This window comes from Drosophila mojavensis, unplaced genomic scaffold, assembly GCF_018153725.1.
Source record: "Drosophila mojavensis isolate 15081-1352.22 unplaced genomic scaffold, ASM1815372v1 contig_49, whole genome shotgun sequence".
NCBI lineage: Eukaryota > Metazoa > Arthropoda > Insecta > Diptera > Drosophilidae > Drosophila > Drosophila mojavensis.
Genome location: NW_025318872.1, coordinates 434,059 through 495,006, shown reverse-complemented (window position 1 = coordinate 495,006; position 60,948 = coordinate 434,059). Strand labels below are relative to the sequence as shown.

The window sequence follows — 60,948 nt, the reverse complement described above, 5'->3', positions numbered from 1 at the left end:
CCATCGTTTCCAATTCGCATCCCCATCAAGGTTTCTGTAGAACAATACGCTTTTTATGTGCTCAGTCTTGGCATATAATACGTCAAGAGAAAGCGAGTGGGAGTGGGAGTGGGAGTGGGAGTGGTAGAGGGAGTGAGAGTGAGAGAGCTTTACTCACTATTTGCCTACTCATAAAACAGAAGCCACAAGCAAAGCCCCTGTAAAATTTGCCCACGTTTCGCCCCGTGCCGGCGCTTTGTACTCATAAAAGCAAATCATGTCCGGAGTGAGTCCATGAAGAGAGTGAAGACGAGTGTGGAGAGCAGTCTGGTCCAAGTAGAAGTCGAGGAACGCGTTTTATTGATGTGCAAAATGCATGAAATTAGAATTTCAAGTGTGCCAAAGCCGGCGGGCAGCCAAAAATAAATAAATTTCAGCACATCTCTTAAGTTGTGGCCAACCGATTTTTTTTTTGCGGTTTCATTTCATTTTGTTTCGTTTTTTTTTTGACAGAGTCGTTGGCACTTTGAATGCATCGAAATGCAAATGTAAAAGTCAAAACAAATTATTGAAGCTAACTTAATTACTAAGCCATGGCTGGAGCATAAAGAAATGTTAATTGAATGGCAGCTTTGCAGCCGCTGCTAACTCAATCAAAATGCAATTTGTGTGCAGTGCGTATAGCATATCCTTTATGGGCCATACATATGTATGGTGAATATATGGCATACTATATGCACAAATCATTTAAAAATAATTAAATTAAATAAATAAAAGCCGAGCCATGGCAAAACTGCAGCATAAAACATCGCCTCTCTCTCTCTCTCTCTGTGAGTGTGTGTGTGTGTAGGGAAAGCGCCAAATAAAAACCATAATTCGTCTATAAAAATATCGTAAAAAAGTCGGCACAGCAACGACACAGAGGCGCAGTGCAGCGCTGAATTGAGTTGAGTCCCGGATCCATGTCCATGTCCGGAGTAAAGGAGTCGGGAGCCGGGAGCTGGGAGCCTGGGAGCCTGGGAGCCTGTGAGTCTGGGTGCGGGCTAAGGCGGGCACTTCTGTTTTTCATGTTGCGGCTGCTGTAAACCGAGCCACTTAATGACTTCCGCCATAAACTATTTTCGGTTCAGCTAAATTCCAACAACTTTATTGCCAGCGCGCAAAAAGGCAAAGCGCACAGCCAGCCACACACACACACACACACAAATACATAGAGAGAAACGACAAAAATTGGCAATGCTCGTATGTACACACACACATACATAACATATATAAACATCTATATGTATATCTATATGTATGTATAAGAATATAACTGCTATGCAAGTCGGGCTGGTAACTTATATTCCTATACATACATACATATATATGTATACATAGGTATAAAGGGGCGAAATAAGAAGTGTAAGAAGCAGCAGCAGCAGCAGCAGCAGAGAAGATGAAAAAGAATATATTTTTTTTATGTTTGCACAACATAAACAACATTATTTCTTATGGTCGAAACGAGCAGCAGGCAAAGGCGCTTTGTCGACTACCACGCACCTTGGCTCCCATCTTCCAGGCACCTATACAAGCGTGAACGGCACCGAAAAATTAATGATCCATAAGCTGTAAAGAAACATAAATCGCACGAGTTCTCGGAATAATATCCAAAGCCTAAAACTGTAACAAAAAAAAAAAAAAATAAATAAATAAATAAATAAAATAAAATAAAATAAATAAATAAATAAATTTAAAAAAAAATTAATAATATTAATAATTAAAATATATATGTATATGTATAATTTATTCAATTTAAATCAATCTATTTTATATGAAATGTAGTATTCTATTTATTTTCTTTGCGAATCTGGGGCGAATTGGAATTCCGGAACGTCTTCATTTGCCACTAAAAACTCCCGCAGTCGCAGCTTTTAATTGCGCATCTCATGGTTTGGGCGGCTTCTGCTGCCCCTACTTCTACTGCTGCTTCTGCTGCTCCTGCTGCTGCTGCAGTTGCAGTTAATCAACTAGAAATGGAGCGACAACAGATAGAGAGATAAATCTACGGCGATGCATGCAGGTGCGCGACAGGACATCCTGCGCGTGCTCAGCTGTTCTTTTAATTCGTGATTAAAAATTTAATTTGTAATTTCACAAGCACATAAACAGCTTTCAGGTAAATAAACGAAATTAAGCTGGCAAAGGCAAGCGACGCACATGTCCTTGGCCAGCCTGGGCCAGGATGACGACTTGGCAGTGGAGAGGAGTCCGTTGCGTAGCGTTCTACTTGTGTCACATCCTTGATACGACTCTGACTCTGACTGTGCTGGCGTTGTTTAGCCATGCTTTGGCAGCAGGAAGTTCCTCCTTAACTGTGTCGCTCTGATGTGTTTGCTTTTCCGGTTTGTTTAAGTTGCACGCGCGCGCCTTTCACTGCAAGCGTTTCAAGTTTAAATTGCTTGGATTTTGTGCGCTTGCACAGAGCTGACACTGGAGGACACCCGGACCCGAGCCCAGACCCGAGCCCGGACCCGGACTTTGTCTCGAGCTGCGCCCTTTTGCTAACTGCTGCTGGTACTCTTTTCTTTTTCATCTCACTCTAGCGTAATTTTTTCTCTCTTTCCCTCGCTTTTTCTGCTGATTGAATTATTCCGCTTCACGCCATAAAGCGCACTGCTAACAACAACAACAACAACAACAACAGAAGCAAAAAAAATAAATATAATAAAATAAAGAAAAGCAAAAAGAAAAACAAGGCCAAAATTTTGTTGCGCTGCTGCCACGAAAGGATTTTTTATTTTATATTTATATTATTACCTCAAATATTCGTGCAGTTACGTGAGCGTTTTCTTAGCTTATATATATATCTCACAATATTTCAGCTGTGACTCAAACAGCTTCCAGATCTGATTGCCGTTGCTGCTCAACTCAGCTGTCACCTCAGAGTGACGAGCGCGTGCAATTTCAACTGTTGCACTCGCTATAGAAAATTCTATTTTCATGTCAAACTCTTTAGTTTGGCAACAGCTTGGCCACGCGAAACCTGTGAGAAATCGTAATAGGGAAATCATATATATTGAATTATTGATTGATGTCCGTGATGTGGGCGGTAGGTGTGGTTAGTTGGCTTGGTTGATTTTATAAAACATTTTGATTTGCATATTTAAAAATATTTTTTTTTTCAAAATAAAAAAAAAATCTTTGATAAAAAACATAACATTAGCATACAAACAAATTTGCAATTATATCAAAGTAAATATTTCATTTTATTTGCGTGCAAATAGTTAAATGCCTAAATAGAGCAAATTGAGTAAGTAGAGCATGTAAAATTTAATGAACAAATTAATGTACATTTACATGAAAGCTTTAAAATAAAATAAAGAATTGATATATACTTTTAGATAATAAATATAAATTGTATGCACTAATTTAAGTGCTTAAATATAAAATTATATAATAATAAATAAATCAACAATTATTTAACACTGTTCAAAATTAATTGTAAATTTTTATCATTTTCTTGAGTATGGTGAAATAGTTGCACTCACTTGCCTCATGCTTTAGCCTGAGGCTTAGCATCAAGCCCAAGGACTGCCGATCCCGTTTAGCTTTGACTTGAATTTATTCAACTAAATTGTCACTGCTTTCCGACATGTTCTTCTGTTATATATATTAAATACATAAGTCAAGCATATTTATAAGTAATAACAAATATATAATTAACTAAAAATATGACTTTTCATCAATCACCAATTATTTTAGAGCTTAGACCTCTTGTGTTCTTTAAAGAGCTGCTGTGTTTAATCATAATTGCTGTCGCAGCCTGAAATTCATTAAATACAATAAATATATATGTAACTCGATATATACATATGTATGTATATAGCCGAGTTGAAAATAACAGATGACAGTTTTGTTGAGTTGCTTTTTGGTAAAACAAAAGACGGCCTGAATCGGGGGCCAGCGAAAGGCATAAAGGAAATGTATATGCATGAATTTCATTTATTAAATAAACATTGCTCGGCTCGGCTTGGCTCGGCTATCAATCAAAAAGCATTTTTCATGTCAACTGGCAAGTTTCTTTCAGACTCGACCAGACTCTCTCTTTGTGTAAGTGTGTGTGTGTGTGTGTGTGTTTCTGTGTGTAAATGATATGCGGAGCAGAAGTTTTACAAGAATGAAAATAGGCCTGAGAACTGCAGCAGCTGCTTGGCGCTGTTTGCCTTAAGTGCTGCCGAATGGAACCCAACCAAATAAAATAAAACAGTCTGAGCCGAAACCAGTTTGCATTTTAATACATATTTTATTAGTCGGTCGATGAAGAGGGTCGGTGTGGGGGCGGGTGAGGGGATGAGTTTGGTGGGGTTGTCTGACAGAAGTCAATTCGGCATAACTGAATTTACGCCAAAAGGCACAGCACACGCGCTTTTGTAATGTTAATAAGTAACAGTAACAGTAACAGTTATAACAACAACAGTTACAACAACAACAACAGTTACAACAACAACAATGCAATACAAGCAAACAAAGAACAACAAGTATAACAACAACAGCAACAAACAATGTTGATATATACAAACAACATGCTTAAAGATAATATTCTTAAATTTCGAATGACTGGTAACAACTTTTGCTACCAGCACAATACAAACACACACAGAGAGAGAGAGAGAGAGGGAGAGAAAGAGAGAGTGAGACACACACTTACAGAGAGAGGGACATAGACAGTTACAAGACCCAGCACATTCTGAGCAAAAGTAGCGCCAACTTTGATAAGATAACATAATTTCTGTCGTTTGTCACTTGCTGAAACTGACAATTAGAAAAGTTTATCATGCAACGGCAACTGGGGTATGCCAATGCCAATGCCAATGGCGCTGCTTCTTCTATCACTGCTACTGCTGCTGCTGCTGCTGCTGATGCTGCTGGGCGGCGTGAGCCCTATAACAATGGGCGTGCCAGCCAGCCGACTGCTCAACGTATTATGTTTGCATGTACATTATATACACTGCAAAAAAAAAAAATTAAAATAATAATAATAATAATAATAATAATAATAATAATAATAATAATAATAATAATAATAATAATAATAATAATAATAATAATAATAATAATAATAATAATAATAATAATAATAATAATAATAATAATAATAATAATAATAATAATAATAATAATAATAATAATAATAATAATAATAATAATAATAATAATAACAAGTAAGAAAGCTCTAGTCGAGACTACTCGACTACGAGATCCCCTGAACCCTTGGAGTAATAGCTATTTCAATAATTTTTCGCGTCTTTCAGCTTACACAAGAAACACGCACACACACACACACACACGCACGCACGCACGCACGCACACACAGGCATACATACACACACATACATACACACATACACACACACACACACATACACAAACAATTACATACATATACACACACAAGCATAAACACGCATGGGCGGCAGTGAGCGCTTACTATGAGAACTTAATTGCTTAATAACTTTTTTGTGGACGTACGATCTTCATGAAACTTTCAGATTATGATTACAACATGGATATGCATGTGTTTGCCAAAGCACAAGTCTCTAGTATTTGAAATACGCTTTTTACAAAAGTGAGGGTGGGGGGGGTGGATCTGGCGGTGGGGGGTAAATTTTAACAAATACCGATATTGCATAAATTGCATATTAGTATACATAAAAAATTTGGAGACTCTAGCAATAAAGGTGTAGAAGATATAATTTTATAACTGGTTTTCTATAAGGTTTTTTATCGATAAAAAAAGATCGGGATGAGTTATCGATTTTTAATGATAAACTTGATATGCGCGCTGTAATTACGAACATTTTAAAAAAAATTTGAAGTCTCTAGCTCTTATATCTTCTGAAATCGACGCGTTCATACATACGGACAGACGGACAGACGGACAGACGGCCGGACGGACAGACGGACAGACGGACAGACAGACGGACAGGGCCAAATCAACTCAGCTCGTCGCCCTGATCAAGAATATATATACTTTGTGGGGTCTGCCACGCCTCCTTCTGCCTGTTACATACATTTCAACAAAACCATTATACCCTGATTTCCCATTGAAAATGGGTTCAGGGTATAAAAATAAACAAACAAAAATCATATTCTTAATATATTTTATACCTTAATAAATAAAAATAAAAACAATTTATAGAAGGGTCATAAAATATTTATTAAAATTTCGTTTATTTTCTGCATTAGAAAAAGTTAATAATGTAAGGAATATTTCCAAATATTTTAGCATGCATATTCAATTCCGAATATGTGTTAAATATTACAAAATAAAAGGCATCTTACAATTTAAGTAATATACAATTCAAGTTCAAATAGAAATAAAACTTTAATTTGGACAATTTTATTATTTTCTCTATGAGCAAATATTACAGTTAATGACACATACCTTGATAACTTTAAAATACAATAATATAAGATAACATTTATTTTAGGATATTAAATAAACACTCAGTTTAAATTTATATTTCGTATAAATTGTTTATAGTAAAACTTAAAATATATTGTTAAAAATTAACCATAAATTATTTCTAGTACATCTGAAATAATAACTATTATTCCCTAAAAACCTCTTACTCAGTAAGCTTATACAAAAATCAAGAATAATATCATTTCTTTTATTTATCAGTTCACCAATATATATAAAATATATTAATAAATAAATATATAAAATATATTTCTTATAAATTTTTAAATAATATATAATAATAATAATAATAATATAAATATTATATCCAGCAAGCTCACCAAAGGATTACTGGAGTACCCCGTATGGCTTAATAAACATTATCTAAAATATAAAAATGATATATATTATATTATTTCCATAATATTTCTTATTTAGCAAGTTTACATAAAAATCAAAAATAATGTCTTGTTCACTCAACGGCTCTATATCTACACATTTTAGACACTCTTTATATAGCATAATACAACTTATTTCGCTCTGTGTGTGTACATGGTACAGATAGCGACAGACAGCTGTTGGGGGACCCCGTCCAAGTGTTTGCGCCTCAATAAGTTTCGAACCAGAGCGAAGTTTATCTTGGAATGGCAAGCGACAAGCGTCAGTCAAAGTTCTTGTTCGTGTGCTTTTGAAAAATTGGCCTGCCGGCCCACCAAAGTTGGCGCGGGCCATGGCGCGGGCCTTGGCTTTAATGATCCACCGCCGCTTTAACTTGTCAGCCTTTTTGCGATCCTTGCGATGCTTAAGTGTCTAGGCAGCTGCCTCGCTGGTATGGCAAATGATTTGTTTCAAATAAATGACTCCAGCCATTTGCGAATGCAAAAGAGCCGCAGAGCCAGCCGCAGCACTTCAGCTGAAAAGTAGGCAATGCTTTTTTCGCCCAGTTTTTTCTATGTGCTTTTCGGCTTTTTATTATTTTCAAGTAGCGCCGACAGAAAAAAATGAGAAAAGTGTGCAAACCTTCAACTCTTTCTGACTGACTGGCAGTTGCATTTCCACTGCAGTCATTCATTTAAATTTGACGATGTTGGCTTTTTTGGTTGGCCAAAACAAATTTCGCGTTCTGCCAAGCGCAAAACTATATAGTGTATGCTCTCTGTATATATGTATATATATATTCATATAAATGGTGTATGGCATCAAATAAAAAAAAATAAAATAAAGAGAAGCGAAATAGGGAAACATAGAGCAGTTAACTTTGACTAGCGAATGCACTCTATTTGCATTTTTTACTTAGATTATAATAGAGATAACATTATGACTGTATCAATTTTAGACTAAGCAATCCAATTAAATTCTAGCATTTTCTAGCATTAATTTCAGGTGGTTTATACTAAGTAAAATACCCCTTAGCACAAAATAAAGCTAAGCAGCGCGTTTCATGCGCATAAATGCAAAATATGGTCAAAAGTCTAACGGGACTGGAGTGCTCGGGCCGCTGTTTGAGTGGCGCTTGAGGTTGGGTTTCATGCAAATAGTGAATTGCCATTTCTATGGCGCCTCGCTCTCTCTTTCCCCCTCTCTCTCCCCCTCTCTCTCACTCTGCCCAACCGCACTCGCAGCCCGCATCAGGCTCAGGTATACATTTTTATTAGGCCTGCGAGTGGACAGCGAGAGCAAACATGAAAGCCTTGTGGTAATAACAATTACATTAATTAAATTTCACAACGAAAAAACTGCATGGGGAGGGGGCGGGGCGGTGAGCTGCAGACGGGGTACGGGCCGAAAGAAATGACGTCAGATTAATAAGCGCTGTCAACGGTGTTTTCGGCGAAGAAACGGGTTTAATTGAATATTCTTTTTGTTTTCGTTATTTTATTCTTTTTTTTTTTTATTCCGGCAAACGCTCGTCGCCAGTAATTTTACATCAAGTGCTTATCCCGCCGGAATATAAATGACGTCATTTAAATGTATACAGTAAGCACGAAATCCCCACTCACACATAGAGCGAGAGTCGGGGAAATGTTAAATTGGGTGAAATAATTGAGCACAATTATTTAAAAACTACAGCAAGAGTTGGAGCACCAGCAGCAGCAGCAGCAGGAGCGGGAGCGGGAGCAGGAGATGGGATGGCAGCAGCAGTGACAGCAAATAAAATTAAATTAAGTGCCAAGCAAACGGATTGCATTGCATTAATGAAACAATTAAGAAGTTTCGACTAATGAAGCCTTAGTCAGCAAAACGGACTCAAATTTGAGTTTGAGTCCGCAGCTATTTAACATACACACGATTCGACACGCTCGCAAATAAACGCAATCAATATTTGCGGCATTCAAGCTAATTAATGCTTATTTTTGCTCGTCTTTTTTTTTACCAACATTTCGTGGTTTATTTTCGTTGATTTTTGCACAATTATTTATCAACTCGGAATGCATAGCAAAGAGAAAGAGAGTATATAGAGAGAGAGAGTATAGTAAAGAGAAAGAGAGATAGAAAGGCAGAGAAGGAGAGAGAGAGAGGAGAAAAGAAAGAGAGAGACAGAGATTGACTGCAACTCTAAATGAAAATATTTTTGCAAAAGTTATTATTCAATTTTTATTAAAATTTTTTTTTTTTATTAATGCCTGAAGTATTTTTAAAGATCTATAAATTATAAATTACATAAATAATTATTTATTTATATGTGGATTTCATGAGAGACACATATTTATGTTTTTTAAAAAGGATATAAATAATTATTTATAGAATAAAATTTAAATTTAAATTGCTTGAGTCCCATTTATTTATATACATATATTTTATATTTCATTCACACAAGTTTTGGCATTAATTATTACTTTGAAATATTTATTTTGGGCTGATTTATTATTCATTTTTTTATGCAGTATTTTTCGTATTTCTAAAGCATATCATGCTGAATTTCTGATTGAAATATATAATTGAATTAACTTGAGCTTAACTAAATGGGGAAATTAAAAGATTCTACGACAAATGCCAATAAAAATGGATAATTAAAAGGGCTCTTGACATTTGCTTCGGTTCAGCATTTAAACTGAAATGTTTTACACAACTGTGTTAGAGGCAAACAAACTTTGATTTGGGTATTAATGATGCCAGCGGCATAAACAACAACAGCCACCGCAGTCACACACACACACACACACACACACACACACACACACACACACACACGAGCAAACGAACACGTAGGCACACGTATATATACACTTATACAGGCACACATGTTGTGGTTAGTCTGAGCCCGGGTCCTGGACAGGATCTTTGGCCGCTGAACGCTTCGGCTGAGCCGAAAACCCTAATCACGCCGTTTGCGTTGTCTACGTGACCCGCCTGCCAGTGGTTGAATTATGCAAAAAGCAAGCGACGTTGCTGGCGTTGGCGGTGGCTCTGACGGTGGCTGCCATCCTGCGGTCCTTCCTATATATGCGTCTGGCATGGAAATGGCTCGACTTAGTGGCGCAAATAATTAATTACACAGCGCATGCCGAAAACTCAGGTGAAAGTTGATAAGCCCAATTGCAAAATGCATACACACTTTAGTTCATATGTATATATGTATATTTATATATGGATGCGCAGCTATAAATTACTATTTTTCGATATGTATTTCAATTCATATAGAATAAGGATATTTTCAATCCATAAATTGTGTTTATAAATTATTTAATAATTTAAAAGGGGGTCCTTGAATCGTGTATAATCATTTAAAGAAGTATTAAAATACTCTTAAAAAAAAGACGAGTATATTGAACTTAATTATTATTATTAACTCAGTATTGAAAAGAAACTCGTTTTAATTAAAATACTTTAATCCTTTGAAGTAGTTGAGTGAATATATGTATGTTGTAATAACTAGAGAATATTTAAAATTCTTGTTTTCTATCTCCTTGCTTCTTTATCTGCCTTAGAGACGACATTATTACCTACTAGTTCGACTTTTGTACTCTGGACTCTCTATACTTTTTCACAGATATATGCCAGTACTACCTTATTTCGACTCACAATGAAGACAGAAAGCATCTCGAAGCGAGAGAGTAGAGCTCAATATCTGTGCTCTGTTGAAGTAGAATGTTGCTATTAATACTTTTAACTACACGCATACCTAACAATGAAGCTCCTTATAAATATATGAATTATGTACAAAAGAAATTTAATAAAAAAAAAAAAAAAAAAAAACATTTTGACAAAATGAAATAATAATAAAATAAACAACAGCCAAAAGCTTTTTCCGTCAACCTCCGATCCTACTCATACAACATGTCAATACTCTATCCACTACAACAATAATATTCAACATAAAATCATCTTTTTAAGTAGTTCTCTTGGAAATGGAAGTAAACCAGGTGAGCGCCTCCAAGGATAGTCTGCCGTCCAGTGAGCCGGATTGCCTCACCGCATTGGCCTTGCCGGAGATATTGCCCGACCCTGTCATCTATTACGACGAATATAAGTATATGCAGGACCTGCAAATGCTGCGTAACCAGATGGGCCTGGCGCTGCCGCTGGTCATGTGCATGGAACGCTTCTCTGTCAGCCAGACGAGACGACTGCCCTTCCTGCGCTCCAGCAACCTTATGGACGATGTGCTCACTGGCCGCTGCAGCGAGATCAGCTTTGCGGATTATCTCAAGCGGCCCGACTATGAGCAGCCACAGCGCTCGCCGCACATTATCATGGAGGAGCTGCTTGGCATTCGCATATAAGAGAGAGGGAGAGACAGAGAGGGAGAGAAGATATCGGATCTGTTTTTCCTTTGCTTACGCAATTAAATATAAATGCTGTTGTTGCTGGCCATGGTGAATGAGTTTTCATAAGTTCTGTTACTACGTTTAATCAATCATTCATCTTCCTCTTTATTTGTTCGTTAACTCCGAGAGAAATGTTTGCGCTTTTCCCCATTCTATTTCTCAGACGATTTTCTCGTTGTCTTCTAATGCCATTTTTTTGCACTCTTAATTGCTTTCTGCTCATCAACGTGGAGCAGACTAGACTTTAAAGAGCCTCACGTCATTTGACACGCCTATGAGGCGCTCATATTCCATTCCATGTGGAGAGATGTGGAAAGGCTTCCGGTTTGCAGCAAACCTAATAACTGAAAGCTGCAAATAACATGGCGATTTCTGAGAGCCTCAGTGAAAGAATCCAAAGCTTAGACGGACATGCCCAGCCACTAGACAAACACACAAACATGCCACAAGCACACACACACACACATACACAGCTGTGGGAGACACATGCACTCAGGGAGTCAGCGCACACACAGACGTCAAAGGCAGTTGCCAAACAACACCTCAGCTCGTGTAACACCAACACTTAGAAGTTCAAGTAGAAGCTTAACCTGCTGCCGTCGGCGACATTGCGACGTGGCGTGAGAAGTGGGAAGTGAGAAGTGGCAACAACAGAGCCAGAGTCCTATGAAGCAAGAGTAAATTAAAACCGCAGACAAAAAACACACCCATACATACACACACACACACACACAGAAACACATACAGAGAGATTGAAATGAGCGACAGCAGGCGAGTGCTTTGCCTCAAAGACTTGGCGGTTTTTCGCAGTATACTTAATGAGGCGCAGCCCGGCCAGGATTTTCTGTGAAATGGGGACAAATCTGTATGAAGTATAGCTCTCGCTCGCTCACTCACTCACTCTGTGTCCCACTCTGTGTCCCACTCTGTGTCCCTCTCTCACACTTTTTAGAGAGCCGGCTTTGTGAAATGTAATAGAATTTTATTATGGCGTGTAAGTTGCGCATAACTAATGCGCTCACGACTCGACTAAAATTTCACTCAGCTGCTCATTTGGGACAGCGCGAAATCTGCATGCATACACACACACACACACACACATACACACATACGCATATCTAAATAAGTTTTATGGGTCAGCCTGGTTACGTATACGCACGGCTGGCCAGTTAGCTAAACTTTGCTGCGCTCCCCTCCACTCGTTCGGCTCTTTGTTTTCACATGCAGCTCTCGGACTGTAAAATGGAAAGGCATTGCCACAGCCTAATGTGCTGCACGTGCTGTCAGACAACCCAAAAAAAAAAAAAAAAACAGAAGCGAGTAACACAAAAAACGTATTTTTATATCCATATATATTATATATATATAAAACGAACTATATCTAAATGTATCACAGAGTGAAAATGATGAACCCTATGTGTTGATTATGCGCTTGGCCTACTACAAATACCCGCCGCGCCCAACTGCCTGCGAAACGAGCCCCGGCGCCTGTGCCCGGGCGCCATGATAAATGATGCCCGGCAAGTCGGGCGCGCCCCAAAATTCGGCTTGTCCGGCAAGTAGATTAGCATTGAATTTGAATGGAAAATGAAAATGTTTTACACAGCACAAAATGTGCTGCCCATTGACTGCCCTGAGCTCACTTCTCTCACATCTCAGCTCTCTTTCTCTCTCTGCAGCAATAATCAAATGAACTAAATTGTCATAAATCAAAGTTAGTTGGAATAGTCTGTCTCTCTACGGTCCATTCAGAGCACAGATAAAAATTCGGTATATCAAAGCGTTTCGACGGCAAACACTTAGCAGTGTTGGCTGCTCGGCTTGCACGGCTATTTGTCAGAGCTCGGATGAGAGATGGATGGGAGCTGGCCTGCTTAAGGCATTATTAAGTGAAAGTTGCCATTGCTATTGCTTGATGTGTATAACAAGAAGCTGTGTGCGGGTGCCGCAGCTAAAGTCCATCTGAGCCCACTCGCACCACCCACAATTGGCCCAGTTGAGGCCCCAACTGCAGTTGCAGATTATGCTTGACAGGGCCTGGTATTCGAGTGAATTTTGTGTGCTGCTAACTGAATTGCAAAAGTGGCCAGCTATAAGTAGACAAATCAGCCCGAACACAAACGGGCAATAAAATAGAAGCCCCAACAACTTTCAAGCCACCTACTTAATTGGCCAATTTTATCTGCAAGCAGGAGAGAGAGAGAGAGAGAGAGAGAGAATGTGAGATGGAGAGTAAGGGAGCCATGCTTGAGCACTTACATGCTACTGCTGCCAAATTGTGTCTAAACACTTTACATTGCAATTAGTCTGGGGGAAGTTTGGTCTATCTGGCTCCGGCTCAGGTGTAATCAGAGCCGCAAGCACACATGACTCCTGGCCCCAGCTGCAGGCCGTAATTTTCTGTTCGTACCTTGTATTGTTATTTCGCAGTATTTTCCCGTGTTGCTGCAGCATATTTAAGTGCTTTATTTGTTTGCGAGGTGTTGAATTTAAATGGCGACACGTGTCTAGGCCGAGGCCAGCCATCGGGCTGTCTGGCTGTCTGGCTGGGCAATTGTAATTTCAAGTGAGTGGGCAGAGATCTGCGATTGGAAGCAGTTGGCCTTTAAGCTGGGTTGATTAACCGTGCCGCGGGCTCTGCATTAAATAAGTAGAGATAACTGGCTTGCATAAAACTTTTAATTGAACAAAGTGACGTCGGTTGGGGCAATGGGGCGATGGGGCGAGTTGCTCTTGCGGTTGCTCTTGCATGCGAATGACTTTTATACCTTTTCTGCCCGTTGGCCATTCATAATTACCGAAAGGAAGAAAGGCTGCGTTGCTGTTGCTCCTGCTGCTGCGTCAAATAAAAAGGACTGCAGGCAGTCCGAAAAACGCAGACAGACACCCACACACACACACACATACATACACAGCGCCAAACAAGTAAGCACACAAATAACAAAGCAACGTTCGCGTCGGCAGCGCCTTTTCATCGCGTGTCTGTTTGCGGGTGCACTGAACTTGTATAGAAAGCAGCAGCAGGAGTTGCAGGAGCAGCAGGAGTAGCAGCAGCTGGGCTGGGCAGCTGGCGCTGCAAATGAGGCTGAGGCTGAGGCTGAGGTAGAAAATTGTTAAAATGATTTCCTGCATTGCACGCTACAAAAACTTTAAATGCACAACATGCAACAACAACCGCAGCAACAATAACAACAACAACAGCAACAATAACAGCAACAACATGCAGTTCGTTATGGCTACAACATCCTGGGCAGCCCCAGGGCAGAGCCATGGCGCCCATGGAGGCTGGGCCCAAAGTTCGCGAAGCGCAACTTGCGAAACTTATGAAGCCTCAACTCCTTGCCAGTTGATTATGTTCAGCAAGTCTAATTAAAAGCAGTTGATGTTGCCATATTGGTCGCTTCTTCTAGTGCCTTTTCGCCATTATTAAAGCGTGCCCAAGAAAAACGGAATTAATTGTATTTGTATTTTGCCAGAAAAGTGAGTAGTTAAAGGAGCTACTACCATTTATTAAAAGTGATGACTTAGTATATTCAGATATTATTTGAAGTAAAGTAATGCTTGTAATAATTTAAATAAATTGAAGAATTTTTTCTGCTTTAATTATTCAAAAATTATGGCAATAAAAGAATTAGTTAATAATGAAATTGATGATATTACTTTATACAAATTAAGTCATTAAAAGAAGATTATATTTTAATAGAAAAGAGGAAAGTTGGGAGAAAATAATTTTATACTAAAATAAGTATAATAATGTATAATAAAATATTATAATATATAGTCAAAGAATATTTTAATAATATATTTAGGCTCTTAATAGAAGATATTATTAAAATAAAATGATTGGATAGTGACTCGAAGATATTTTTGGAATAAAATAAGTTGAAATGGAAAATAATATTTTTGTAAAATATATAAATGGCTTGGTAATAAAAAATGAATTACAATTATATCCGTTTCTTGGATAGTGAAGAGAACATAGTGTTTTAATAATAATAAAAAGGGGGACAAATTAAAATAATATAATCTGTTAATAAAATAAGTGTGTAGCCTAGGATAACATTTCAATTAAATAATTCTCTTATTAATTACAGATGTTTTTTAATAAAATAGTATTAATAATAAAATATAGTATTTTAATAAATTAAAAAAAAAATTATTTTAAGAAACATTTTTACAAAGCTAGTAAAACAGATTCCTGAAACGCATTTTCTATTTGTTCTTTTCCAAGAAGCTTAAGAAACTTTATTTAATACGTGTTTAGTTTCCTCAGTCTGCCAAGTTTGAGGATAGAACATTACCCATTTTGGTATTTACAATGATTGTTTAGCTTCAGTGTAAATTCAAAATTCACAAATAAAAATGAGTTTTATATAAATATTTAAAAGAATTCGAGTACAACAAGCATAATGAGCATAACAATTATCAACATTTTTGCCATGTCTTGAAAGGAAACATAACAATTATATAAATGAACATCAAAACTGAATGTTTTTTATAGATATGGAAATTCTCACACTCCAGTTACTCCGCACATTCTCGAAAAGTCTTTTATACGAGTTCGTTCACTTGCGATTAAGCTGTCATAAGAAACAGGCCAGAAGATTTGAAGCTTGTTTATGCAAATGTAATATTTAATCATAAGTCGGCTACGTAATTGCACAGAGCAATAAAATTAATCAGAAATACTCAGAGAAAAAACAAAAATTTACGCTAAATTGAGCAGCGCAGATGCCGCCATTTCTTAAGGCAAAACCCACTGCTTAAGTGTGTGTGTGTGTGTGCAGATGAATGCCAACTTGTATATAAATCGAACAATAGCAAAAGTAATGCTTATCAATTATGAATCAATGAACGGCAGAGCACGGAAGAGCGAAGAGAGAGAGAGGGAGAGAGAGAGAGAGAGAGAGAGAGAGAGAGAGAGAGAAAAACCTACATTGCCGGCAGAAATTGTACAATTGTGCGGAAAGGAGGCTTTGAGATTGGGCAATCCCCGGCCGCTGCTGCCATGCATCAGGCGATATACAAACGTCGTACATATGTCGTCATTACGGTCGCATTGTGTTTGTTTTAATCAGCGGCTCTGGCGACGGCGGCAAAATGTTTGCAGCCTAGCTGAAGAAAAACGCTGAAATGGCTGCCAAAAAAAAAAGGGAATGGCATCAAGCAAATCAAATCGGCAGAAAATAAACCGAGTGAAAGTGTTGGCCTTTGATGGTGGCAGCGCAGATACCCTGTAAATTCAATCGATGTGATTGTTGTAATGGAGAAAAGCCTGAAGGCGGGAGTTGGGGTGAATTTCAGAGAGGTGTTTACCAGGGAAGAACCTGAAGCTAAGAGAAAACTAATTCTGATTCACTTTTGAGAATTTGAATTAGTCATTCATTCATGTTCAGTTGGCAGTATTTAATATTAGAATACTTTTCGTTATTTGAAAAACGGGTTCCTATATGAGCTCAATTTAGTCAACGTCACATTATCGATATTTATCGATTTTATAAAAGTTCCTAGAATCTAGAATCAGATCTCAGTGAACGCATAATTACATATATATACATACATAGCGATAACGATGCCGTAAGGCAGGAGTTGGAAGAGTTTTAGAGATGTGTCTACTACGGGCTAACCTGAAGCTGAGAGAAAACTAATTCTGATTCACATTGAGAATTTGGATTCATTCGATTCATGTTCAGTTGGCTGAATTGAATTCTTATGAGAATACTTTTTCTTAGGTGCAAAAACTATATTTTTAACGAACTAAATTTAGTCAACGGCACATTATCGATATTTATCGGTATTTTAAAAGTTCTTGAAATGTAGAATCTATAATCTGAGCCATAGTTCAGTTTAATCGAATAAACTTATAAACCTACTTATCACATATATATACAAAACTACCGATATATATCGTTTACGAAGATTTCAGCTGTTCTATTGCCACTACAGGGTATCGAAAGGCATCTCGTTTTGCACGTACATTTCGTTTTTATCGCCGTATGGCGCATTCGCATTCGCAATGCCTTTGCCGGTGCCTTTCATTTCAATGGCAACGTCAACGGAGCGCGCTCGCCTGGGCTTTACAGGCTTTGCCCCTTAGCCAGCTAGCTAGTGGGGCTGTCTAGTTAGTCGGCTGACTGGCTTTCTGCTTGCTGCCATTTTTATTTCCAATTGGGAAGCAATAAATGTGCGCGTGCGTTGGCAACACTACCAACAGCAACAGCAGCAACAGCAGCAGCAACAGCAGCAGCAGCAACAGCAGCAGCAGCAACAACAACAGCAACAGCAGCAACAGCAGCAACAGCAGCCTTGCCAAACAATGAAAAAGACAAACAATCAGCAATCATGCCAAAATTTGTTTTCATTTTTGTGGCGCCCGCAAACACACGCATACAAATACACACACACACAGTCGCGCACGCACACACATGAATGCAGACGTCCTGTGATTGCCGGCAGGGCCATTTGGCATTGATTGAAGTGTATTTGTCATGTAGCCAAAAAGTGTTGCTGGTGTTGTTGTTCTTGTTGCTGTTGTTGTTGTTGTTGTGGTTGTTGTGGCAGCAACTCCTTCGATGCGTCGGGCCTTAACAAATTACTTGAACCATTCGACCGACAGCCAGTCAAATTCGACAATTGTCTACATTGCTCAACTATCGAATACAATCTATTGTTTATCGTTATCGGTCTTTATGGCTGAACAGCTCTCTGAGTGGCTGATTCCATCTGCTGCTGCTGCTGCTGCCGTTGAAGCTCAAGCCCCAATCGAAGGAAATTGATTAGAGCTCGAGCTCCTCTGATGTTTGCTCTTTACAGCAGAGCAAAATAAATAAAGATGTGTGTATTTTACATATAGACGAGAGTAAGTAAATGTGCATAGCCAAAATATATGTATATATATTCGATTTATATAGTCTATTTCACCTGGAACTGCGTGGGCATAATTATTATTTTGTTGGCTTGGCTAAGCGTGCTAAAAACATCTGGCTCTGTCGGCTGCGGCTGCCACTCGAAGCAGGAACATCTTATTTAGTGAACACACACACACACACACACACACACACACACACACACACACACACACACACACACATGCACATACATACACCTATATATATGCAGATTAACCATAATTTTAGTGCCGACTGGCACGACAACCACAAATTTTAGAATTATGACATGAACATGCCATTGCTCGGTATGCTGTCACGCCCATTTAGCTGCATATATTTTTTCATTTTCTATGACATTTGCACGAAACGCTAGGCCAGGAAACGACAGCCAGGCTAATATAAATGAACATATATATTTATGTATATATATATATAGCCAGGTATATCGTCTGGTGTAAACAACAAATAATAATATATGCATAAAGCTCGTTTCCGTGGCTGTGATTGAACTATTTCCACCCTCCAGATTGTGGGAATGATAAAATGATAATTGAGCTGAAAGCTTGGGCAGCTGAATAATGGTTTTATAGTCCAAGTCATGCAAGAGTAAATAAAATTATACAAACTATAAAGAAATAAATTTTAAAAATATCTGAGAATATATTTGAATAGTTCGGTTGCCACAACTTCCAGTCTGGCAAAAGTAAACAGAATTATACAAAAGATAAATAAATAAATTTCGGAAATATCTGAGAATATATTCGATTGATTATTTAAATGTTGTTGTTTCGTTTCTGGCTGCAATAAAAGGGTTTCTGGACTGATTAAGCCATGATTCACACTTATGTTTCGTAACATTTGCATTTGAGTCTAGTTTAGTCTACTTTTAGTCACATTTGCAGTGAATTGGCTGCTAAGATATGCGCAGGAAGTGCCAAAGAAATGCGCAATAAAAGGCAAGTGGCACGATAAGAAGCCATTAATGGAGCTAAAGTAGCTAAATAAGAGAGCGCTGATAACAAATAATAACATTTAGATAGACACGCAAGGAAGCGCTTTGCATTTGCCATTTGCCAAAAAAAAAGAAGAGAAATAGAAACAATGAAGAAAAATCCAACTGCACGCAACGGACACGCAAGACATGAGGCAAAAGTCAAGGAACGAATCTATTTGGCAATTGAAAATGCTTTTTTTCCGTCCTTTTTTTTTTGAGGTTCGCTGCCAAAGTCGAGACCGTTGTCAAATGGCGAGAACACGTGCGGAAATCCACTGAAGCTGGCCAAGGTTCATAAGGAAATTGTCATAAATAACCAATGGAAATTGCTCAGGCGAGAAAGCAGGGCATTCCATTCCGATATAATAATTAATAGGGTATATGTGGAAGATGTAGAAGAAATAATAATGCAGAATAAAATTTAGTTGACCCTACAATCTAATACTCTTCAGTCACACAACTACAGGGTATGGCCTAGTCTAGCATTAACTGACGCTCGGTATTTCATTTGTTTCGTTACTTTCGGCTGTTGGCTTTGCCTAGCTTTTGGCACTAAATTCCGTTCTAGTTGGTTGTGAACGAGTGCGGGGGCAGACGAGGCTGGCGGGTGTGGTCACGGTAGGCAGAAGGGCGGAAAAGGGGGCCATCGCTTGTGTGTGGCAACTGGGCTAAAGTGAAAATCACACTATATTTCAATTTCATGCGGCAGTGCACAGTGCGGCGGCGCGTCTGCAGATTTATGACTAAATTCACATACAAGCAGCTAATAAAATGCCGAGCTAAGCATTTGCTTTGCTTTAAAAACGGAAAACTATTTTGGCGAATGTTTGCCAAAGCTGATTGCGTATACGCAGCGTGTGCGCCCTCTCAAATGTATATGGGCGCCCTTTGTCGCTGAGAAGAGCCTCCGTCTCTCTTTCTCCCACTCTCTTCCCCACTCTCTGTCTCTTTTTTTCTCTTCTACTTCTTCTTCGTCCTGCCCTTCTCGGCTTCTGTACTCAATCTCTTTTGCTAAAATATTTCTTGTGTCAGCGTTAAAATTTCACTGAAGTGCCTGTCGCCTGTGCAAACATTGTAGCTTCCTTTTTTTTTGCTGCTTGTTCTCTTTTTTTTTTTTTTTTTGTGTGTCCTATACTCAAGGGTGTTGCAAAGAGTTTATGCTGCTGCTAAGCGTGTGTGTGTGTGTGTGTGTGTATGCCTCAAAACTTTGATCCCTTAATGCCAATAAAACGTTCGCATGTCTTCCAGGCGTGTTGCGTCAGTTTTTATGCTCGCCGAGTTTTGCATACTTCAATGCATGTGATGAACTGCCTGTCTGGCTGCCTGATAAGCAGCAGGCGGCAATTTTTGCCGGCTTACTGCCAAATAGGTGGCCGCCTGCTGCTCGACTCATCGTAGCTCGTAGCTCGTAGCTCGCTGCAAACTTTCCCTGCTTCAGCTGGCATCCAGAAAATGGCGTCAAATGAGCTCGACCCGCCCGGGGCTAGGAGCCACAAAAGCTCGCTAATTATGACGCGTGCGAACTTCTGCGCGTCCTGCCTGTCCAAGCGCGAATGCTTACGCAGCCCTTTAGCGGACGTGATGCAGCAACAATGATGCGTTAATTGCAAAAATAATTAATAATATTGCCAAGCAACTATTGCCGCGGCTACTGCTCGCTGCACACTCGACACTCGCCTAACGGGACACACATTCTGCGCCAGCATTCGATTATGTAACTCAATCGTTGCTAACGTTATATAAAGCGCATAAAAATAATTCATATACATACATATGTATGTGTATATATGATATGTAATTTGCTGAGCCTGCGATAATATGTGTAAAAGTTGAACGGAAAACAATAAGTAATCTATTCAATAACACATATTACCGTTTCTATAGAGGTAAATACATCTTTGACCTACCAGCAAAATGAATTCACATGATTGAGCTGACCGAAAGAAAATTGACAAACTAAATATAATCTAAAAGGGTTATATATTTATTAAAGATTTTGATCAGCTTTAGAGAAAATGAAATATTAGAGAAAGATTTAAATATTTATATTAATAACAAATTTAATAATAATATTATAAAATTATATAAAAAATAATAACAATAATATACATATAAAATAAAATATATGTATATATAAAAATTATGTAAAATTTGTTAGGAATCAAGTGAAATACTTTGTTAGATCTATGTATATGAGAAATGAATGAACAAAATATATAAAATCTTTAAGCTGAATATCAAAACATATGTATGTAAAATTTTATTTCTAGATATACATATTTGTGTGGTCTAAATTAAATGGTTTTCCTTCTATATATAATATTCGTCTTCCTACACATATTAATATTCAAACCATTTAAATTTCGACTCCAGCTTTTGAAATTTCCATGAAATATTGAATTTTTCTGTGAGTTATCTTGAGTCTACTAATGGAATTTCAAATGATTGTCAAATACAACAAATATTCCTACATCTATCGGCCTTTCAATAAAAAAAAATATTTATATGTATATTTAATATAGTGTATATTTCTCTGCTAGAAATTAACTATTAAAAAAGAAAATAAAACAATAAGATTCCGCTCGTTCTTTCTCTTTATTGCTCACACTCGCTCTCGATCTTTCTCCCTATTTTTCAGTCTCTTTTTTCCGCTCTCCCTCTCTCTTCCTCTTTCTTTCTCTCTCTCTATCTCTTTCTCCTTCCCACCACAATTATTAATATACATTCGCCAGGCAAAATGTTCTTCCATTTTCCATTGGGTTCAGCCTGATGTTGAGTGCGCTCTCTCTCTCCCATTCGCTCGCTCTCTCGCTCGCTCGCATGGACGATGTGAGCGTTTGCCATGGGGGCAACTGTCAAGTGCCTTTCATGTGTCAGATGCTGCGGCTGCTGCTATCGCAAAGCGCATCTTTTGGGGCGATGCCGTTGGCATTTTGACATGTCGCTTATGTTGTGCGAGCGCTTGCTTAGAATGCGTTCCTTGTCAAAGTGCTGTCAGCTTTGTGTCAGCTGGCGGAGTCGGCCATGTTTGGGCGCCTCGGCTCATTGCACATACGCCCGGTGGGCCCGGCCGCGGCATAGCCAATCGGATCGGCTAAGCGAGCCGGCGAGCGGGCGAGCAGGGGCAGCAGCAGGAGTTGCTTTTAGCCCGCTTGCTGTTTTAATTAATATTGATGCCGCATTAACAATGAGTATTTTTTTTATTTTTTTTTTTTTTTGGCAACTGAGGCACTGATTAAATGTGACTAATGATTTTTGATGGGGCTCAAACAAAACGCTTTGTTGCCAGTCTAATTAGGCCCGGTCGTAGCTTGAGCAGCTGCTGCTGATGCTGCTGCCAAAACAAATGCGCATTGTGTTTAAGGCTTAATTACTGCGGCTTCATTTAAGCCAGGCCATGTCGGCCGCTCCTTGTTTAAAGCTTTACTTGGCCAAAAACGAGCGACTTGACTGCAATTGTTTAGCTGCTTTTTGTTCCTGGCAACAGAGACGGCTGTTGCTGGCCTGCCAGAGATTATTGAAACTGTTTTCTAATCAGCACAAAGTGCTACGGTTTCTGTTTGTTGTCTCACTTGTGTTTATGCTCTCCCCCTCTGCTTCACTCTGCCCTTCTCTCTGTCTGTGCTTGTCCATAAACTTGACTATTTGACTTGGGCAATGCATGAGCCAAAAAGCACCTTCGAGACAGAACTCTGAGCATTGAGCACTGAGCACTGATAGTAGCCGAGCTACACGGTTGTCACAATGACATTGACATCAGCAGGAGCAGCAGGAGCAGCAGGTCAGCAAAGCGAGTTGCCCTGATATGAATGTGCAGCTCTATTTGCTATTTGCTATCTGCTCGGAGCTGTTGCAACTGACTACAATGCGAGCTGCTGTTGCGGCTGGGCCTCAGTTGTAGGGCAGGGCGTGTGCGGTCAACCCAAAATTCATTACATTGAAAGCATTTTTATTTTCAACATACGCTCAGACATTATTTGTGTGTGTGTGTGTGTGGATAGAGTTGTGCTTGATTTCTGTTTAGCTGCACACTTAAGGCACTGGAATCTTACAGACGAAGAGCGCAGCAAGTGTATTAATTGCACCAGCTATGCTCGGAGAAAATTTCAATTAAAGCCGCGTCAATCTTCAGCCATAACAGCTGCTAAACAAGAGATTGTCTCTTCTCTTGTTTTTATACCCTGAACCCATTGAAAATGGGAAATCAGGGTATAATGGTTTTGTGAAAAGTATGTAACAGGCAGAAGGAATCATCGCAGACCCCATAAAGTATATATATTCTTGATCAGGACGACGAGCTGAGTCGATATAGCCCTGTCCGTCTGTCCGTCCGTCCGTCCGTCCGTCCCTCCGTCCGTCCGTCCGTCCGTCCGTATGAGCAAAAGGATCTCAGAAGTTACAAGAGCTAGAGAGCTGAAATTTGGCATGCATATTCGTGTATACCATAGGCAGTACGAGTTAGCTTTATTTTTTCGATAACTCATCCGATAACTTTTTTATCGGGAATAATCGAAAAATCGACTTGGTTTTTCCAGCCTAGTTTGAACACTTTTAAACCTGGAGACTTCAAATTTGCGTTGTATATAGAGTTAATGGACACAAAGATTTTGTAATTTACAGATTTTGGATACCACGCCCCCATTCGCCCCCAATTTGTAAAAAACGCATTTCAAGTACTAGAGACTTGTGCTTTGGAATGTACACACATTTTAACCATATGATTACGCTCTGAAAGTTTCATTAAGATTTTATGTCTACAAAAGAAATTATTCAACAAATAAATTCTCATAATATTGCCCACATTGCAGTGCAGCCCAAGCGCAGCCGCTGCTAACTGCGCACTTAGCAGAGCGCGTGCTTATAAGTGCATGTGTATGTATGTGTGCATACAAGAAGTCCAGAATGATTAGAATATCAGCTTGGAGGGTTCAGGGTATCTCCCAGTCGAGCAGTCTCGACTGGAGCCTTCTTACTTGTTATACCCTGAACCCATTGAAAATGGGAAATCAGGATATACTGGTTTTGTGAAAAGTATGTAACAGGCAGAAGGAGGCGTGGCAGACCCCACATAGAATATATATTCTTAAGCAGCACGACGAGCTGAGTCGATATAGCCCTGTCCGTCTGTCCGTCCGACCGTCCGTATGAGCAAAAGGATCTCAGAAGATATAAGAGCTAGAGAGCTGAAATTTGGCATGCATACTCGTGTATACCATAGGCAGTACAAGTTTATCATATTTTTTCGATAACTTATCCGATAAATTTTGTATCGAGAATAATCGAAAAATCGACTTAATTTTTTCAGCCTAATTTGAACACTTTTAGACCTGAAGTCTTCAAAATTGCGTTGTATATAAAGTTAATCGATACAAAGATTTTGTAATTTACAGATTTTGGATACCACGCTCCCTTCTCCCCCAATTAATTGTAAAAGACGCATTTCAAGTACTAGAGACTTGTGCTTTGGAATGTACATACATTTTAACCATTTGATTACACTCTAAAAGCTTCATTAAGATCGTATGTCTACAACGAAAATATTCAACAAATAAATTCTCATAATATTGCCCACACTGCAGCGCCGTCGCTGCTTACTGCGCAGTTAGCAGAGCGCAGGCTTATGCGTGCGTGTGGATGCATGTGTATGTAAGTGTGCATAAAAGAAGTGCAGAATCATTAGAATATCAGCTTAGAGGGTTCAGGGTATCTCCTAGTCGAGCAGTCTCGACTGGAGCCTTCTTACTTGTTTCACTATGCAACAAGATTGTTGCATTGGGCAGGGAAATACATTTGATGAATGAAAATGCTCAATTCTCAACTTTTCACTTTAATTAGCAGAACATAAATCACTCTCCTTCATTATTCAGCTGCACATATTCAGCTTGTTGAACCTGAACACTGTTGTGCAGTGCAATCATATTGTTCACTGGGCACTTGCTAAGCCAATAAGCGTAGGTTTTTACATCTTCAATGGGCGGCAAACCGAGCGCACGGCAATTGCTGTTGAACAAGGAGCAAATCCGTATCGGAAGGGCTGGCCAAAGTGAACAGACAGCAGCAGCAGCAGCAGCAATAGCAGCAGCAGCAAAGATAGATAAGAAAACTTAGCAGCTCTGATGCTCAAATGAAAAATGCATGCTTCAAGCGTACGCAATAGCAACGTGGCCAAAGGCAAACAAAGGCCAAGGATTGCGTCAAATGAAGCGCACATCTTTGCTGCTGCTGCTGCTGCCTTTGCCTTTGGTTTTGGTTTTGGTATTGGTTTGTCTGACCATTGTTTGAAACGCAGCGACAACAATGCAACTTTTGTGGCATATTCGACGTCTAGGCAGTTGCCGCGAAACCAGTTGCTAAAGAGCCAACAAAGAAAACTGTTGTTGCTGTCCACTGAGACGATGAATTTCAATTAACAAAGGGCAGCATTGCCAATGGCCAGACAAGCAGCAGCCATGCCATATAATAGCCATCGACAAGCAGTCTTAAACAGATGCCAAGAGGATAGCAGGACAGCGCCATAATGAGTCGCAAATGCTCTGAGAATAGCCAACAATTGTCGTGCAACTTTTTCTATTGCATATGTATTTCATGATTTGCACTATTTATGGCCGCAATTTCGCTCTCAATGTGGCGAAGCCAACTCTATGAAATAGCTCAGTTCGCATTCAGCTGCTGCACATGCTGCACAGGCCAAAGTCAACACGAAGCAGTTTCGAGCACGAGCTCAGCAATTACAGCGAGCGTCACGTTTGTAACAACAGCATTTTAATACGAAGCGAAGCAGCAGCAAAATACGCTTTTTAATTTGTGCAACGGAGCCCACACGGCGTATACGCAACGCAGACTTGCGACCATAACAAACGGCCCAAATTATGTACGTGTGTGCGCAATTTGTGCGCCCAAAAAGTGCTACGTGTGTGTGACCCAAAATCATTAGCAATATGAGCAGCAGTTTGCATTAAAAACAATGCCCAGGCAGCGCCACGAGATAAAAAAAAAAAAAAAAGAGAGGTCTAAAACAGCCAAAGAAGAGCAGGGAAAAATGTAAAAAAAAAAAAAAAAAATATACATATATAACTGTGTTGCCCCTTTTTGTTGTGTGTGGCCGAAGGTTAAATTAAATGGCTAAATGATAAGCATTTGGGTTAAATTGCTAGCTAACACACACACACGCACGCACACCTAGACACACACACACACGCACATACATATAAAGCGAACTCCTTTTTTGAATGCGTGTGCAGCCGCGTCTAATGTTTTTAATAGCAAAAGTTATAATGAATTTGTCAAACAACAACAACAACAGCTAGAATAAGAGGAAGAGGAGGGGCAGAGCAAGAAGAGAGAGGGATGAATAATAAGAGTCGTAATATGAGAAGCTGTGGCATCAACAATAAGCGGATTCTGGGCATACGGCATTGATTGTCTGCCCGTTTGTGTGTGTATGTGTGTGTGTGTGTGTGTGGGTGGGTGTGTGGGTGGGTGTGCGTGTGTTGAGGCATCGGGCAGCCGAGGCTTTTAGTGTGGACCCCGTATAAATTACGAATTTTGTCAACGTTAACAACCACCGAAATTATGCTATGTTTTTTGGTTTGTTAGGCAATCAGCAGCGCAGATAGCGCAGTCAGCGCAGGCAGCGCGGGCAGCGCGGGCAGCGCGGGCAGCGCGGGCAACGCAGGCCTTTATTTTATTTTTAGTGAGCTCTTTGCGGCCCCGAAGCCTGTCAGCATTAAGTGCCCCTTCTGATGCCCTGTACTAATCTTTGACAATGGGGTATCAACCTAATTTGTGAAATGATTGAAGCGGAAATGCATAAATAATTGATATTGATATTGATATTGATATTTCTCTAATATTTGTGATTTGAGCTGGGGACGTCTCCTAGCTAGGATGCAAAAGGGTGCTAATCATTTCGAAATAAAATAATGTTAGATATTAGCTACATACTATTTATATACTATTCGACATATATCTTGTATCTAGTTTTTATCAAAATATACAAGCTTCAAAATTTAGTTGTCTTTACATTTATAAATCTCATAAATTTTGATAAGATAAACATAATCAAAAATTGCTCTTGTATAAATATCCTATCTATTTCATTTAATTTTTTACATTAAATAAAAATATAAATATATGGAACATAACTTGTTTGCTTAATTTATTCACATAAATTTATATAAACATTTTTAATTCTTACCAATATATATATATATGTGTATATATATTTTTTTTATCATTTTAGAGTTTACACCTATTGTTTGCCATGATAAATTTATTTATATGATATTAATTGAAGCTAAAAAAAAAAATAAATAAAAATTTATTGTAAATAAAATAGTTAAATACATTTATTTAAATTGTTATACATTTTCATAGCTGATAATTTAATATCAATTTTAACTCAATTTACTTCAGCTTAATATTATGTATACGACCTGGCTGACAAAACAAACCTCAAGGCAAAGTGAATCACTATCATACATTAACTTTTATTCAGACATAATTTCTATATTTCAGCTCAAATACAGGGTATTCAGAATACATTCATTCACTTTATTATTAATTTTTTTTTTGTTTGCTTCACTTTGTGAGTATGTGCTGCGCATTTTAAGCAAACATTTTGTTTTTTCGCCGTTTGCTCTTGTTTTTGTCATTTTTTTATTGTGTTTGTATTTTATTATAATCACGCAAAATATTGTGCATATACTTAATTAAGTGCTTGTTAACATTATTTATATTAAGCATATTATTTGGATGGCCAATTAAGGAGAATCCTCTTGGGAATTTTGAAAACTTTAAAGTACTTAAATAATATAAAAGTAGTTCTTAATGAAATAATTTAGAAATATGCATTATCAATTGAGATGTATGACCACATGCCCAACACTCTAGGAATTATAATAAAAATTGTGGTTAAAAATCATAGTCTGTTTTCGTCAGCTTCTTAGCCAATCTGTTCAGTTACTGACCACAATTTATTTTGAGATATGACTAAAGTGTTGCGGTATTTAAGCAAACAGATCGTTAGGCTAATGAAATTTTTGCAACGCCCGGGCCAGAGCAGTAGCATGCCTCTGCATCCGCATCGCCATCCGCAAAATGGCAACGGTTGCCCGCAGCTTATCAGAGCATCAGCCGCATCAACAAGCTGCATAGAAAATTCAATTTGGCCGCACTAATTGAATGGTTTATTTTGACAAGGTGGGGCACCTGTTAGCAGATAAGCCCGACGGGCATACACGATGCACAGCACAAATACACACACACACACACACACACACTCGCACACATTTGCATGCAGCGCAAATTCGATGAGCTACAGTTTAAGGGTAACAAAAATGCAGCTGCGCTTTGTTGACGTCGATTTATGACCACAAAAGCAGCATTGCATAGCGCACAAATGCCACACATGCCACAGAATATAACAATGGAAATATTATCGATACATTTGCCTAAATATGCATTATCACATGCCAAACTGAAGATTGATGTGACTTTGGAATGTCCTTGAATATTAATGAATTTATTTAGAATGTGAATTAATATGAATATATATGTATATATATACATATGTATATTACTTAGTATTTATTTAATTATTTCAGATATTGTATCAGTGAAAGCTAACATACAAATAGACAATTATGAATAGATTAAAAATTAGTAATTTGAGCTTCAAAGTAATTAACAAACTCTCAGAAAATTAAAAAACAAAAAAATAATAATAATTCATTTTGTAATGTTATTCTTTCGATTTTAATATTCAGCTTCTCAATCGTAGCGCAGCAGCGTCATTTTTCGTGGATCTGTTTGCTTGAGGGCTTAGAAAAGGACTCAGGGTCTGGTGGCTATTTCTCTGTTGTCTTTTTATTGTTAAAAATATTTGGAGGGATTTTTATTTTACTTATTTATTTATATTTTTATATAAGCAAAAATTAACTGAGCAGTAGTGAGCAGAGCAAAGTTTGGCAATATAAAATCATACAAAGATGGCATATCCGATTCACAAATTCCGAGCCAAATAAAAATTTGCAATATTTTTTGGACTGCAATGGCCTGAAAATACAAACATTAACATTCAGATATTCATAATATTGGCCAACAACATTTGTAACTAAACAGGAATTCGAAAATACTTGTTATGAAATATATATATATTGAATAAAGGCTAAGCACAGACGAGCAATCAACTTGAGTTTGACTTTATTTGCAATTCATAAAGTCGCATTTTAAGCATAGTAAAATTCATCAATCTGCAAAACGGGATACGTCTAGACGCTCCTCTCCAAATCTACAGCTAATCCTCTGAATCCTCTGATATACATTTCACACATAATGAGCTGCTGCTCTCCTCTTTTCTCTTATGCTTGATTTATTACCAAATATTGTTGGCTAGTGTATACAAATTCTGATTGGAATTCGAATTGTTTTCTATATATTTCAATTTCACCAAATATTATATTTCCATTAGCCTTATGCGTATTGCATTTGTAATACCTTTTACAACACTTGCAAATAATCTATAACACTTAAATATTTCTCAAAGCGAAACGACATATTAAACGAAGAGAAAATTGCAGTTGAAATCAGCATTAGACTCCTACACGCCCAAACGGAGCAAGCAGCAGTTTATCTTTTGGTTTCCCTCTCTCTCTCTTTTTCGCTCTCTCTCTCTCTCTCTCTCTCTCTCTGTCAATTATGGTAGTTAGTGGCGGTTGCACTTGCATCTTCGACTTGTTGTGGCATTAACAAAGTCGTTGATCAGACTGCGCTTGTATTCGCTCTTGTTGTTGTTGTTGTTGTTGTTGCTGGCATGTGTTGGCAGAATGGCTTTAATTGAAATATTTTATTGCCAGTTGCAGTTGGCTTGGCTGGCTGGCTAGCTGGCTGGCTGCTGCCAGTAGGGCGCATTAATATTCATTAGAGGCAGCAAATGCATTAGTAAATTGCTGCGACTGCGACTCTGTGCGCTCATAAATACGGGCAAAATACTTGGCTAAGAACAAGATAAAGCAGCCGCAGCAGAAGCCGAGGTAAAGGAAGAGGAAGAGAACGCATTTAAATGCTTTAAACTTGAAGCTCGACAAAAACATTTTATTTGCGGAAGTCATTAAGTGGCTCGTCTGGCCGCAAGCGGAAATGCGCTCGGCCCGCAATCTCATGGCCAGGCACTTGCCCCCTCCCTGCTCCCTATCGCCATCTCGCTCTCCGTCTGTGTCTTGCGCTCGGCTTCAACTAAATTAGTGTCGCTTATTGCGGTTGGCAAATTTCAAGTTAAATTTTGTATATTCGCATTTCTTGTTTTTTATTTATATATATTTTTTTTTTTTGCTGTCTTCTCTGGCTGGCTGGAAAATATTACGTATACGCCTACGCAGCAGTTGGAACCGCAGAATGCAAATTTGAAATTTGTTGGCCTTTTCCTTGGGCACGTCGTCGCAGCTGCCGCTGCAGCCGCAGGAAATGAAGTTGAAGTCGCTGCATTACCGCAAAAAGGCGACGTTGCAACTACTTCAAGTGAGAGAGGGAAAGAGAGAGTGAGAGATAGTGTGAGCGAATTCGGTTTCCGGTTTAATTTAGCAAACGTTTGCTGTTTTATTTGTTGAGCCACAGCCGCAGCACAAAAAGTGGAAGGCGGCATAGCCATTAGGCGGCCAGCGAGGATTTTCTTCTGGCTCGACACTTTTTATGCTGGCACTCTAAGTGCTTTGTGCACTGCTAGGCAGGGACAGAGAGAGAGAGAGTGAGAGAGAGAGGGGACAGGGGGATTGCAGTACTTGGCCTTACTTTCTTATATTTAATAGCAAACTCTCATCCACTTGCGAACTCACCAAGCCAAATGACTTTCTCTTTGCCGGCGCCATTAAGAAAAACAACTCAATCGCCACTCGAATTTACATTTGGCTGATTAATGCAAACGTTGACACCCGCCATCAAATAATCTTTGACGATTAATTTCGATTGTGTGTCAAATCAGAAAAGAGCCTAATTCGATGCGCTCAACATTCAATTACACGCCGCCTGTAGGTAGAACAAGCCATCAGCCAGCATCGAGCGCTCCAGGGGCTGTGCGAGCAATTAAACGCAGCCAGGCTTAGGCCAGTGGATAGAGAGTGTGAAGAGATTGCGTGGGTGTCTGTCTGTGTGTGTTCGTCTGTGTGTGTGCAAGGATATATTGTACATATTGGCAATGTGCAGTCATTTGTTCATTAGCGCAGCGCATAAAACTCATCAAAGGCAATTAACATTAACGCAGGCAATCAGCGTGCCGGTCGAAACGCCATGGCTAACTCGCCATTGTCCGTTGTCCGTTGTCCGTTGGCCGTTGTCCATTGTCCATTGTCCGGCCGTCCTTGTCAGCGCCTTAAGGGGCGCTATGCTGGTCAGACGCACTCCCACGACATTAATTATCTGACTCTGGCCGCCCAATATCCCGGCAAAGTGGCAATATTTGAAAGTCTATTAAACGCTGTGCCTTGGCTGATTTGATTGAACGGAGCAGCGGGTCAAGGCCTGCGCCCAAATGTTGGCTGGACGGGGGCGGGGGGCGGGGGCGTGGGCTTATTATTGAACATGAAATTGAATATGAGGGCCAAGCCAAGTCTGTGTTAGGCGGAAGGGGGCGGGGGGCGTTGGGCGGTTGAGGGCGTGGGTCCAGTTGGCAGCGTAAAATCAAAGCCACAAAAGAAATCCCAGTTTGCATATTAACAGCAGCTGCTGCCCAGAGCGAGCTGCCCTAAATGGGCATGGGTATAGTGCTGGCATAGTCCTGCATATCCTTTGTCAAACTGAAAATGCAAATTGCCATGACATGCCTCTAACCATTTACCGCACAGGCAACGGGCCCTATTTTTTTCCTTTTCTAGCTTTTCTTTTTTTCCCCATGCTCGGGAATAAAGTAAAACGCAGAAAGATTTCAGCAGTGGACATGAAAAGCAAAGAATATTTCGGCTAGCTGCAATTGTTCACGACTGCGAGATACCCTGCAAGAAGAGTGCTCACAGAGAGACTAACCTAACTATATCTCTATATCTATACCTCACTTTTCAATCCTTCTCTTCTCAAGCTAAAACTTCAGTCCCTCTACAGCTAGTTTCGTATACCCATTTGCATAGTTAGCGAAAAGTTTGCCAAAGAAATCGGTTTCTGTTCCTTTCCCTTTTTTTTTTGCTCTCTGTTTTTACTTTTTGTTCTTTTTGGAAAAACAAAACGCAAAAAACATGAGCCAATTCTCGGGAGCCTTTGACCATACGTCTGCGGTTAAGTTTGCTGTGCCCCATTCAGTCATCCCATTAGATCTACACGGGCTGCAGGGACACAAAAAAAAAAAGGAGAGAAAACTTTGAGCCCAGTCCTGAGGTTCGAGCAACACAAATTGTTTGGGACGTAGTCGTAGTCGTCGTCGTCCTTGTCCTTGTCGTTGTCGTTGTCGTTCTCATATTCGTATTCGTAGTTGTGAGCTGTGCTGCGTGAACCAATGCAAATTTATCCCTCAGGTAACCTTCGTGCTTTGATTGATTGATGGGCAGGTGGTGTCGCGGCTGCTTCCTGGTTTGGCTTCCTCTTTTCATTTCATTATTTTCGGTTTTCTTTTTTTGTGGGTCGCAGGAAAATTGAATTTAATTTGTAGACACGCATATTGCCCGGCCTTATGCAAATGCTACCTTTTTTTTGTTTTTTTTTTTTTTTTTTTTGTTGCAATTGGTCAGCGCCTGGCGAAGGTGCCAGATGCCTGAACTCGACTCTGGGGACTATGAGGGGCGGGGCTTTGGGTTTTCGGTTCTGATTGTTGGGCATTAAGTACTTTCGACATTGTTTCTCGATTTCTAGGGAAATCAGAGACAACCCAAAGCACACCAAAGCCAAGTCAAGGACTTGGAGAGCCCCTGCTTGAAGGGCAAATCGAGCAAAATCCTGTCCCAATGCGTCTTCAATCAAGCTGTCAAAGGCGCCCGGATGGACAATGAGATTTATTGTCAAAATTAATTAAAAATTGTAATGAGTTCTTCTGTCTGGGCGAAATCAGTGGGGCTCAAACTAAATACATTCGGATTGGCATTGGCGTCAATTAATTTGTTTGGCATTTCGCAATTTTATTTAAAATTAAGCGGCGCGCACTGGCGTGAATTTCAATTAGAATTGCGCCGGCACGTCCAACACCCAACGCCCAATATTAAGTGCCGGAGTTTGCATGCAACGAAACATTTTATGCCAATTTGATTGGCTTGTTCGCTTTGCAGCTGCAGCAATAACACTGCCCAACAACACCACCAACAACAACAACAACAGCAACAACTATAACTGCAATTTGCAAGCGCTTGTTATCGACGTCGAATTTGGCCAATTGCTATTTTATTTGGCCGCGCTTAAATTGTCTGCATCGCTTGCAAATGTTTAGTAAACCAAAAATTCAAATTCGAAATCGCTGGCTTTAAATCCATTCAAAATTATTTACAGCTGCCTGACACTCTCTGAAATCCAAATGCATTTACAAAGTTGTTCATTTTGTTACATTCTCTTATTGCACTTTATTTCAAATGCCAAATATATGTTTACATACAAATATATACATACATATATATCTATACAGTTTTCTCTTTGTCACAAGTGCAATAACTTGTTAACTTTGAGACAGCCGCCAGGTCAAGGAGCATGTTTCTGGGCAAGGGGGGTGCTCGGGAGGGGCATGACATCATCGCATGCGAGCTGAAGGCAAAATGCGCACAAATATGACTTGGAGCATGGCATCCGATTATCTGCATGCCCTGGGCAGCTTATTTGACTACAAAAATTCAGATTACTTGGAAGTATGCCGAATATACGGAGCGCTGAAAAGTTAAAAGATAGAAACACTTCAAAATCTCAAGCAAGATTTGTATACAAAGCGGAATATTCTTCGGAATCGATAGAGAAACAATTTAAATGTGTTTGTATAAATAAAGTTTTATTTTATATAAAGTGAGTTGATAAAAAAATATATATATATTTGATGCTATTGCTATTGCTACTACTACAACGTCTATTACTACTACTACTACTACTTCTTTTACTACTACTACTACTACTTCTATTACTACCACTACAACGTCTATTACTACCACTACAACGTCTATTACTACCACTACTACTTCTTTTACTACTACTACTACTACTACTACTTCTATTACTACCACTACAACGTCTATTACTACTACTACTACTACTTCTTTTACTACTACTACTACTACTTCTATTACTACCACTACAACGTCTATTACTACTACTACTACTACTTCTATTACTACCACTACAACGTCTATTACTACTACTACTACTACTTCTTTTTTACTACTACTACTACTTCTTTTATTACTACCACTACAAACGTCTATTACTACTACTACTACTACTTCTTTTACTACTACTACTACTACTACTACTTCTATTACTACCACTACAACGTCTATTACTACTACTACTACTTCTTTTACTACTACTACTACTACTTCTATTACTACCACTACAACGTCTATTACTACTACTACTACTACTTCTTTTACTACTACTACTACTACTTTTATTACTACCACTACAACGTCTATTACTACTACTACTACTTCTTTTACTACTACTACTACTACTTCTATTACTACCACTACAACGTCTATTACTACTACTACTACTACTTCTTTTACTACTACTACTACTACTTCTATTACTACCACTACAACGTCTATTACTACTACTACTACTACTTCTTTTACTACTACTACTACTACTTCTATTACTACAACTACAACGTCTATTACTACTACTACTACTACTTCTTTTACTACTACTACTACTACTTCTATTACTACCACTACAACGTCTATTACTACTACTACTACTTCTTTTACTACTACTACTACTACTACTTCTACTACTACCACTACAACTTCTATTACTACCACTACTACATCTATTACTACTACTACTTCTATAGCTACTACTACTTTCTATGCAAAAGAATCGTACTGAGAATTGCTTTGTACTTGATCTGAGGGTTTTCACTGCTTACTCCTTTATATTATATGTATCACCTACTATATACATTTGGAACCAAGAACACAGCTTCCCACATATGTATAATAAACTGAAGGAACTTAGAACTCCAAATAATTTATAAATTTTCAACGACTCGTCTACAACATCAGAAAATAAACGAAATTCAAATTTAATATTATGCAAACATGATATTAATAGCAAATATCTAAAAACAGACACTATAACAATTAATATTGAACCGTTCCTCCGTCTCGCTACGCCCTTATTAAGGCACTATCGAGCCATTCATCTTTAATTAGCCCAAATAAGCCAAACTCTCGACAGAGTTTTAATTTTGTAAATTATTTCAAATATTTGTCGATTAGCTGCGAGCTGAGAGCTACAGAGATTGCAGGGGCTGCAGGGGCTGCAGGGGCTGCCTGCCCTTGGCCATTGTAGTAAAGTTTTTCAATTAATTTAGCACACAATTGCGGTGGTAAATTCGTTTACCTTAATGCTGCTCGCCAAACCGAAATCGAAGAGCTGCAATTGTGGTGGCGATTTGACAAATTGTCCAAGTGAAAGCTCTTTTGTTTCGCTCGACGCCTGGCCGGAGTCGAACGCCTGGAATTGGAAAAGTCTGATGTGGCCGGGTCAGAGCTCAACCCTAAGGCATTTCGCTTCATTTGTAATTTCACACAGCTCGGCTAAGGATGAGAATGAGAATCAGAATGAGGATGAGGCGATGAACAGATTCTGCAGGTGATAAATGGCGAAAAGAGCATGAAATAATGGAAAAACATTCGCTGGTCAGCGGGCGAGCGTAAATTTAGTCACTTGCACGTGTCGGCATACAGAGAGAGAGTGAGAGAGAGAGAGAGAGAGAGAGAGAGAGAGAGAGAGAGAGAGAGGGAGAAATGGGAAATCCAAATCCGCCTCTAATTTTGTTTACTTTGACTGGCAATATTTACTCGAGCGTAAGGAATACGAGAAAACCCACTCGGGAACACATATTTAATTTAATAAGCATTTGCATTGCGTCTGTATATCATCTATAACTCTCAATGCTTCTATGTTTTATGCTGCTGCCATGAGGCCGTATGCCATATGCCGTGCGCTCTATGCTCGCCTTGTAAGCAATTACGGACACTCGCATATTCCTAATTAAGTAAATTAATGTGTTGAATTTACACATGCGCCAACAACAAAGTGAAACAGCCGCTGCGACACTAATTGCAAACAGAATGTGCCTATGTATGTGTGTGTGTGTAGGTGAATATCAGTGTATATTACTAGAGTATATTACTTAGACACAAAAAACGAGCTATGCCCACCAAGCCTATTCAGCGCTGTGCGATTACAGTAAACATCAGCTATTTGGGAAATTCTTGTTCAATTCGATTGACATCAGATTTAAGCTAAGGTCAAGTGCAAATTGATATATTAGAATACAGTATATGCGTATTTCATTCAAGTGAGACACTTCGCTTGAAGAGCGTACTATGGAGCATATTGGGTACGCCAATCAATTTAAAAGTATTTTAAAAATAATCTGCAAAAAATAAAAAAATAAAAATAATAAAAATCAAATAAAATAACTGAATAAATAAATAAATAAATGGAATAAAAAAATAAATAAAATGAAATGAAATAAATTAATTTAAAAATAAATAAATTATTTATCTTAATTAAATACAAAAAAATCCAAAATAGTAGACATAATTTTATAAAATACCTATTAAATAAATTATTTGGAATAGCAAAATAATTGAATATAAAAAAATTAAAATTACCGCAAAAAAATAATAATAAAATAAGTAAACATATTAAACAAAGCTTAAAAAAAAAAATGCTTGTATTATTTAATAATAATCATTACTATGAAGTAGAAGTACAAATAGTTATATTTATATCTATATATTTATGTATTTTGTTAAGATTGCTATTAAAAGTGCAATCCTTTAATCAAAATTAGATTAATACAAAGAATACAAAGAGTCTTATATAATGAATGTTCAATTCATCGAAGTAATTTATTGATTAATTAAAGGTTTCGTTGACCTCGCCATCAAGGGTTATGTTCGCTGCTGTCGGTGTCAACGCACTTAAGCAATTTTTACTGTATTTTACGCCTTTATGGACATGTCAACAAGTATGCGATGGAATTTTTTATTGCCATGCTCTGGCCACAAATAAATTGTATTTCATTTGATGTTTCGCATTTTTTTATGCAGAGCGGCAAATGATGTTGACAGCGAAACAAACGCGTGCAGCAACTGAAACAAAAAGGTAAATGGAAAGAGGAAAAAAACAAGCTGGTAGCTCGACTTTTTGGCCAGGAAAGGAGACGTAATTAACATGGAAATATATACGAGCGTGTGTACATGTGTACATGTGTGTGTGTGTGTGAGCGTGTTTGACAGCGCCAACGAGTGACGGCAGTTACATAAATATTTGGTTTATTTCATGTAATTAAAATAAATTTGTGTGAAGTGTATTAATTAGGAGTTAAATGGGTTAAACATGAAAAGCACAACAGCCACCGCCCATCTGACTGCCGCTTGACGGATGTGTCGGGCATTAATTACGAGTGCTTTGAAGAGCAGCCCTTCGCAAACCTTTGCTGGCCATATTTCAGGGTCCACTCTCGTTAAAGCGTGTCGAATAGTTTCGCCTCTGGCGCTGAAATTCCCTGATAAATGCGGAAGAGGTGTCAGTTGACATATTTAATGCACTGCGACATTGAAGATGTCTCTGCAATTTGCCGGCACTGCTTTGCCAATTCAGTGCTTTCAACTTTAATGTAGCGAGAATTTGCATAAATTTCTGTGCAGTGTGCAGCGTGCAGCAAGTGCAAGTTTCTCCCGGTGGGGCAGGCGAAACTTGAAAACTGTTGAGAGCTCAAGTTGGGGCCGAAAGTGTGCTCCAGCCAACATGTCGCATGCTTATTATTGACTGCCACGAGCGCCATGTTGGCCCATTTGGGCCATCAACTAATGTTGTTTGCCAACTTCGTCCTGCCGGCCAGCTTTTGCATCTATATATGCCTTCCTCCAGCAGGGTAAAAAGAAACTAAAAATAGCAACGAAAACGGGACTGCATTTGGGCAACGGGGCAACTTTATCTGCGCGTGTCCTTTAGTTGGCCATGTAAAAACTAGTTTTTTGCCAGCTCCTCTTTGTTGCAGAGTTCACTTGCTGACACTTTTCGTTTCTTTGGGCAGCAGCTCGACCATTTGCAGCTACATTTTATCCGTCTTGCTTTTCTTTTTTCTTTTGTGCTTCCTTCATTTCATTTTCTTTGGCGAGAGTTTTTCTTTATTGCTTGACCATCGAGCCTCAAGCCAGGCTCAACCTTTTCAGACTATTCCCAAAACTTTTTCAGTCACAACTCAAAGCGCGTGAGTGTCACTGCGTGTGTGTGTGGGTGTGGGCTTGTTTGTGTATGTGTGCGTGCGTATATCATTTGATAGTAGTTGGCTTTTAGTTTTGTCCAAGAGTTTTGCATAATTTACCAAAGCATGTGCTTTGCATTTCAAACATGGCCTTTCGCTTGTTTTTAATTTAAACTTTTGCCAGTTTCGAGCATTTGGTTCAATGGATTAACAATGTTTTTACCCTTCTTAGTGCACAAGCATAAGCCATATTAATTAGCTCTCTGGCAAATTATGAGCACCCAAATAATACAAAACTTACAAGCGAGAGCAAAATAAATATAAAACGCAGTAAGCGAAGGAACTGATGAACGATGATATGAGCTGGAATTTCCTAAATTTTATATCTTATATTTTCTATATTTTATATTTTATATTTTATATTTTATATTTTATATTTTATATTTTATATTTTATATTTTATATTTTATATTTTATATTTTATATTTTATATTTTATATTTTATATTTTATATTTTATATTTTATATTTATATTTTATATTTTATAAATTTAAATTTTATATTTAAGTTTAAATTTTATCTTTTATATTTTATATTTTATATTTTATATTTTATATATATATTTTTATTTTCAATAATAAATATTATTTTCAATAATACCTTCTGGGTAAACTTTTACAGGGTATCATCGTACATAGATATATAATACAAATGTAAAAGGCATTCGAATAGAAAAACCTCACCCACACATACAGAATACATTGTAGCCACTCCCTGGAGACGGAGTAACGGAGTAAAGTGGCGAAATTAATTAGCCCCTGGTGCGGCAGCCTGATTGCGCGCGCGAATACGCCGGAGAGCTGTGCCGTATAGCGTAACAGGGGATCCGTTGCTGCTGCTGCTGTTGCTAGCCTGAAGGCATGCGTGAGCCAAGCGCGGATTTTATTTATAACGCGAATTTATCTTTCTCGCTCTGATTACGCGCGTAATTTTAATTGCATGCAACTTAATAACACGCCTTAAATGGAATCGTCCTGGCGCACATTTTTTGCCCGTATCCTCAAAGGAAGACTCTATGAAATATGCCAAACGCACCTTTTGCTTCACATAATACTGTATGTGTGTGTGTGTGTGTGTGGCTTCGTTTGTGCAACTACCTTGTTAGCACTGCATTGTGCTGGCCCATCCCTAGGCAGGCTATTTAATATTGCGTATACGCAACGTTTGCACACAATGCTATAACACACACAGACGCAGACTCAAGCGCAGAGCGCCTGACATAATATTGAATTTGCCGCACAGTATCTACTCGACTAATGCAACCTTTGACCGGTCGACCATTGATTAATTTTGCAAAAGCCCTGCAATTTTGCAAACTGCCAGTGAAACAGTGAACTGCACCTCCTGTGCTTCTGCGCCCTCGACAGTGCCGACCCCGGTTGATGCAGTGCGCAACTAACTATTAACAAGCATGCAAAGAGCTGCCTCTGCTAGTATTTCCATTCGAGACCCGAAGGTTGCATAAGCCAAATAATCTTGAAGCCGCCAAAGATTTTGAGCTTAATTGAAGACCTCGATGGACAGTTTCCCAAGTGAATGTATTTATATTAAATAAATTCAATATATTTATATTAAATGAAATAAAATTTGCAAATGCTGAAAATCGATTTAATTCATATTTAATTGAAATTAAATTTTGATTGCGTAACTCTTGATTCCAAATATAGTTCTATTTAGTATATCTCAACATATGTATATCTATATATATTTAATTTAGTCAAACTTATTTCTTATCGTCAATTTACCTTAAGCTAAAACTATTTATGGGTACAGAAGATCCACTCACCCACGCCACGCAGTTGTGGGGCAACTCATCGAGCTGGACGTTTGATTTGATTTGCTCTAACTGGGTCTCATGTGTATTGGCCGTCTAGAACTGACAGCCACGCAAATGGGAACGCACGGACAGCCTCTAAAAAAGCGCCAGAGATAGCGTCGAGATTTACGAGCTGCCTGTCAGACGCTATCATAGCACAAGATTGATGGCCACTGAGTGGCAGGTACACCGTACACCTTACGCCGTACGGCAGCAGCAACTTCAGGATCCGAGCCAGGTACAATGCGTACTCCACTCGCACCAGCTGGCTGCCTGGCTGGCTGGCTGTTGAAACAAAAGTGTCTGCTTATCTATAAAAAATGAACTGACTGCCTGTTGTTGTCTGGTCGAATCGGAGCCATCAGCGGGCTACTTATAATACGGCTATCGATTTCACTGGCAGACCGAAAACATTTCCCAATTACAATGGCGGCCAACAGCTGCCCAAACATTCAGCGGATGTCAATGTCAGTTATGTGTCCGATAAACAATTCTCGTCAACACTGAAAATAATAAGGAGAACAAGAAAAGAAACGGAAAAAAAAAATAAAATAAATAAAGAGCGGTCTAGAATATTTGATAAATTATAAAACTTTTAATAATGCTAAGCACTTTGGCCGGGTCGCTGGCAACAGAAACTTTTTAATTTGTCTTATGAGCGCGAGCAAAGAGCAGCACGCAAAATGTTGCCAACCATGAAATTGGCCCCAACTGAGCCGAAAAATAGAAATGCGCTAAAGCAACTGTCAGCAGATTGTTGATTTGCTTTGCTGAGTTATTTCTGCTGACATGATATGATGGCCAAAGTCGACATGGAGTGGCGCAGCCAGCGAGAGAGGACGGAAAAATAAAGTCGCATTTAATGAGCAGTGTGAAAGGTGGCTTTGCCTGGCATTTGGCATTTGCATTGCCCGGCAGCAGGACGAGTGGTATGTCCTTGGGGCAGCTCTGCGCCGACTCTAGGTCGAGTCACATACGTAACTGGAAAATGTTATAAATTATTTCCAAGCTATTGGGCAAATTGAAGGTTGCTTTTAGTCGCGCTCTTTGTTTTAACATATAGATTGGATCTCAGCCAAAGCCACAGCCAGAGCCAGAGCCAGAGCCAGCGCCGAGCCATGCTGCGACTCTGCTGCCATGTCATTAAAATCGAACTGAGTGCCGAGTGCATTTGGCGGATAAATCAAAACGTTCAACGTGCGCCACTATGTGTGTGCGCTCAAAGGAAGCCTGGCAACAAAATTGTTGCAATTACGATCTATAAATTGCAACCGCCCATACCGCCCATCCCGCCCACACTCAGCCAACCTCCCTCGCACACCCACCCTTCCCCTCGCAGGGCAAGGTTACAGTTAGGGAGACACTTTTGCACGCTGGCAACCGCAAGTGTTATGCATCATTAACTTTGACTCGCAGTTGTTGGCTGACAAAGTAAACATTTCAGCACCTTGGCTAACCACACACACACACTCACGCACACACGCACAGCTAACACATAAGCCCATCGTTGCCGCAGGCAACAACCACGTGTGCATTTGGTCAATCTGCTGTGTGCTAAATAAATAATTATGAATGTCTGCTGGCCACTTGACCGGAAATTAATGACCGCACATCTTCAAAACCCTACAGCAACCCAAAACGCCCTTCCACCTACACACACAAACACAGCCACTCATGCATTCATACCCATTGCCCGCAACCGCCTTGACAATTAATATCAAACATAGTTTTAGCTTTCATTTCGCATTTGTGCATACACTCGACTACCCAGCACAATTGTCTTTGAGTTATTTATGGCACAGCAAATAAATGGGTTGCACGTTAAGCGAATGGGTGGCCAGGCCCAAAAATCTTCAAGTTCATTGTAGGCACATGAAATTTATTTGTACCTGTGACAATTCAAAAGGGATTTTAGGTAAGTTTTCATGTTTTAGCTAATAATTATACGCTTTAATATTATTATTATCAATTCAATAATTATTTATTTATTTATTATATGGGACACTTTATTTTTAATCAATTAACTGCATACAAAAGTGTTTTGTTTAATATTTTTAATTCATTTATTAAAATAATATTATCATATTTTTTCTTATTTTTAAATAAATTAAATTCTACCTTAAGTTTAACCTAAAACTTTTATTTGTTACTAAATTGTATATTTTTATATTAAAAAAAAAAAAAAAAAAAAAAAAAAAAAAAACTGTACATAAACGTATGTATTTATTAAATATATATTCTCAAAAATATATATTTTTTATAAATAAAAATATAATAGTTTCCTTTTGATAATTTTTAGGTTTTTTATTTTTTATTAACAATTTTTAAATATATTTTTATTATTAAAAAAAATTGTATTGACAATAATTGTATTGCCCGATTTCTCAAACTTATTTGAATGAATGAAACCATACACTGATCTCATATTTGAACAGAAATATAACTCTATTGAGAAATAAATATATATACATATGCTCTTAAATAAAATCTAATTTCAGTGCAAGAAATCCACTTAATCTTACTCGTGATTCACATTTATTTGGGTTGATGATTTATCTTATATGCCTGATTTGCTTTCATTACTCATAAAAGGCACAAATAGCTCAACCCATTGGAGAGCCAAATCTTGCTCCATTTATTTACAAATCAAATTTGCAAAGGATCCAAAGTGTCAACCAGTTTACTTGGCACAGCATTCACTCAGCGTCCGACCACCGCTCATAAATAATAAATGTGGAGCAAAATGCGCTACAAAGTGCATTTGACTAGGGCATACCCTATAGTCAAGCCAGGGGTTCAATTTGAAGTTTGATGAAGTAATCCACATTTGTGCATTTTATATTCATATTATAGCATTTTACACATTTTCTGTTTACAGGGTATTAAAAGTTAACCCTTGACCCTTTGCCCGCATGAAGTTCATCAATTCTAATCCAGTTAGCCTAGAAAATCTCCGCTGAAAATTAGCCACTCTAAACAGCCAGCCAGGGGATTCTTGTCACGGCCCAAGTGCCTAGGGCCAGGCCAAACGAAAGCCAAGGCCAAAGCTCACAATTATAATACCGTCCACACGCACACGCACACGTATACGTACACACACATACACTCTCGCTCTCCTACAGCTACTTTTGGGACCCGTACGCTAAGCAAATTTATCCTTGGCACGCGATCCGGCCAAGATTCTGGGACGGGCCCAAAGAGTTGAGCCCCACACGCATATGTATAATTCATAATGAATCCTTTCTATTAGTCAAACGTAAAATGAAATGGTTTTCCCGTATTAGTTACGCATATTGGCTGTAAAGCCACACGGCACAGGCTCAGGCTCCGGCAGAGGCAGAGACTGAGGCAGAGGCAGAGACACAGTCCCGCAGGCTAAGGCCGAAAACTCTGAAGCTTAGCGCCAAAACTTTGTGGTATTGTTGTGTGTCCTTGGAGAATTATGCTGACAAGCAGCTGAGGCAACACCAACACCAGCAACAACAATGACAAGGACAATAGCCAGCACAACTACAGCTGCTCGGTAAGTTTTGCCAAGCGCACAAGTGACAAGCAAAACTGAAGCTGGAAATCAAAGATATGCAAATTGAAACAGATACTTTTGCTTATAGATATTCAACACAGCATCTATGGACATGTGTGTGTGTGTGTTTCATGTATTTTATATTGGAGCTGCGGCGCTATTACGACATTTCCCAGGCGTGCTTACGACCACTGGCTCTGGTTTAGAGCATCTTCCGCAAATTCTTCGGCAAATACAATAAAAATTTTTTATAAATAACATAAATGCTTAGGGGAAATGATTTATGTGTGGCCAAAAACTTTGGCTTTTTACGATTGCAAATAGTTAAAGTACTTCCGAGGGTTGCCTTTAAAATGCCTGATGCTTGATACGCTTGATATGCCGCACTGCTCGAGGGTTTAACGAAAATTTTTGTTGTTCTTGGGTCCGGCCAAGCCATAAATTCACACGCATGAGAAATGTCATTGAATGACGCTTCCTGGGCATGGCCCCAAGATGTGGGCGCAGGAAGCGAAAGGCCATGGCATATTGTTATGGACGCAGCTGCCATTGCGAAATTGCCACGCATGACTTGGCCTCTACATAAATACGTAATGTATATGTATGTATATATAGATATTTATATATATTTCAGGCATTGCCTTTGGCACTTGCCTTGGCATCAACACTTTCGCACCGCTCGCAATCCTCTGACCCATCCCAGTTTGGGTTAATTATGGCCAGAAATCCATTAGGGAGCCCTCAACAAAGGCCAATTGTTGACTTTCTTATACACTTTCGCGCGACGAAGAAAGGTCATTAGTTATTGGCAAATTTTCATTAGTTATGTAACTAATAAAAATAAAAATGTATATATATTAGAGAAAAAACATAAAAGAAAATGGCAAGAAATATTTTATAAATTATCTTTAAATATTTTTGAATCTCACAAAGAAAAAAAAAATGTTTTAAAATAAATATAATATGTATAAAAAAAATAATTTGATATAAATTTAAAAAATTATAAAATGAAATAAAAGAATTAAAAAAAAATCAGAATGATAATAATAATAAATATTTAAGAATAAATTAAGTATTAGATATAAATTATTATGAATAAAATACTTTGACATATATGAAAAGGTACCAAAAAATAATTATTAAATATATTTTAAGTAAAAAATTTATTTTAAATATTTCATTACATCTAAAAATTGTCAGGAATTGTAAAATAGTTAAATTTAAAATTATTAAAATTTTGTTATTATATTATTTTAAAATATCAATTAATATTATATAAAAATTTTTTAAATAAAAAATCTATAAATACAATATAAAAATGGTAATTGAATAAATTGTATTTAATCTATTACTTTTTTATTTTTTTAATTCAATTTGTTTTATTTTTAAGAGTATTTAAATTTATCTACTTTTTTCTCTTTTGCCTTTTCTCATACTTTTTTTTGTTTTTTTGTTATAGCTACTCTTTACGCATGTGTGCATTCTATTTCTCACAGTTTGCTTGGATTTCTACAAACATTTTGCGGCTGCTCTTTGCTTCAGGGAATTTTTTCGTTCACTTCTTTCTTGAGTTTCGTACAAAATTTTACTTTTGCTTAGCAGCTTTTGTTTTGTGGTCTTTGTTATTTTACGCTTCCTTACCTACTTAAAGTTTTGTATTGCATTCACACACATACCTGACTTGCATTTATCTTAAGTTTCATCTTGCACTTGCTTTGCATAAAAGCAAGTTGATAGCAAGTAAGGGATTTGGTAAGAGAATCGCAAAGAAACCAATTTTGCCGCCAGAAGAAACTTATAAATTAAGCAAGTTCTTGTCTTGAAATTTGAAACATTTATTCCATTAGATTCAAGATCTGCTATTTTAAAATGCTAGGCATCAATATTTACTTAAATTGCATTAAATTCTCGACCTGAGCTGCACATTAATAAGCAGAAATGGACAGCGTGCCGTATGAAATTAGTAATTCAATTAGGCTAAATAGCTGTGACTGCTGGCCTCGCCTCGACTCCGACTGCGCGACTGTGGCATGAGCAGCCGCATTAGCTGCGGCAGCAGCCGTCAACATCAAATAGCCGCTCAATTTGCCAATCAGCTCAGCCCGCCCAGGCGCTGTCTCAAGGCGCATGCATAATTCGCACAGCCAATGCCAGCGCCAGCTGCTCATAATAATGCCAATGAGCTGACCGCCATGACCAGATTGCCCCCACGCTTGCTGGGCGCTGGTTAATGCGAATACCTTGGTCCTTTGGCCGTCGATTGGCCATGACAGCTCGCTCCACGCTAGCCAAACGCCGATTATAGATCCCGCATTTCAGATTAGACTTGAAGCGCAGCAGAGCGTCTGAGATGACCGACCGACCAAAGGAGCTCGATGCAGACGAGGTAAGCTAAGCTGGAATAGAGTTGGTTAAATGTTGAATGCAAATAATGTAAATATCTTTATATCTTGACTTTTGTTAAGCAGTGTAAACACATTGTCATCCCATGATGATGGCTGGCTGTGCTGCGCTGTGTGTTAATGAAGCGCACAATGGCAACGTCCGAGAGCAATAGCTTAAAGTAGTTGCAATTAAAAAATCATCAGCTGCAACAAAGACTAAGCCGGGGCCAAGTTGTAAAAGTTGCAAGCAGCCAGTAAAAGTTCGCTGTCAGCTGATGGCAGACATCCGCAGTGCCAGCCAAATGAAGAAAGGAAGGAGAGGAAGAGAGAGAGAGAGAGAGAGAGAGAGAGATAGAGAGTGTTGTGGGAGATGGACTCCCACACACACACACACACACACACACAGCTTGGTGGCATTGCCAAAATGGAATTGCAAGTAACAAACGGAAGCCACAAAACGGACCGCAATTGACGTACAGTTGCCACCACAGCCAACAGCAACAACAACAGCAACAACAACAGCAACAACAACAGCAACAGTAGCAGCAAATCCTGTCCTGCCCCGGCGACCTCCAAGCAAAGTCATATGCACAAACAAAGCAAAATCAGCAGCTAAACAAAACAATGCCAGCGGGGACAAGGACAACAATTTTGCATAGTTATGCGAATGTCGGTGGCTGTCGAGTCCGGGGTGCCAAAATGAGCGCTGGCAAAAGGATGTGCGGCCATTTTGTTTTATACGGAGAGACCACAGACCAGAGAGCAAGTAAGCCCTGCTGCCGCCGTTGCTTGTTTTTGTTGTACTTTTCATAATAACAATAAAAACTTTTCTCTGCGTTCGCTTCTATTTTTATTTTTATTTTATTTTTTTTATTTTACAATTTGCGGAAAACTTGAAATGATTGTTATGCAATTGTTGGTAACGCAATTTTGTCGTTTTTGTCAACACAGTCAGAATGCCAGCCAGTACCGTTAGCTCTGTGTGTGTGTGCATGGGTGTGGGTGTGTGATCTCTCTCTCTCTCTCTCCAGCTCTCTCTATGTGTTGGTGTGTGTGCATGTTTACACTATAAATTCGCATTAAGTAGCACAAAAGTTTTATTGACTTCGTGTTCAGTGCGCTTGATTTTCATGAGACTTTCCCACTCACTGGCGTCGCTGCTGGTGGCAAAACAGATAAACAAACAGCAAACTTTAATTGCAAAAATTTGTGGCAAAATTAATGAATGTACCAACACTGAGGCATCCAGCAGCATGCACTCTCTAACAATCTGTACACCCACGTCGTCCAGCTTTGATTGCCTCAATCTACTTCGCTCTCTCTCTCTCTCTCCCTTTCTGTCTACTCATTGCTCTGTCTCTGTTTATCGTCTGTGTGTTTGTGTTTGCTGCTGTTGACAGTGCTGACCAAAAGTCAAATTGCCAAAGTGTTTGCTCTCGCCAGCTGCAATTGAAGCTCAAGCTCCGCTTGCCATCGATGGAAGGGTGCATCACATCGACGACTCAAGTGAGGGCCAAATGACTTGTTAAATGTGTTTGATTTTGGCTTTGATGCCGTGATGATGCCATCTGCATCAATATACAAATGGACAAGAAACACTACCAAATGAGAAGAATTTCCTCTGTCTAAGATATGATATACGTTGAATATACTTTGATATAAAAAAAAAATAAAAACACAGATGCTTATGTTTAGAGATGATTTAAAAATGATTTAAATAAATATATTAATAACAAAAATACGAAATTAAAATTAAAAAAAAAAAAATAAATAAATAAATAAATAAGTATGTAAAAATTTATTTATTATTTTATACTATTTATTTATATGTATATAAATAATTTTACTTATTTATATATTTCTAGCTGAGTTTTGGGAAAATTTATTATTTTAGCTTTAATTTTGAAAATTAGGTGTTTATATTATATTAATAAATAATTATTCTATAGTTAGTCACTAGATACCCTGGGAATAAATTATATATTGGCATGCATCTATATGTGCAACTTAACTTCCATATTTACAGTAAGCTCTGGATACATTTTAATATAAGCACAAATACTACTTAAATACAATATTTTATTTTATAATATTCATAAGTAAAATCAAAAGTCAATCTATCACATCTCATCATGCTCACCTCAATTTGTTACAGGGTACATTATATATTTCGTGTAATTATTGTGCAGTCTCTACCAAATTTGCTGGCTTATTTGACCTGCAGCAGCAACTGAACGTCAGTTTCTTGCTTCTACAATTAATCCATATGTGATCAGACCCTTGGCAATAGATAAAATCATTTCCATTTGGAATATTGTGTCACTTTTGATTAATTCATTGTGAGTCATTGTTGTTGTTGTGATTTGTGTGAAACTAAATAATTTAATTAATTAACGCCTGCACATGACGAGCATTTGGCTAAGCCGATGCTCGCACCAAGCAGATGCAAAAATTTATGTTGCCGTCAACTCGGCTGTGCTTCAATTAAACTTGCAAACAAACTGGATGGCATATGCATCATGCGCGTGGCTGCTCCCGCTGCTGCTGCTGCTGCTGGCTTGGTGCCACCCGCCTCGATTTTAACAAGATCCGATTTTAATTAAACTCAACTGCAAACAAAGTCATTCGGCTGGTTGACAGGCCCAGACGATGGGCTGTGCTGGGCTGACTGCCTTGTAGACGCCTTAGCGCACTCGAAGCACATCTGAGGTTTTACGTACATGTCAGCAATCTAAACAGCACTGAGTCCCGACTAAGACCTCAGCCAAGTTGTTTGCACCTCGGTGCGCCCTGTTATCCTGCCAGGCTGTTTGCCCGGCTTGTGTGCCAGCCTGCGTTTGGGATTATGCCGAAATGCAATTTGCATTTGCAAGGCGACTCTTCCCACTCTGCTCTGGCAGCCACATGCGCGTATTAATTTTAAATTGACTGTGAAATTGCAATGAGGGCTTTGTGTAGCTGCGTGAATGCAGCTGCTACGCTGCTCTTGTCCCAGTGACGAGAGGATTGGCACCTTCTAATAATTGCCCAACTCATTGACATGTGGACTATAATAGAAGCATGTTGAAGCAGGCTAAATATTATGATGTGCATACATACCCTAGGAATATGAGTGAAAGGCATTGAGAAGACAGGTACAGCAGCTTTGGGTTTGCATATGAATAAATCAGACTCAACTGTCGTATTGAGTACACTTCCAGATGATATACCTTTATATAAGCTGAAATCTTTTATATACATATTTATAAGGTATATTCATAGCACGTTTATTTCTCTACATTTTTTCAACTTTACTGCATTCATGTTTTATGGGCAGAACTCATTGAATATGGGAATAAAGGGTATAATGGATTTCTGAAATTATATGTAACATGAGTCCATATGGATATGTGCGTCACTCTTTCTCTCTTTGTCCGTGCGTGAGTCTCTTAACAGTGATCTCATAAGCCTCAAAAGCTACAGCCAAGGATTTTAATATTTATTAATCTATGCATTAATGGTTAAATATTTTGTTATTAATCAGGCATTCCATTCACTAAAATCACTAAATCACTAAAAATAGTTTAAATAGATCAAACTGCTTAAGATTGTCAATTTAGAGTGCAGATTCATGGGCTGCCTACAGAGAGTAATAAAAGTGAAAAAATTGTTGTGAAATTTAAATAGAAGACTCACTGGTAAAAACTAAATTTCATGTTGTATAAGCTGATTAATATTTTGAGTATTAACTAGTTATACCAGCCAAATGTTTACTCCAATAAATATTTTCAAATAATAGATAAAAATAATATAAAAGTCATCTAGTAAATAAAGTATTTCATTGAAAGGGATAAGGCAATATAACCGTCCCTCTGGGTAGGGGTATGCATATACTTATCCCATCAAATTTGCATGAGATCCATTTTAAATACTAAAGGATTATGCTCCTTTAAAATAAGAGAGCCATATATATTCTATAGGATGTTCTGGGGATGTTTATCATAAAAAAAAGCTATCCATAGTCAAATTATATAAGTTGTGCATGTGTGTATGTGTGCATGTATAGCCAGTTACACACAACTGTGTAAGGGAATCATAGAGCAGCAAGCACTCTACTCTGTCGTGTTTCTAGTCTATCACATCCAACTAGAGTTCTCTTAATTGTTGCACATTATTTTTCATATAAAAATGCACGATATTTTTTTAAAGATTTCAAAATAAATAAATTGTATTTCATTTAATATTTTTCATATTGCTCTACCTTTGTAACGATTTATTTTAAATCCGCCTGCATGTTATTTGTAACCAAATCGAAATTTATCAAGCAAACACATTCATATGCTCAGCTGACTCGAATTTTTTGCGCGTTTCAACTTTGTTTTTGTGCGTTATAAAATTTTTTACGCAACCTAATGAAGCCGCAGGTGCAAGCGCGACTTCCGCTCGGATTTCAGATTTTTGCATGGCTTTACCTATATTTTTATGTATGCGAAATAAAATATATATTTGCATATGCTTTTGGGTTTATTTAAATGAAATAAAAATAAATACAATTAACGTTGTCAAGGCTATTTGTTGCAGGAAAAAAAAAAAGAAAAAAGAAAAAGAGAAACCGAATCGCATACAGCTGTAGGGAGCAATCCGTTCAGCCATTCATATATTTTTATCTGCAACAAATCGATATAAAGTATATATATAAATAAATCTCAGTATGTTGCATCACACACACACATGCACACACACACGCCGCGACTCGGGGCCAATGTGTTGCAAAGTGTTGCCAATTTAGCGACACAGAGCGTCCTCTGGCACATCCTTGGCGACAGCTTTTGCAGCGCGGCAGCAAAATCTTGATTACGAGCAGCAGCCACAGGCATTTTGCTTGGCTTTAGATATTTTCATTGCATTCACTTGAGCAAGTTCCGCTTGGCTGCGCATTTCAATTGCCTCTGGGTGTGGCCGCAGCAACAGCAATGAACGAGGAATGAGAATAAGAATAAGGATACGAATAACAATGAGAATGGGCGGGTAATGGCGATGGAGAGGACAGGGAGAGGGAGAGGGAGATGGAGACCGAGACTGACACTGAGAATATAACCCAATGACACACATTTTGCCGCTAGTAACAATAATTTTTATTATTATGCGACCACCTACAGCCGAAGATGCCGGAGATGAGCTGCCGGCAGCTGCCTTGGCCGCGCTCTGATGACTCTCAGTTAGCAAATAACATTTTCACACAATGGCCGTGCACAGTGCACAAGAATTCACAGCAGCAGCAGCAGCAGCAGCAGCATGAGGAGCAGCAGGAGCAGCAGGAGTATGAGATGCGTCAGGAGTGTCGCACGCTAGTCAATAAAATCGAACAGCTGCCATTAAAATCATTTAAATGTTATTGTCTCTGCGCCCTGCCGCAAGTTATTTCTACTTTGGTGCTTCTGCGGCATGCCCGATGCTCATTCTGCTGACTCAGTCGACACTAAGCTTCAGTTCTTCCTCTGCCACTGCCTCTGCCTCAGTCGCTGCCTGCAACTGCGGGAGTTCGCTTCACTTTTGCTTTTTGCCAGCGCCCGAGCCAGAACCATTGCCAGAGCCATAGCCAGAGCCAGAGCCAGAGCCAGAGCGAAATGTGTGTCTGTCAGCAAGTTGCAGCTGAATAATACCCTGGGGCGTAATTGCTTTAAATGTCTTTGTACGAATGCCAAAAGTGGAGCATGCTGGGCGGCCAAGCCATTGACAACTCTTTAAAGCGTCCCCTTGCCTTCGATTCGACTCGATTCGAGTGCTTGCATTTATTAAATATATATATATAAATGTACTGAAAATCATTTATTATTTTATTATGGGCAATTCTTTGTTAAATAATAAGTAGAATTTAAATGGAATTAAGATAGAAATTTAAATTGAATATGAGTTAAGCATAACAAGATAGAAGAATAATTAAATTAAAAATGTAATGAAGAACAACTTTTTTTTTTAAGACGTGATATTATAATTGTGTTTATTGCTTGAAAACAAAATCTGTTGATTTTTATTTATTTTAATTTTATTTTTTACATTAAAACTATTATTTTGTTTTGGTTGTTAGCCATGGAAAAAGAAAAGTGTACTTATGTATAAATGAGCGTTGATTGTGATTCCATATTTCTTAGGCACATTTCTTAGTCCATTTTTGAGTTTGGAGACAAGTTAAGTATACAATGTCCCACATATCCCCATTATCCTGATAGTCTATTTTCTGTTGCCTTCTGCTCTTCAACTTTCAAGCCATTGTTCCTCTCAAGGTTTCAGCAAATTAATTTACTGTTGTTTCCTACCCATATTACTGATCCATTAGAGCTCAAGCAAAACATATATCTAATTCGTCAACTTTTGTCTGGCTTCGCTGTGCCATCATCGAGTCGAGTCGAGTCGAGTTTATTGAAATTAAAATACAAATTATTTTTGAACAAATATTTTGTTTTCCCTTTCAACGACAGCGCGTGCTGACAGCAAGAACTTCGCATACATAATTTAACAAGTTACCAGAGGGCTGCTGCTGCTGCTGCTGCAACTTTAAGACAAAGGCAACGGCAAAGACAAAGGCAAAGGCAGAAGCAGAGGCAGAGGCAACGGCAAAGGCAACGATGGCGGCAGTTGGCAGTTGTAAGAGCGAGCTTAGGGCTAAAACACAAGCAGGATAATCCAACACATGAGCCAGAGCTTGCTTGTTAATTAAGAATGTGAAACAAAGTCATAAAGAGGAGACAACAACAACAACAACAACATCATTCAGCCATGGCAGCAGCAGGTACAAAACAACATAAAGCGTGCAGCATGGTTGAAGGCGACAGCACACACACGCATGCATAGCTGTCTCTGTGTGTGTCTGTGAGTTGCTGTTTGTGGTGGGGGCGTGGCTGGCTGATTATAATACACACTTACATTACTCTGCTGGCGAAATCAGTCATTTGTGTACATTCCGTTGTTCGGAAGTCGTCTGTCGTCTCTGAGTCCCCCAGCCTTGTGAGGACTCGATACCTTATGGATATCGTATGGCTGCGCGTTCTATTTGGGCGCAGCACGTGCAATATCTTTGGCCGGGCCAGATGCGACGCAACTGTCCCATTTTAATGAGCAAATTCGATTTCATTGTCACGCAGCCAGGCCAGCCAGGCCAACCACACACACATATAAAAGCATATACAAAAAATTACGCATACGCCGCGTGTGGCGCGGAGACAAACGTGTCTGGGAATCCGTTGACGTCGCTGACTCCACGCGCACTTATCCTGATACGCAATGGCAAGCAGCTCGCGCCATATAGACGTTGCGACTGTATTTATTAATATATGCGAGACGCGTTGCTCTGGCCAATGGGCCACGAGTCGGAGCCCGGCCTGGCCACAGAGTCTGTAATTATTTATATAGATATATGTATATGCATATTTATGCATGCATGCATGCACATACGCACGCATTTACATGTGTAACTAAGTGAAATTGTATTTATTTTTATATCAAGCCACATTAGCAGCTGCGGCACGAGACGTGAGACCAAAATCTTGTAGCTCTCTGCACTTGCTCATAAATAATCAAAGTCAGCTCTGGTTGGCATAAACTCAAATAAATTGGCTATTCCAGCCATATTACGTATCTGGCCGACTAACCATAGATCAGCTATAAGTCCGAGCAGAGTTCATATTCAATGGACCAGTGACTGGCATATCTGATACGAGAAGGGAGTTGAGCTGCAGTGCATTCCCAGCTCGAAATTACTCAGGGTCTGAAAATGGCTGACAAAGGAGATGAAAAGCATTCCACAAAACAACAAAACATATCTGTAGATATGAGCGCATGTGTGTGTGTGTGTGTGCTTACTGCAACATTCCTAGTCTTTGAGGCTCGCAGTCGCCTGCACCCAAGTAACAACAACAACAACAACAACAACAATCACATGCATACATGCAATATTTAGTTTTTTCTCTATTCTTGTCATACGATTATTTGCAAACTGCTCTCGACTGGGTCTGGGCTCGAGTCTGGTCTCTCGCTCCTCTCTCGCTCTGCTTTGGCAAACAGCTTCTTTATCTAACCCGTTTTGGTCGCTGCATATTTGGCAATTTTCAGTTTTAAGTAGAGCGTAAAATTAAAAACAAATTTCGCAAGTTTTTACAATATTTGCTATTGCTAGCTTTACCTGGAGATTTCTTTCTGTTTATGTTGCTTTTGTTGTTGTTATATTTCGTTTTTATTTTCGTATAAATTCTATAAACATTTATTTCTAGTTGTTTACTGTTCCAAGACTGTATCGAAATGCTGTCGGGCATTGAGGCATTATAATGACATAAGTATGTCATAGTTAGCTGGCACTACACTGTGCAAAATAGTCTAGGTTTTCATAGTAGCCGCTGAAACAATCATTTAAAATCAAAACTGACCCTTAAAAAATAAAATAAATAATAAATAAATAAAATAAAATTAGGTATTAAAGATGTAGAGGTTTATAAAAAGAAATTGTTTAATATTAGCCTTTATTTAAGGAATCTCAAAACGAATTGCTTTAGCATTGGCATTGAAATAATAAAGTAGATACTTGAAATGTTGCTATAGTAAACGCTTTAAGTGGAAACCCAAGCAAACCTAAAAATAAACCTAGCAATGCCTGCGACACAAAATGAGAAAGCGTGTGTAATCAAGTGCGCCTAGATAGCACATGTTAGGTATCTATAATGCAAACCCTTTCAGGTAACGATGTCAGTCGTTAGCTATTTATGACTTGAAATTAGAGTTGAAAGAAAATAAAGTGTACACAAGTGAATTGGGCGTCATTTGATTAGCTTTATATAGAACCACTCAAAATCAATTTTGGTGAGCGAGGGGATGAGAGATAGAGAGAGAGAGAGAGAGAGAGAGAGCGAGAGCGAGGAAGACTGAGTACATGAGAGGAAATTGATATATAATATATATTTTATGTAAGACTTAAATTGAGAAAAAATTGCAAACTAAATTATTTAAGATATTCAAGTGAATTATTAAAGGGATCAACGAGATAAACTTAGACAGTGAGTAATACATATTATTCGGAAAAAATGTCACCAGAGCGTCTCTCAGTTTTCTTAAGCTTGTTCTTAATATTATCCGCCCTATAAAAAGAGTCCAGCCTTATTCAAACTTAAGACAAAATATTTGATAAAGACTTTGATCTGAGTTAGAGATTAAGCTCTGGCAACTGAGGTCGCGCAATGAGGCTTTACGCTGCAATAGGTTTCATTTCATACACAGACCAAGCATAGGAGATCGAGCATTAAAAGAGAGCTCACAAGGCGAGCTCCTATTTCCATTGCCACCTTTAACACTCATTTAAATCAATCCAAGATCAATTTACTCTTGACAAACTGTGCGCATATCGATATCAATAATAATATTCTATACAAGTTTCTAAATATTCATTCAGAGTATTTAATATGCAGCTATAGCCAAAATGTCTGTGCCAGAGTGAATGTGCCATTTTGGTCCATTCAATTTCTATAAACTAATTCCAATTGGTAAAAGTAAACAGTTATGTGCACAGCTAACTGGTTTTGTTGCCTTTACTTTGTATGCACAAAATGTATTTGAGGCAATTTCCATCAAAGTTTAACACAATTTCGAGGCAAGCCAGAAACAAAATGGTTGTCTCCCTACCTCTCTCAGTATGTGTGTGTGTGTGTGTGTGTGTGTGCCTAGATATAATGAGAGCCTGCTAGCCAAGCAGTTGGCAAATTGTCGATGGTGCGGGTCGTGCTCAATGACAGCAGCTCAAAGGCACCGACCGACCCAGATGCACATTTTGGCCATGCAAGCAGCCAATTTGTGTGCTGCTCGACTCGGCCGACTCGGCCTGTCTGCCCTGATATCGAATTTTTATTTGGTTCACTTTGGCCAGGCCAATACACCTTAATTACAGGCAATTATGCGCTCAAAAGCATAAATGATGGGCCAAGGGGCGTGGACGTGGGCGGGCGCGTGCTGCTGCTACTCCTGCTGCTGCTGCTGCTACTGCTGCTGCTGCTGCTGCTGCCAAACTGTTATGACTTTGAGTTTGAGCTGACCAAATTGCGGAGCACATTTGGCCCGGCCCGTTTAGTTAGTGGCAATCAGTTTAGGCCCTCTCGGTTTAGGCCTCTCTTTGCACGCTCCGCAATTCGAACTGTGCCAAAAACTTTTTACAGCCCTGACTCTGCAGTTCCGGTTTGGAACTTTTATTTTATTTGCAGAACGTTCTCGTAATTAAGTTAAGCAAGTGCAGATTTGCCAATGTCGTCGAATGTCGCCGCCTGGGCCGTTGCCGTTATGATGCCTGCTGCCCCATTAAGTTCCCAAAACTGTTCACAGAGACAGAGACCGAGAGAGAGAGAGAGAGCGAGAGAGGCCCGACTCAATGCGACTCCAGGGCCAGGCAACTGCTCCACGTTGGCCGTAATTTCTGTAAGCTGATTTACGCAAAATTGCCAAGCAAAGCGGATAAGTTGTACACAAAAGTTTTTGCTCAGTTTTGACGTGCAAAAAGCAATATGCAAATAGAGCGATTCGACTGGGCTCCTGCTCCTGTTCGTGCTGCTCCTCCTGCTCCTGCTGCTGCGACTAATCTGCAATCAATATTCAAATCCACTTACCATTCGAATTTAACGTAATCAAATTTGCGATTTTTGACTTCGAAGTTCGTCATCCGGCCGCTGCCCATTTGCCGCTCTGACTTGTACTTGGTATTTATTCTAATCTTACAGTTTTCATTTGCAGCGCCAGTCAAGCATGGCAGTCGGCTGACTATCCAGCCCGGCCCGGTCCGGTCCGGTCTGGTCCGATTCAGATTCTGATTCAGATTCGTTCATCCACTTGAAATGAAATGCAAATCCTTTAGAAAAGCCCAGCCTGGGCACACCTAAAGGTTTTGGTGCCGGCTCTCAGTTCATTATTATGCCAGGATATAACCTTTGTCTCGAATTAATTAAAATGGATTTACATGAGCTCAAAATGTCGCAAGCGCCTCGGCATCTCCATCTCCATCTCCAACAAAGGCACCTTTACACCGCAGCCCCACCCCCAGCAGGGGCTGGGACAGGGGTCCAGCCACGCCCCCACAGCCTCAGTGTCCGTGCTGACACGGCTGTGTCCGGGTTCGTGGCACTATATTTGCATGCATAACTCCTGGACTCCCGTTTGAGCCATGATGGCCGTCGAGTGACGGCTCTGCTCTTGACCCCGCTCCCTCTGCTCTGAGTGACTGTCAGCGTCAAGCCGAGCCCGCACCGCAGATAAATATTTATATTTCGCTTTTTAATCTTTTGTAATTTTAAGTCGCGCGTCATACTCTATCCAACCCCGTCTCACTCTCCCTCTTTCTCTCTCTCTCTCTCTCTCTCTCTGTACCTATCTCTGTCCCTCATTCTCTGTCTTTATTTTCATCTCAGTGCTCTGTTCTCTGTTGTTTTGTGCGCTCAACTTTGATGCCATTTGCTGTTTTTGCTATTTGGCTATGCTGTCTGTTGACTTTTCAATTTGAAAGTTGAAAGCACTTAGGGTTATTAGAATGAGAACCGTGGAGTTGGCCTCAAGTGCCTGATTCCTTCTTGCAGTCGATTTTTTGTTTTTTATTTAACTGAATTCTATAATTTGCCAGCAGATAACTTGCAAAGCTAACGGTGTACGCACACATTTCTTTCTCTTTGTATGTATATTTCTAATGACTTAACTGATTATAGCTACCCGGTCGCGAGTTGAATTGAGCTAGAAAATACATTTATAAGAATATATATTATTTATATAATCATTATATCATCAGTATAAGGATTATTATCTTATTGATTAATATTTTTATATTATTTATGGAATTTTCTTTTCATTTATACTTTACTATTATATATATTATTAATTTTATTATCTATAAAATATTCGGATACATTTTTTTCCTATATATATTATATAATATTATTATTCCCATTTATCACACATGTACATTAATATTTTTAATATTATCTCTCAAATACTTTATTTAATTTCTTTATTATATTCTTTATTTAGTGAGATTTGATGGTAAGCTTTAATAGTAAGAGGCTTGCAATATGAGTAAAAATTAGATTCTCATAAGAGGAATGAGAATCTAATGGACTCAAGTCAAATCACCAAGTCGGTCACAGAGCAGAGAGATGATTTTTGTTTCAAATTCGTATGCTGCTCTTCTGCTTTCACCTTGTCTTCTTAGTCACCTTCAAGCATCTCTAAATGGAGGCTTAGCCAGCTAAGCTTAATAAAGGCAGCATAGACTGAAACGCGCAATTGATTCCATATTTAGTGACTTTTTTACTGCACTGCCCACTTTAAGAAGTTTATATAAGCTGAGCTTACACTTAATACATAGTATATTAACATAGAGTCTTTCCATAATATGAAGTTCCTTCACAGTTCACAGTTTGTCCTATCATGAGCAATCCATTCGTTATCTCATCTTCATAGACAGCTTCATATATCTCCTGTTATTAGTCAGGCATAGACTATATAATAAAGCATAGTCTTGGATTTTTTTCCCTTTTTGACGCTGAACGCCATCGATAAGCCCTGCTGAGACTCGTCTCTTAGTCGACTTTAAGAATCATTCAATCAATTTTTACTCAACTTTACACATATTTAACCTAACATGCCATAAGGTGTATTTATATTTAGACTTTCTCAGCCCATTCGTAAAGGCAGTTTGGATTAATATCTCATTCATACCGGAAACGTAATATATTGCATAAAGTCATGTTTTATTCAACTTAAAGTCAGTCAAGTCCCGGCATCTTTTAGGCTTAGGCTGTCAAATGTCAAATTCATCACTATGCAGAATTCCAACAATATACACATACATATACATTTATATATATATACATATATATATGTTTATATGTATATAGACATGTATATATTTATATTAAATATTTTATTATGTTATTTCTATTCCTCGTGTTTCATGTTGGCGTTGGCAAACACTTCAAAGGCTGAACAATAACAGGGCGCATTACCCACATAAAAACGACCGCGTCACGGCCCAGCGCACTGGCCGTTGTGGAGCATTTTGTGTTGTTGCTGGAGCGAAATTAATTTCAATTTACATTTAAATGCAGCCGCTCGTTGGGCTCGCTGGGCTGACTGGCGACAGCCGGACGACGTTTGACCTGACCTTGCTGCGCCTCAAGTCGGACGACGGACGCTGGTGCACAATTCGCTAGGCGATGGCTTCGAGTTTACGGTTTTTTAATACCATAATTGGCTTACTGATGAAGGTTAGCGGGCAGCCAAAAAGCTGACGAGCAAAATATATTAAAAAAAAGAGGGAAAAAAATATAGGAAAAAAGAGAATTTTCTATGGCAGCCGCACAGAAAAAAAAAAATTGAAAGAAATGCCGTGACGCAGGACACAAATTATTCACAAAATATTTTTTGACAACACTCGCGAGTTCTTGGCACTTGAAGCGGCAACCTTGAAATACTGCGCCATTGGTAGCAAGCGAGAGAGAGAGAGAGAGAGAGAGAGAGAGAGAGAAGAAGAAACGTAAAGGCTCGCAATATTAGAGATTTATTAGCTAAGTGCACTATGGGCGAGGTAAAAGCTAAACGAGCAATTGGAGCGTAGAGCCTGAACGCCAGCCACTTGCTCCCGTCTTAAATAACGTCCATAAATGTGTCAGCTAACTGATTACGAAATTCCACTGGCCATATTTATTGTCATTATTGTTATTTATGAGTGCTAGACTGCATTGTCTGCCGGATGTTCGCCTGTTGTTGCAATTGCAATACTTTTGAGGCAACATGGCGTATGCTTAATATTTATTTAATTTCCCAGCGACTGCTTTGCATTTGCTCGGTGCAGCTGCCATTGTCTTGCGCAGCCAAATAGTTCCTTATGGCTTAGAGTGGTAGCCTTTTTGCATTGCGAATTCCCATCAACTATTTCCATTTTGTCATCAAGTTCATTTGCCGTTTACCCCTCGCTCCGTCCACTCCCCGATTCCTATTTTTGCATCGCTGGCAAACGCCTTGCTGCTCTCTGCTACATCAATTTTATTGACTTTTCCCATCGTTCCACTCGATTGAATGCACAATTTCATTAGCAGGCGTGCCACATGCAGCTGTCTATATATATCTATATATATGAATATATATGTATCTGCTCAGTGCTGCTGAAACCCAGATCCAGACACAAAAATGTAGCTGGGGCATCTTTTGGGCTGACTGCATTGCTGCATTGTTCTGGCATTGAACATTCAATTGCTGTAATCCACTGTCGAGCGACGACGACAAATGCAATCGCAAATGGCAACTGTAAAGGGCGTACCACGACTCACTCACACTCAGACACGCTCAGTCAGTGATGGCATTTGGCAATCGATTGGGTTTTGGCAGCATCATTCAGCCATGGAGCTGGGCGTCTTACATAATCGCATTAACAACTTGGCTGACACCAGCAGCGGCAACACCAAAGATGAAACTTTTAATTTAATCAGGCCCAGTCAGGAACATCAAGTCCAAAGTCCAAAATAGCAACAGCAACAACAACAACAGCAATTGTTATAATATACACTGGAGCATAATCTTAATAAAGTCAAATTCCCCGAACAACAGCTTCGTCATGATTATGGAACAGAAGAAGAAGAAGAAGAACAAGAAGAAGAAGAGCAACAGCAGCAGCAGTAGATGAAGGGGCTGAGTCCAC

The 60,948-nt window shown here is 38.8% G+C and overlaps 1 protein-coding gene and 1 long non-coding RNA gene across 3 annotated transcripts; both read left to right on the top strand.

The window, feature by feature from the left end:
• Positions 1-10,662: 10,662 nt before the first annotated feature.
• Positions 10,663-11,246, top strand: LOC6577803. The gene has a single exon (XM_002003700.4). It carries the CDS (start codon positions 10,774-10,776, stop codon positions 11,146-11,148), a length of 375 nt encoding a protein of 124 aa, XP_002003736.1. The 5' UTR covers positions 10,663-10,773; the 3' UTR covers positions 11,149-11,246.
• Positions 11,247-43,311: 32,065 nt separating this feature from the next.
• Positions 43,312-44,139, top strand: LOC26528328. 2 transcript variants are annotated; one of them, XR_004363945.2, is made up of 3 exons: positions 43,312-43,572; positions 43,637-43,875; positions 43,948-44,139. It is a non-coding gene; the product is annotated as an uncharacterized LOC26528328 (long non-coding RNA). The 2 variants fall into 2 exon arrangements; XR_001449470.3 differs by having other exon boundaries at positions 43,314-43,572; positions 43,964-44,139.
• The last annotated feature ends 16,809 nt before the right edge of the window (positions 44,140-60,948 follow it).

Bases quoted from the DNA above. Each gene is read 5' to 3' on its own strand.
- LOC6577803 (XM_002003700.4), top strand. From the start codon at position 10,774: ATGGAAGTAAACCAGGTGAGCGCCTCCAAGGATAGTCTGCCGTCCAGT.